The 71,083-nt window shown below is 48.4% G+C and overlaps 1 protein-coding gene across 7 annotated transcripts; it reads right to left on the reverse strand.

Annotated features, from left to right (window-relative positions):
- Nucleotides 1-2,844: 2,844 nt before the first annotated feature.
- Syt6 (synaptotagmin 6) lies at nucleotides 2,845-60,488 on the reverse strand. 7 transcript variants are annotated; one of them, XR_005879375.1, is made up of 8 exons: nucleotides 60,239-60,487; nucleotides 49,797-50,145; nucleotides 47,715-48,273; nucleotides 17,451-17,571; nucleotides 12,117-12,288; nucleotides 10,901-11,030; nucleotides 7,232-7,299; nucleotides 2,845-5,595 (listed from the first exon to the last, which is right to left on the reverse strand). XR_005879375.1 is itself a non-coding variant. In XM_005076542.3 (7 exons), exons 1-7 carry the CDS (start codon nucleotides 60,399-60,401, stop codon nucleotides 5,524-5,526), a joined length of 1,587 nt encoding a protein of 528 aa, XP_005076599.1. In that variant the 5' UTR covers nucleotides 60,402-60,488; the 3' UTR covers nucleotides 2,845-5,523. The 7 variants fall into 7 exon arrangements, 5 of the variants coding, with proteins under 5 accessions (XP_005076599.1, XP_012973593.1, XP_012973594.1 ...); XR_001196858.2 differs by having other exon boundaries at nucleotides 10,880-11,030; nucleotides 60,239-60,485; XM_005076542.3 differs by lacking the exon at nucleotides 7,232-7,299 and having other exon boundaries at nucleotides 10,880-11,030; nucleotides 60,239-60,488.
- Nucleotides 60,489-71,083: the final 10,595 nt, after the last annotated feature.

Raw genomic sequence — 71,083 nt, forward strand, 5'->3', positions numbered from 1 at the left:
CAAGAGCAACACCAACAATGGGAGTCCATTTTGTAAAACACATACCTGACAGAAGATCGGTATCCAGAGTATGTAGAGAACCCCCACAGCTCAACAGCAAACAAGCCAATTCAGAACGGGCAAGGAATCTGAATAGATATTTTTCCAAAGATGCTAAATGGCCAATTAGCACATTGATGTTCAGTGCACTAATTACTGGGAAATGCAAATCAAAACCATAATAAGGCTGGGGCTGGGGCTGAGTTGGTTGAGTGCTAGCCTAGCACATACAAAGCCCTCAGTTTGATTGCCAGTACCATAGAAAACAAGGCACTGTGGCAAATGCATGGAAACTTAGCACTCACAGTGGAGGAAGAGGAGTGTAAGTAAGGTCATCTTTGACAGCATAGTTGGGTTACATGAGACCTTGTCTCAATTAATTAATTACCATAGTAAGATACCACTTCACATCTGACAGCATGGTCACCACAAACAACAGCAACAACAAAATCACCTTGGCAAAGATGTGGAGAAATCAGATATCTTATGTACCCTGGATGAGGCTATTAAATGGTACTGTTGCTACGGAAATAAGAATGGTGGTTCAAAAAAATAGTCATAGATTTTATAATGCCGCAATTAATTTTACTTTAGGTGTATATAAATAAGAGTTGAAAGTAGGAATTGGAATACTTTTGTACACCAGTTTTTGGAGAAGCATTATTCACAATAGCCCAGAGGTGGAAGTAACCAAGTTCCCACTGACAGATGAATGCATAAGAAAATGTCAAGTCTACACATAATGAAACATTAGCCTTAAAAAGGAAGCAAGCTCTAACACATACTGTAACATAATGAATCTTGAAGATATGCTAAGTGAAATAAGTCAGCCATAAAATGGCAAACTCTGATTCCACTCATGTGAGGGACCTGGACTTGTCAAATTTATAAAGACACAAAGTAGAGCTGTAGTTGCTAGGTGCTGGGGGTGGTGAGTGAAAGGCACCCAAATTTTGGTTTTGCAAGATGACGCAGGTTCTGTGGGCACAGTGAAACTGAACTCTGTGCCTAAAAATGATCAAAATGGCATGGTTTTTGTTATGCACATTTTAGCACAGTTTCTAAAAGGCAAGGGCAGAACTGAGGGAAGAAGGGGAAGTAGAAGCTGTGAATATGAGTGAAATGAACTTTCGTGAACAGGGTTACAAGCACCTTGGGCGAGCTTGTTATGAAGATCCATCCTCTGGAGTCCTTAGCTGATCTGTTTTTGCTCATCAGCTCATTGGTACTTCGTGGCCATCTCTCCATCACTGTTCATGTTGCTTCCTTTTCCGTTGATCTCTGAAGGCTGACGGTTCATGAAGAACCTACTGGTACCCACTTAGCAGTGTCAGCTTTCTGTCTTAGCATCTCGTTCTGGGTAAGCAAGCTTTCAGTAATTAACATCTCATGCCTGACCTCTCTGTCAGGCTGCATCTGGAACGGCAGCTGTCTGCTAGACTCTGCTCCAGCATCTCCAGTTGTTTGGCCCAAACTGGACTCTGTCTTTCCTTGCTCTGCTGTCCCCGGCTGTAGTGAAAGACATGGATCATTTGGTTCTCAGGTGTAGGAAACATACACTAGGAATCCCTTCCCCCTGCCTTGCTTCCGGCTCAGCTCAACTGTCAGCATTGTTGCTTGCCCCCTCTGTGACCACATACTACACAGGCATCCTGGTTTCCCCATCCACCATTTGTACTCAGCTCCCTTCTTTTTCTGAATCAACCATTCGGTAGCTACCACCCTCCACGGGCTGGTTATATTCGCTGTGGTCTTCCCTAGGGCTTCTCAGTAAATATTGCGTGTCTTCTTCCCCTGAACTCTTGAACCTCATGTGTTCTGGGAGGCCATATGGGTAATTCTAGCAATGAGTTGTGAAGGAACGTGACATGAGTCACTTCTCCAGAGCACACAGGCCAATGATACCAGAGTTCTTTTCTCTCGGGCATGGTAACTAACGATGTCTGAGATGTTGGCTGCTTTGTCATCTTGTGCCCCTGGATAAATATACTGAGCAGGGTTCCCATTGTTGATGTGATGGGCACGTAGAAAGAATGAGAGACATACCTTCACTGCCTTCAGCGTAACCCAACCTCTACTGACGAACACGAACCTGCTAGTTTTTAAAGCTCTAGTTAGAACCAGTGCCTCAGTGGAGTCTGCTTGCTTGACCTGACAGGAAGGCTGTAGAAGGCACAGTGACCTGCTTAGGCACCAAGCCCTTCTCTCAGCAGTCTGGTTCCCTGTAGAGCACCAGTAAATTAGATGCAGTTGTGCAGAAATGGATGAAACTTCCACTTGCCTCTCTACAGGCCAACTTCTAAATTAATTAGAGGCTTGGGGTGAGTAGAGAGGACATTCTGTTAAGCTGGTGTTCTTTTCAAAATTTCAAGTCTACGATACTTTTCTTTTAACAGTATTCCCCCCCCCCCCCCCCAAGGCTTTGCCAAGTTGTGCTTTTATGAGAGTTAGCAGTATCCTGGAAATACAAAAGCATTGGACTTTCCAGTTGGGAGAGTGGCCCATTTCCTCACATAGGCTTCAGCGTCTGTAGGGGCTGCTTGTGATGCTGACTGGCTGAGGACAGCCAGGTCCCATGTACCAAATGTTCTGAGCGTCAGCCTGACAGAAGGCAGGCAGGACCCAGACTGTTGTGGTACCCAGGTGTTCTTAGAGCAGAGTGAAAACCCAACGGCCCTTTTGCCTGTCTCTGACTAGAAAAGTGGCTATCGACATGCCTGAGGTGAAGAAAAAAACAAAATCTATGCTGTGCCCCTGTGTGTGTGCTGCCTGCTGAATCCCGACGACATAAAATGACAAGAGAAATGGGCAAGAGACAGAGATTTAATTGAATAAAAACTCCAGGCTGTGACAGGGGTGGGAAGACACAAAGCAGTAATTAACAACATAATTTTTTTAAATGATGATACAATTAATTAACATCCTGGGTAAGTGCAAAGGGGGAGGGGAGCATCTCTCAGCCAAGAAACACTGCGAAATAAAGGAGAGGAGAATCTGGTGTCTTTTGCAAACATGTGCAAATGGCCCCGGTTATCACAACTTCAGCAAAGCCCACCCCCTCTCCAACGGGTTTCTTGCACTAGGGAGACTCAATGAGCCAGTGCACGTTAAATCTCAGTTTATTCTATGATAGCTTCCGTGAGTTCTCATCCATGAGGGAGGACTCCTGGGCTAATGAAAGGAGAAGCCTGTTTGTATCACTCATGCTGCAGGATGAGGAGGACTGATCCAGTTACCCTTGGTGGGGACTTGTGGGGAGGGAATCCAGGAGCTAAAAGCCTTGCTGGAGTGGGCTTCCATGCCTAATGTATCCCGAGGCTGATGGAACTAAAGCGGTTGACTGGGGTGGTAAGAGGGCTGGCCATAACCAGGGCACAGTCTTCTGAAACTGTTGGGATGTCCACTTAGGGGAAAGAGTAGCTGTGACATAGAAGAGTCTCTCAGACGGGCAGCGCCAGTCCATAATTCATGCAGACCACGCCCTCCTGTCTAAACCCTGCCTGAGGGTTTGGGGTGGCAGCTGGGCATGCTTTTGGAACCCACTTCTGGGAGAATGGGATGCTCCCTATGACCCGGAAAACTCAACTGTCCCCTTTCTCGCTGCACTTCTGTGTGGCTGCAATAGTCACCTTAGTGCGGTCCATCATCGTCAAGAAACACAATGAAGTTGGTTGCTCGCTAGGACTCTTGTTATGACCTTGTGGGTTTTCTCCCTCTCAAGAGTACTTCCGAATAGGGGACTGCCTGACTGGAAAGACTTATCAATTGTAAGATATTTGGAGAGGAAATCTTTACACACCAGCCCCTAGCCCAACGCTCATATTCAGTGGAGTCTAAATTCATCTACATTTACTAGAAAAGTAGACTGCTTCTGTTTCCACAATACCCTGTTGACTCATGTACAATCTGACCATTCTTCTGGCTAGCAGACATGAAGTTAGATCAGCAGAGAAGCATGGTGGCTTGACTTAAAATAGGGGTTACTTTATTAAATCGCTACTGCTATAGCATGGGACATATGTAAAGAGTAAGACACAAGGTATGAGGATAGCTTTTGCGTTCTTGACCTTCTGTCCTTGAAAGAAGGTGATTTTTCCAAGTTGACTTGCTTCCTTGCAAGTCTTACAGTGCTGAAAATCAGTACGTTGTAGCCACAAGTTGGAGTGGAAACTCATTTTCACGTGCTTCCCAGAACTGTTCAGACTTTAGACTGAGCAGATCACCCTATTCACAGGACATGGTGGAAAGGCCACTAGTCACTCAGTAGGAATGTGCTATTATAAGTACAGTCATTCATTTTTCTTTTCTAAACTGAATTTGGCCTACGGTAGATACCTAATAGAAAAACAAACAAGCTAATAGCCTCTCACTGAGGCTGAAACAAACAACACAATACTTATTAGTTTATAGAACTAAAGTCTAAGGAGAGTCATTGACCCAGAGTCTGTGGGAGCAGAACTAGTCTCTGGCTGACTGGGTTTCAACTAAGAGGAGGCTCTTCATCAACAGGCAGACTCAGAAATGTTTGGATTTCAAAACACCCCACTCAGAAAAGAACATGTTATCTAGATTTTTCTTTGCTCTGTTTAGGCATTTTAAACAGCTGCTTGGTACTTTGTGGAATTATAAAGCTATGTATAACACAGAGATCTTTCTGGAACATATGTGCCCCCTTTCTTTACAATGAAGGTTATTTTTTGAGAACTAAGATCGTGTTTTCAAACAAATATGATCATTAACTGGCGTGTTGGAAAACATATGGCGTGGTTAGTTTCTGTGGGATCACTCCTAATGAAAGTGAGAAAGTTCCCACAGGGAATCAAAATGCTTCCAGTTGGGGAGAGCCAACAAAGAGGGGAGCAGGGATCTCCCTACAGAGTCACAAACATGGCAGAGGTCTCATGATTTCAACGGGACAAGAGGACCACGTCTTGGCTTGTGTCACAGCGGCGAAGAGCTTCCAAGAAGAGTAACTCACCTCAGGAAAGCTCCCGATTGGTAGGTCCCATTCTTGATGGGCACTGAAAATATGGCCCTGGCTCCATCCTACTGCTGCCCTATCCAGGGGTGAGCGCTTGGTGGAGGCACAAAATTTCAGATTGACTCTGCCTGTCACCAAAGACTGCTTATTTTACACTGTATTTCCCAGAACCAACTTCTGGGCTCTCCACTCTGTTTTGTCTCTCTAATCATTGTGTTTTTCTTTCTTTCTTGACAGCAGACCCAAACAAAGCAAAAACAAACAAACAAACAAACAAAACCACAGAAACATCACCTTGGGAGACAGAAAAGACTAAGACAGGTCCGATCACGAACGACAAGTGTCTCGGCCTCGCCCTGCGCAGGGGCAGTGAAGACCATGGGCTGGCGGGCAGTGGCTGCTGCCGCAGCCGTCACCTTAACTGCACAAACACTGTGTTTAGACGACTGACAAGTGCGGAAAGAACATTGCTGAGTCCCGTTTGTGCGGCTCGGCTGTGCGGCTCATGGTGTCGGAGGTGGTTTTGGAGATGGGCATGAGCTCTCACTGTCGAAGCTGGCAGCTCGGCCCTGCCACTGAGGGGAGAAGAAAAGCTGGTTATTGATTGCTGGGGGGAATTGACTTCTCAGATTCACTGGTCCATGCATTGTGTCCACCTCTCCCGGCCTCAATAAGCTTTCTAGACCTTTGCTGTCAGCCATGCAAAAACAAAGATACAAGCTCAGAGCTTCCTGTTTGGAATACTTTGTTTTCAGAAAAGACCTACTGTTGATCTAATTCAGCTTCCTTTACAATATGGAGTGTGTGTGTGTGTGTGTGTGTGTGTGTGTGTGTGTGTGTTTTAATGAGGTGCCATGACTGAACCATTTCTGAATGCTTCGGCCATTTTTCACACACTGAAAATCAGATTATGTTAGCAGCAAAGAGAGGCAGCATGTGCCCTTACTGCCAAGAACCTGCGATCATGAATTATTAGTGATTTGCCTGGGAGCTGTTAACACAGGAAAAAGAAGCCCTGATGTTGCTTTGGTTGGGGCCCTCTCCTTCAGTCTTAGGCATCTTATGGGTATTTGCACTGGCTTGTGAAGGGGCAGGAGGTGAGGAGACATAGCCCTGCCCATTCCCTCTGCACCCCTCCTCCCGGGGCCCCTCCAAACCCCACTGAAGTGGCTGATGTAATGAGGCGTAATGGAGTGAAGGAACAGGCAGCGGATGGATGGGCCGGTCCCTGGAGCCGTTCGACCCTTCTTCAGATGGAAACGCCAGTCATAGCTAAGCGATGTTTTCTGGGCAGACATCTGACCCTATGAATATTTCTGACCTATCTGGCAGGGCTTCAACTTCAAAGTGAGTCAGTGTCCACTGCTCACTCACTCTTTTGTGGCTGGGAGAACCTGTGCTTTCTCATCGCCTGCAGGGCAGGCTCCAGAAGGAAGGGGGAGAGGGAGAGGGACAGAGAGGGAAAGAGAGGGAAGGAGGGAGGGAGGGAGAGAGAGAGAGAGAGAGAGAGAGAGAGAGAGAGAGAGAGAGAGAGAGAGAGAGAGAGAGAGAGAGAGAGAGAGAGAGAGAGAGCCCAAGCCCTAAGTGGTCTAGATGACTTTCTGAACTACAAATGCAGCCCTTTCTGCTTCTTGTGAACGATAGGGATCTCCTCCTGGAGGGATGGAGCTGATGGAGCACGTGTTCAGATGCTGCAGGAGGAATCCAGGACAAAGTTGCCCTTCCTCAACAATTTCCAGACAGAGCTGAGCTATCTGAGAAGTAGACCATTTGACTTTCAGTACTACCGCCATAAGTAAAGGGGACACCTACAGGGTCAAAGAGAGTTCACGGTCCTTCTCTGGGTTACTTTCTCCTTGGCTCTCCCTGTGCAGCCATACTGAAGGTTTCCACGACTAGCTAAAGGGTTATTGGTGTGGATGCCGGCCACAGCATGCCCCTGGCATGAACTATCTCACCAGGGATGAACTTGGAGCATCACCCAGTGAAACTCTCATATTCTGACAAGCAAGCAAACAGAGACACAGAGAAGTCAAGATCCAGACAACTGGGGGGCAGATCAGGACCCAGCTGGGTCTCCTCGCTCCTGACACATCGTCCTTCATAGTGCATCCTGCCACTGGGCTGGCGTGTGACCACCCACTAGGGGAGGAAAGAGACACACAGTATAATCGGAAGCCTAACCTCTTCAGGTCCACACCAGGTACTTACTCCTAACTCCAGTGGCTGTCTCTCCGCTTGCAGCATCCACGTGAGTGAAATCACAACCGAGGAGTTCCCTGGTGAAATAGTTTAGATACATAAATGCCTGGTTCTTGAGTCTCCTGTGACTTCTGACTCCAGAAGGTGACATGAGATGACTTCCTTGTGCTTCCCTTCAGCAAAACTTCAAATTTCTCCCTTCCCACCTCAAGTCAGTGGGAGGTACACAGTAATTACGGGCTTCTCCCGTGGGTAAGCACGTCACTTAAACAACCTGACCCACAGGCCAGGGCAGGGCAGAAGACATGAAGTGACTAGGCAAGGGGCCTTTTTCCTTTCTACAACAGCCCAGAGAGGAGTCACACAGAGCATAACTGCTTATAATGGCACAAACGAGGGGACACTGGCTTCCCTCCTAGCCCCGGATTTGTCCTATGAAGATAAACAAAGGGAAGCGATGGCTTCATGGACAATGCAAAGGTGAGTGATTACAGCAGACGTATCATGGTGGCTCTGAAATAGCAGCAAACCTGTCCCCAGCACACAGGGAGCTTATTGTTTTGGGGCAGCTGTGTCCTACTCAGATCCTTTGCTGTGCTGAAATGGGTAACGGTCCAACCGAGATCTCAAAATCCGTGTCAGAGGACCTGAACGTGGTCTTTTGTTAATGGAGCGCCTTGAATAAGGTCACTGGTCAAGCCAGCTCTGTGTGTGGGGAGTGACAATGACAGGCAGCACTAGGAGGGAGGGCACTGGCTACAGCTTAATGGATTTTTATTCATGAGAGATTTGAGCAGGGGAGAAATACCTTCCCAGTTAATTTGTTTCCCTCAACCTTAATTTTAAACCCCAAACAGGCAAGCGCGCATGGTGCTCTCTGTTCTCATTAATGAAAGAAATGATCACAGCGTGGGAAACTCTGCCGAGAAGGGCGTGAGACAAACATGGAGGGCTTCGCAGAGATTAGGCCATTTATCATCTTGAAAGCTGGGAAGACTTCTTTATAGGTTACACAAATGCAAGACCTGAGTTTCTAGCTAAACAGCCCCAAAGAAGGAAGACGGGAGCCCATGGGGTGATTGGGAGAACACAGGTGAAGAGAACCCCAGGAGCAGAGCGACTAGGTCATATTAACCAGGCAAGGTTGTAGACACATTTCTTTAAAAAAAGGTACTTAAACTGTGGGTGCTAAGAGGGGCGGTGAAAACCAAACTGATGCATACTGCCAAAATTCTAAGTTGCCAAGACAAATGTCCTTTTCAGGAGAAGCTGTCCTCCGAGGAGCAAATGTGAGGAGGTGGGGGAGGGGCACTCCCCATGCTGCCTGGTGTGCCAGGTCAAGAAAAAAAGTAAACCCAAAGGATATGAATCAATTTAATCTCTTTTTCGTTTTCCATATACAGTTACTTTCCCTTCACTGTCTCATCAAATATTCATTTTCAAGGGCTTCTCTCCACTTTATCTTCCTTGCCTTTGTCATCTGGACTGGACAGTTGGAGTTCCTCAAAGAAAAAGCCCTTGGAATCAATTATTTGGCTTAATTAGACAGAATTCATCATGATTCCAGGGTCGGGGCCCGGTCCTTCTGGGGTACTTTGCCCCAGCCACTGCTCTGCTGTGTCTTTCTTTGTCAGGGACAGGCAAGAGGGGCCTGGCAATGGTGACCCTCCATTACAGATTCAGGGTACGACAAGCAGCTGTGGCCTAACACGTGGTCCTGAGCCCATTGCCTGAGAGTTAGCATGTATCAGAAAAGTTGACATGGGCGTCTTTTCTTCTCATTTGTCAGCCAGAAAACCAAACACCAGAGCAGGGCGGTGAATTACTTGAAGTGTCACAGCCCACCAAAGTCCTCTCTGCTCACATTACATGCCGAGTCCCCAAGCTACCCGAAACTGGTTAACGTATTTATTCTATTCTTAAATGTTTCCACAATATTATAACGGAAGGGGCGGGATTAAGGCATTACATCCTGTTCCTGGGTTGAATCCACATGGACTTTGGTGAGGTGTTAGAATGGTTTCAGATTGGCTAGCGCTCTGCTCCGTAGTGCCTACTTGTGACTGGGAGTAGGAAGCTCACTCATGCCATGGCTGAGGGCAGGGCTCCACAAAGGGAGGAGGAGCCCAAGGGACTGGCCTCGCACACTGAAGAGCCTCAGATGTGGTGAAACCACAGAAGTCACAAGACTGGATGGAAAGACCTGAGCTGGCAGGATCTTTGGCCTATTCCTGGCTCCTTGATACTGCCTCCGGGCCTGGGGTGGTAAGCTCCCTGGAAGCCACCTTCTCCAGGTCTAATCCTCTTGGCTTCTGCTCTTTCTGGGGACGACACCTTGAACCATGGTTGGGATTGCTGTACCCACCCTGAGAAGGGAGGGGTGTGCAGGTCCTCAGATGTGCCGTGCCTCTTCTGATCAGAGTGGGGGAAGGGTGTTCTTAAGGGCCATGTGGAAGAAGGGAGACTCATATTCGGAATTAAGGGTTTTCTGTTTTGTACAGTTCTCTAGACGTAGTGAGTGCCTACTAGGCTTCCCAGGATGGGCAGGGCATGAGATGCTAGAAATGAAGCCGAAAGCTTGACCGACCACCCCAGCATCCCAGCACACTTGAGGAAAAGCAGGCCTGGGGGCTACCAAGAGAAGGGAAGAGAGGGGACTTAGTGAGATGGTAATTTAGGGAGGTCTGGACAGTGGGAGCCAGTGATGGTCCTTCAAAAGGGGCGGGACCAGGAGAAAAGTATCCAGGCAGATGTGTCTCGAGTCTGGAAAGAGCACAAGAGTGTTCAACTGCGGGGTTTGGTGCAGGGTGGACAGACAGTAAACACTCCTCAAAGCTGTCATTGAGAGAGGAGTAATGGGCTCAGAGGAGGGCAAGCCTAGAGGCCCAGCCTTGTTAGAACTCAGGCCTCCAGATTTAGTCAGAAGGTGTGACACCAGACACCAAACTCTCTCCTAGCTGTGGTAAGACACTGTATACTGAAGAGAGGACGTGTTCTTCGGCTATCTCATCTAAGCAGATGAGAAAAACTGCCAAGCCGTAGCCGTCTGGAGCCTCAGGGAACTTACTGTTCTGATGGGGGTGGGATTCCTTGCCAATTCTGACCTCACCCCCTTGAGGCTTACTCCTCCAGGACTAAACTGGCCCAAGAGCTTTGAGAAAGCTTTTCAGGCCTGGCACAACGGACTTCCAGAAACCTCTTCAGAGTTCTTACTTTCCATTAAGGACTCGGTGTTGCTGCTGAACTTAGTTATTTTTAAGGCAAGGACCTGTGTAGTCCACATTGGCCTCAAACCTATGAAGTTGAGGATGACCTTAAACTCTGAATCCTCCTGACAGACACGAGGGTTACCGGTTTGTACCACCACGCCTGGCTTTAGGCAGTGCTGGAGAGCGAACGCAAGGCTTCATGCATGCTAAGCCAGGAGTCTACCAACTGAACTACATCCCTAGCCCATCACTGTTACTTTTGAAATGCTCACAATCAGGGATGTTTTTCCAGGTAGCCTCCATGTTCTTTCTCATCTGCCTGCTATACACTGGATGTTCCCCATGCCCCTTTCCCGTAAGAGGTGGAGGACTCACAGCAGCCATCTGCCATTCTCCAGCCCACAACATCATGCGGTAAATATGCCAGTGGCCAGGCAACCTCACCCACCTCTTTGAAGGATTTCTTTACCTCCACCAAGGAGTGCCAGTGTGCAATGGGCTTCCGTGGATATGCCAGCATCTCATTCCAGTGGTCTCTGCCAAGGCCTTCAGCGTTGATCCCCACTCTACAGACGCCTATGATCTCATTGTGGCCAACTCTGAGGAAGAAACAAAAGTCTTAGTATTGGCCATTCAAAATGCTACAAGAAAGGGATATCCTTTGGGGGAAGGACTAGGTCTAGTACATCCAACTCAGAACCATGAGCTCTGAAGATTAATGCATATCAGGGTCTTCAGCTGCCAGTAGCCCTGAGACTTTGCCCAACCTCCTATGGCAACGGACTAAAAGGAGGGAGTAAAGGCCACAAACCTATTTGGAATCTCATTAACAGAGGCAGAAGGCCTGGCTGGGTATTAGGAGGCCGTCTCTTCCCTTATTTGACTTGGGAAGCACGTTCCAACCTCTCTGGAGATCCCAACACTTGGAAATATACCAACCTTCTCTGAGCATCATTTCTCCATACGACTAGTGGCTAGGCTGTGATTTATTCACTCAGCAAGGACATAAATCATCCCTCAAGTATGTTAGTCAAGCACCTACTATGCCTGAGAACTTGAGCTAAAACATCTAGGGTTGAGGCTTTATAGTGTGATTTCTTTATCCTTCAACTAAAATGATGCTTGGAGAAGAGTCATGGGATGGAGAAGTTGAAAATGTACCTGAGCCAGTCTTAGGAAGGAAGAATCCAAAAGAGAAGAAAAGAGAGGGGAGTTAGTGGGATGGCAATTTGGGGTCCAGATTATGGGAGCCCTGGGCAGTGGGGGCCAGTGGTGGTCCCTCAGAAGGGCAGGACCAGGAGGAAAGTGTCCAGCAGATGTGCCCTGAGTCGGGTGGCTGACTTAGGGTAGAGAGTGATGGAGGCTTCACAGTCATTCTGTGGGAGAGAAGGTGCTACAGAGGCATTTGAAAGGGCAGAAAATGGGGTGTGGTGGCAAGTAGAGGAAAAGAAGCAGTCACAGATGAGCTCAGGGAAGCCGGTAAGTAGTTACCCTGATGGGAGCAGGCTGGGGAGGGAAACTGGAGATTTTAGTAAGGGGAAGTCCATGCTCTTCCTCAAATTCCTATGTATTTCTTAAGTGGAGCCATATTTGAAACCAATGGGCCCTAAACCATAGGGCTAAGGTCAAGGGCCCCTGTGCTGCACTGGGGGAAAGCAACCATACTCCTTTGGGCAGGCGCCTACCTATCGTAGTCCATAACGGAGATGAGCAGGCTCACTTGATCCATGTTTTCTGGGGGGATGTCAAAGATGATGGCCTCATTGTAGACAGGGTTGAGGGTGTTCTTCTTGATAGTTGTTTTCTTCTTTTTCAGTCTCCGCCCGTCACACAGCAGGGATACCTTGACATAGGGATCTGTGCCAATGAGGGCAGTGCAAGACATAGTGTGTTAAGCAGATTGTTGTTGTTGTTTCGTTTGTATGCTTTTTGACACAGGTTCTACTCTGTAGCCCAGGCTGGCCTCAAACTCACAACCATCCACCTGCCTCAGCTTTCCAAGTGCAGAGGTGACAGGTGTGAGCCGTCATTAGCCAGATGTTGTTGATCAGCATTTGCGCACAGGGACCAAATCGCTGGACCCACTGCTGCTCATCAGATGGGATCAGTGGGTTAAGATAATTAAGTCACCTTGTGTTTATGTAGCACACCTGTCTCTGAGGATGCTCCACACTTAATAAACACTGTCTTTAGCTACCTTCGTATTCTTGGGAGAGTACCTAATGGTGTGTCACTAATAGGAAAACTAGCCCCGATTTAGACAAGACACTTGTCAATAGTTATGTAGTTCCCAGCCCTAAATCTCAGCGGCACCATGGCTGGAGAGCTCAAAAGAACATTGCAGCTAACAAAAGCACTGTTTCTTTCACCTATACAGAATCATTTCCTGTGGAGTTTTGCCAGCTTTTTAACCAAAAGATAAAGGGGGTAAAAGTAGGACTCAGTGCTGCCTGAGGGGACAGCCACATGCTGGAATGCGGCAACAGTCACAGTGCTACTCTTGTCCTCCCCCTTCAAAGACATGATTTTTGGTCTCACTGTCCCAGTAATCTCATTTCCATTTGGAATCAAGAAGCAGGGAAGTGGCCCTGCTCGCTGCTTCCCGGAAGCCATTTCCTGGCCACTTCTGAGCAGTGAAGCAAGGAGGGACTGTGGCCAGGAGAGTGAGTGAGGCAGTCCCCCAAGACTCAGGGCAGCTGGTTGACATTTCATTTCTCAGTGGGGTCTTGGATTCTCTCCATGCTGCAAAGAGATGTCTTTTTATTAAACTCCCATGATCCTCCTAATCTTCTCTCCCCTTTAGCTTTCTGAATGGGTATTTCATGGTCATCTTTCTACCCTGAAATTTTCTACTCACCCAAATGAAGGGACACCTATTATATCTCACAGCACAGGTGTCTCAGTCACCATCATAATTAGTATTTATGCTGCACAGCTCGAGAATGAGGACAACTTGCAGGTAATAATAGCTTTGAGACCCTGACATGCTCAGACATCTTCTTGTCCAGAAGCCAGGGCTCATGTGAGCCTGTTAGGAAGCATGGGCCAAAGTAGTCCCTCTCCTGGCCTTGTAGTTCTGAGAGAAGCAGTTGTGCCTGGGTCCCTGAGCACAACCAGGCCTCATACTGTTTGGCATCATGTTGGGGAAAGGGCAGATGAAGGCTACACTTAGAAAAAAAACTAGACACCTGCGGAGATGAGCCCAACCAAGCCCCAAGTCTTAAAAACATTCTCATAGACACTCAAGTGTGCTGCTGACTAACCAGTATGACAGTGGCAGCTGTGCCTTAGCCATGGGACACTTGGGTTTATGGAGGAACTGGGGAGATCATGAGGAATTTAATCAACCTCCTGTCCTAGCCATTCACTTTCCCAGAGGGGGTGGGGCAGCCAGTAAAGAGGAAGAAGTGTTGAGAGTTTGTAGGCCATGGCTGTCTGGTTTCTATGGGCTCCCTTCCCTGAGGTTATTCCCTAGGACATTGGTCAGGTCGCCACGAGTGAAAAGAGTCAGGCCCAAGACCCATGTTTAATATTTAAGTCTTTCCAGCTACACATTGCTTTAGAAAGTGTCTCTAGGTTTGTGCTACCTTGTTCCTCTTCTATTCCTGGTTCCAGACACTCCATTCAGAACACATTTCCACGTAAGGAAAATATAGGCATAGCCACTTGTCCCCTGTGTCACTGGGCCAGTGCCTTCGTCCCAAGCTCTGTCCAACTATGCAAAGAGTATCTGGTTTACAGCATTCAGTGAGCAGATTACTGCAGGAATGGAGTTCTCACCATCATCTGAGAGGCTAATCAGAGAGCAGAGATGACTGCTCCCCAGGGTGCTTCTGGGAAATATTTGTGGTGTTTAGTAGAATGGTGGCCCCAGATGATCCTTGAGGTCTATTCTTCTGTATGATGCCCTGAGCATCAAGGGCCTAAAACCCAGCCTGTATTCCTGCTTCATTGTGTGGGAGTCATCAAAATTCAGCATTTGGAACTCGTTCTTGTGATAAGAGATGTCTATCATCAGGTTTACTTCCCATATACCCTGCAAAACATTTATCATCAATATCTCCATTTCATAGGCAGAAAATGGAGGCTTAAAGAGATTAAATGACTTGCCTAGGAGATGATCCCAGGACTGACTCCAAAGTCACTTTTGACTTCTAGATACAAAGCAGTATAAACAAAAGGCGGCGGAGACAAAGGGTTATTCCACATTTTTGTAGCATGCTGCTCCTTTATTTTATGCTACTTTTACTGTCATGGTTCCAGGAAATAGGCTTAGATAACTGGTTCTGGGTTAGTTCGGATCAAAGAGAATGGAAGATCTTTGCTTTTAGAGGTCAGTGGCATACCTCTACGTCTAGAACAGAAATTAAGGAGCTCTGTTTTCTTTCCACATTAGTCCAATGCCAGACCTGTCTGGGCTGAAGACAAATACAATCTCAAGCTCACAAACAGACGATATATCATGAGGTGCCCTGGGTATGCAGGTATCCTCTTCATCACCTTGGGCCCAGTTAGTATGCTTGATGTAAATTCATTTATTCACTGTTCACTTGCTCATTCATTAGTCAACATTTAATGAAGGCTTATGGTGTTTCATGCTGTTGATCCAAAGACTTGCACAAAACAGGCATCTCTGGTGCAAAGAAGACCCTAGCATTTACAGAATCCATCTGAGATTTAACCGGGGCTTCCAGACCCAGGTAGGGAAGAGGGGAAGCTGTGAGGGAGAGGTTAGAACTTAACATTAAAAACAATCCTTTCACCCCAAACCCTCGATTTACAGCATCCCTTATTATTATTACCCATGGCTTCGCTCCAAGATCACTCTCTGGCACATCAATTTGATTATAACAGAGAAGACAGGGTTGGGGACCAGGGCAGCAAAATTCTATTTCCCTCAGCCGCCTTGAGAGTCCTCTGTGAATTTCTGTCCTCGTGTGCACTTATTTTGGTATTAAAATGAAATCTACATTGGCTGTATTCGGGGGGAAACTGGCTTGCTGTTGCCTGAGAGCTTTTTCCCATGTCAGCAGAGGTTCGTGACGCTCTCTGCCGAATCCTGATGTGAGTCAGCTGTTTGGGGGAGGGAGAGCTTGGGGGCCCTCAGCGAGGGCTTCGGACTCAGGTGGGCACTACTGTGAGCTTGGGGGCCCTCAGCGAGGGCTTTGGAATCACTCAAGTGGATGCTGCAGCGCCTGTGGGAGGGATTCAAAGAAAACTCAGCTTCCAAGCCCCAGACCTCCTCCTCCATCTTCATAAGGTGCACCAGAGCCCAGATGCTTTCAGCTGGACCATGAACCCCCCCCCCCCCCCTCTCTCTCTCTCGCCATGGTGGGTACTAAATACAGGGTTTTGTTCATGCTAAGCAAGTACTACGTACCTGGCTCTTAAGTTTTTAGAACAGGCTCTCACTATTAGCTCAGGCTGGCCTTGAACTTGCTATTTGCCTAGACTGACCTCAAACTGTGAGCCAGCCACACAGTGTCTTCCTCCTTGCAGTCTTCTTGCTTCAGCTGTGTGCCACTATGTTTGGCTCCACCATCATCACCTTTTCCTGGCATTTGTAATCGTATTTCCAGGAAAATAAACGGTGAACACAAAGGAAACACTTGAAAAATTCTTTACTGTATTTTCATTTGAGTTCAAAAGTGCCTCCTATATGGTTTTTACACTGATAATCAGAATCATTTGAAGAGCCTCTTTGGTGGAGGTCCTGGGAAACAAACCAAGCTTTTCTCCCCATTCAGCATTCGGATGCAGCCCCATGTTCACTGGGAAATTCTCTGGAAGGATCCATTTGTACACATCTCAGGGTAGTTTGAACTGACAGAGGGAAAGGAGGTTTCTGGGCCTCAAGCTACTGCTTTGTTAACTCAAAACACAAATACGTTCCCCTATGACAGTGGTTCTCAACCTTCCTAATGCTGCAACCCTTTAGTACAGTACCTCATGTTGTGGTGGCCCCGATCATAAATTATTTTCCCTACTACTTCGTAACTGTAATTTTGCTACTGTCATGAATCTTATTGTTAACATCTGATATTCAGGATATCTAATATGCAACCCTAAAGGGGTTTAGAACAGGTTTAGAACTGCTGCCCTATGACAACCTGCAGAGAGAGGAAGGATCGAGCCTCTTGTTCAATGTCAAGCCTGGAAGTTTCTGCAGCTGCCTTCACACAAGTGTCTCCCAGAGGCTGGAATGGAACTAGGTTTCCACTCAATACAGCTGTTGCTAAGACGAATGCAGGAGCTTTGCTGGAAAACCACAGATTCTTGAATTCAAATGCACTTTGCTTTCTATCCAATCCACTCCTCTGGTGAATGCAGTTTGCAGATTGTTGCCTCAGGCCTGGGTGAACCTGCTAACATTGACATTCCAACTCCATATAACTTTGGTAGGTCCTGGCAAGACTGCCCCTCCCCAAGAATAATACTAATAGTATCTTCTGAGTCTACACGTGCGTAGATTACCAAGCATATTCTGAATTTGACCAGTGCACAGGATCAACACTCCCAATTTGCAATTAAAAAAACTGCTACAGTTTAGATCTTGAATGTCTCTCTAGGATATTTTGAAGCCCTGGTCCCTAGCCTGTGGGACTAGTCATGGTAGAAACTCCAGGCTCCTGGGGACATGCCCTTGATATTAGGACACTGACTCCACTCCTCTCTCCTTGTTTCCTAGCTGACATGAGGGGAACAGGTATCCTGGCCATGATGTACTGTGTTGCCACAGGCTCAAAGCGAGAGGGTCAGATGACTATGGGCTGAAACCTCTGACCTGTGAGCTACACAGTCTCTTCCCCCTTTGAGTCAGTTTGGCAGATGTCTGCCCACACAGATGCAGAAGTCCATATCTTTACATAGGGAGGAGGTGGCAGAGGTGGGAGTCAGATGCGGGCAGTTTGCCCCCTAACAATGAGGCAATTCTTGCCTTTTCTTCCTGAATACTCTTCTAAACCCTGCAGTTTGGACTTCAGGGAGGCCAAATGATAACCCCGGAATAAGAGAGGTACCTGAGTAGCCTGTGATGTCCATTGCCTTAAGATTACGACACTTGATCACTGTGAGGGTGAGCCTGCCTGCTGTGGGCAGGTAGCAGAGGGAGAACATGATCTCTCCCAGGTCCACACTTTCCTGCAAAAGAAGCAGATGAGAGAGCGGGTGAGGGGTACTTGTTTTGCAGGCAGTGGCTGTGGGGAACTCTGGAGCCCAAAGTGTTTGGAATGTGTTTAAGACCCAAGGGACTGGTCTCATCTGGGGTAACTGGGAACAAAGGGCAGTGATTACAACGATGCCCCTTCAAATGCTCACCTCTTCAGTGTTCTCTCTCATCGTTGTAAATTGAGGCTTGCTCTGCAGGTAAGGATGACATTGAACTTCTTTCTAACTCTCCCACTTCTGCTCTCTGAGTGGTGGCTGGGCTTACAAGCTTACATCACCATAACTGGTTTCTGAGTTGCTAGGCAAGCACTCTGTACTGCAGCCCATTCTTCTTGCGTCTGATCAGATTTTAGGTCCATCTTTGTATCCTACTTTGGACACCAGCTCTATGCATGTCATGCTGCAGACCTTTATATGCCCTTACCCTGTTACTGAGACTCTGATGTCCATCTATCCAGTCAAGTGGTCAGAACACACTCTCCAGCCCCTGCATCGTTCTTCTTCTAGGACATCTGAAACTCTTTTCTGCTCTGTTTCTCAGCTTATTTGTCTTTCATTGCCTGGCTGCCTTGGCCCCAGGCTCTATCTTCTTGTCTAGAAGTAGACGTGCAAGGAATTGATACCCTGCTGAGGCCATTCTGCCAACCAGCCAGATGCACACTTGCCATCCCATGCTTTATGACCCGCTTCATCCGGTTTGTCCTCTTCCCTTAAATGTGATGATCCTTCAGAAATACACAGATGCTCTGCTGCCTCTCCTATCCCTGGATCATCTCATCTAGGGATCCCTGGAAGCTTCCAAGAGAGCAGAGAGTGTCCTTTCCTAGAAAGTCAGAGCATCTTTCTGGAGAGACAGCAAGCATGCCCATCTGTTGTAAGAGATAGTTCCTCAACAGATTGCTCTCTCTGCCTGCTTCCTACTTATTGAAAGGGGGTACAGACGGCTTAGAATTCAAAGACATGGAACTGTCTCCCAGAGGTAAGTTAGAGGGAGGAGGCAGAGGAAGAAGAGGAGGTCAGAGTTTGGGGTGGCTCTGATTCCAGATGGGGTCTTATACCTATTCATTCATCTGTCCATTTATTCAGTCAAAAATATTTATCAAACACCTGCCATGTGCTAGGTGTTGATTTATAGGAGAGAACAAAGAGACAAAAACTCCCACCTTCACAGAGCTTACATATTATTAGGGCCATAGAATGCATGAATATAATAATATAATATATATTAAAAGGAAATGTCAGGCAAAGAAGGGGTTAATAAATTACTGTGTGTGGGGGGAGTGATACTAGCAGAATTTTTAGACAGTTAAGTCAGGTGTTCCCTGACTCCATCCATCTGTTCATTGATTGGTTCCTTCTCCTCCCAGATTTATTTATTCAATTTTATGAGTGTATTTTGTCCACGTGCAGCATGTGCGTGCCTAGTGCCTATGAAGGTCACCAGAGGGTGTCAGATCCCCCAGGAACTGAAGTTACAGATGGCTGTGAACCACCATGTGGGTGCTGGGAATCACCCAGGTGCTAGAACCATCTCTCCAGCCTGGGCTGGCCTGTTCTTATTTTCTGAATGCTTACTGGAGACAGGCTGCAGGGTTGGATGGATACAGTCCCCACACCCACACAGTCAACCAGGTCACCTAATGGTGCTCAGATTCCCATCTTTCTCAGGTGTGCCCCTTGTCTTCCTAGACCCTTCATCAAGGGAGGGAGATACAGAAGACGCCCTATGCCCTGGAGCTCTGGGAACACCACTGTGCCCTGGGGTCCATCTATGTGATCAGTGGCACATCTGGATAATACACCATCTGTGACTGAACCAATGAGATACAAGCAGAAATCCATCTGTCCTTATTTCCCTTCACAGCGCTCTAGGTCTGATCCCGCTCGAAGTTCCAGAAGCTGTTTCAGACTCACAAGGACAGTAACAGGAGCCGCCACTGCCCTGTTCATGCATCTAGTAAGTCCTTAGCTGCTTTCTCTCAGTGAGCCTTAGCATAGCACCGCAAGGTGGGTGCTCCCGTTGTGCCTGCCTCACACGGAAGGAAATGAATGTTCCTCAAGTTAAGGACTTGCCTGGGGTCACATGACTGGCAAGTACTTTAGTGCCAGACATTCATATGTCAATGTCCCTGCCTAGAAACCTTCAGCTCTCCCCCTTGTTCAGCTTCTGAATCAAGACTCTGCTTCATTTGGGGGCTTCAGCGGCCCAATTCTTACTTCCTCATCTTATTCTCTTCTGTAGGCCAACTTTTGCCCCACATAACTTGTTTGTCTTTAGTTACTTTTGCCAAAATCCATCTCCTGCTCCTTGCTTGGACAACTCCATTCCTGATGAATAGCTCATGGGAGTCACCAAGTCACTCCCGTCTTCAGTCACGACCTCTCCTACCATGTAGGAATTAACAAAAGGCCCTTTTGGTGTAGATTCCTTGTCTAATAAACCACATACGCTTTGGAGGCAGCAAACACCACACACGAGGAGCTGCAGATGCCGGCACCAAAGGATGATTGTGTTATAGTTGAAAGAATGCAGATAGGAGGGATTCTCTGTATCCACCTTAGAATCAAGGTAGGGCCTTGGGAGGACTTCTGGAAGCCTCTAGGGCTCCTCTAACAGGGAATAAACAAAGGCTGCTGTCACCATGTCCCCATTATTGCCATGCTGTAGTAGCAGGGTGGCACTTTCATATGCTGTCTCTTTTAGGAGTGCGAACCGGTCTGTTTATGAACTTGGGAGACTGGCTTTGGCTGCATGGGCTTCATCAGGGTGAATGGAGTCTCTGTGAACATCTCTCAAGGATAGCTCCTTCAGGGGAGCATTGGCCCAAGAGACCTCCTCTGTCTGCAGGACTGTCCTTTCCCATGAGACTGTGGAGGCGTGTGGGTGCTGGATGTGTGCTACATTATGGGGCCCCCAGACCCCGTACCTAGTGACTGTCACTCTCTGATAGCCCAGACAGGAACAGGACTGGCCCAAAATCGCATCATGATTCAGAGAGGAAATGAGTCTGGGGGTCCGAAGCCGTTTCCAGGGCCTTCTGCTGTGGCAGCCTGGGCCTGCTGGCAAGCTGGCTGCTGAGAGTTGGTGGACTAAGAGGTGTTGTTCCACTTCCCAGGCAGACAACACAGGACTGGGGCATTTGCTCAAGGTTAATTCTGAGTAAATGGCCAGATGGGAGGTAGGCAAACAGCAGTCAGTCACCATACCTGTACCTGGTGGGACGTGAGGCTCTCTCTGGGCGCTGACCTCTGTCTCAGGTTTCGCCAAGTTCTACACACCTTGCCAGCCTTCTATCCTCGCTGGGAATGTTTGAGACTTTGGCTTTTAACAAAAGGGAGACAGGGCTGGTGCCTCATTGCTTTCATCTCCACCTGATGTCAGGGCTGCCTCAGGGCAGACTAGTAATGCCCTCCCAGTGTGGGAGAGGTTACTGATGTCCACAAAGTGGCAGAAACCAGCTCTGTCCCCCTCTACTAACCTAGGGGCTGATAGGGCTGATCTGAACTCACTAGCAGCTTGGCTGAAGCTGGGAGGAAGCAGGCCTGATGCCAAGTGAGGAGAAGCAGAAAATTGGCTTCTGGAGAAACCTGTCCTAAGTGCAATGGGTATTCCGCCCACCAACGTTTCTGCCCATAACAGCAGCATGCTCCTTGGCTTCAGGGTCCAGGATGCCTGGACAGCAAGATTCTGAGGGCACATCCATTGTGACACTGCTTTCATAGGCTCCACAGCAGCTACCTGCCACAGACCATTAAGGCATTTAAAGCACTTAACATAACCCTAGACATAGTCAATTATGATGATGATAAATATTATAGTATGCTAACCAGGAAAGAACAGTGAACCACAATCCAAGAGACCCAGGCTTTTAGTCCCTCTGCTGTTTATTAGCTGTGAGACCTTGAGCAAGTCATTTTCCATCTCTGAATGCTCACCTGTGAAATGAAAGGGTGATACTCAATATCTATCCTGCAAGCCACAAGACCTAAGAGTTCACACCAGAGGATGTATGAGCCATCACCTGCTGAGACTGTCCAGGGATGCTGAACCAGTGTTTGTTGCCCATCTCAATGAACCTAGCAATATCGCTTGACAGTCCAAACACTTTCCACCCTCCAGATCTCACAGCCCCCAGATGCTCTGCTGTTCCCCAGAGTCAATCGCACTACTTCCTAAACAGACCAGGAGTGCCCTGATTCTGCCTGGGTAATCCAGGCTGCGCAAAGCAAGAATGATGCTTCCCCATCTTTTAGAGAACACTTCTAGTGTCTTAATCATTAAGTAGCTTGTCTGAATCTCTCATCATCAGCAGAGAAGCATCCGCTACGCTTTCAGGAGAGCCACGGGAGACCTAAAAAGGCTTTTGCAAACACTGGCCAGGAAGTGCTGTTAAGTTACTTTGGGCCAAGTGGACCTGGAAGATAGTGTGGAAGCCAGAACGGCTCTGATGGGTAAAGAGGCTGCAGTGAATACCCTCTGTGTAGGCCTGAGGGTTAGGCACACAGATGAGTCAGATATGGAGACTGGACCCTCCGAGTCAGGCTCACTCCCCTGGTGTCAGTGCCTGTCTCTTCACAGCACGGGTCACAACACAGAACCTGAACGTTAATTTGGGGATGTTGTAATGGGTGCTTGTGGCCCTTTGACAGTAGGGAGTGGAACCTGGCTTCACTTATCATTTCACCTTTCATGTCTAGCCCAAGGCCTGAGGATAATAGATGAGAATATGGATTTGGGATCAGGCAGCTCCGGGACCACGTTCTAGCTCTGATTTATGAGTAACACAACTTATGCAATCCTTCATAGATTTGGGGCTAATATCCAGCCTACCTCCTAGGGTTATTGAAAAGATTAAATAAGGTGATTCATGCAAAGTGCTTGGCTTAGTGTTTGGCAGGGAGTAAGTGCTCAGTATGGATTCACTGTTCTAATTACTACTATTATAGAAACTTCATGGTCTCAGGGTGGAGACAGAGGCGAGGGAGGCAGTCAGGGCTGGTTTGTATAATAATATGGGTGCAATAACAGAGCTGTATGGACCTGGGAGGGTAGAGAAAGCAATAAACTCGGGCAGAAGTATCCGGGCATGCTTTCCAGAGGGGTGACATTTGACGGGACCTGGAATGGTGAATAAAAGTTATTTGTTAGCAGATAGAAGCAAGCAAGACCCTCCAGGCATAATGGATGTTCAGTGCACGAGGACACAGAGGTTCCTCACAGCCAAAGAGCGTGGTGGCAGGGGAATGGATGGGATAGATAGTGGCCTAGATGAGGTGGGAGCAGGAGCAGGGCCCATACCTGGGTGCCCCGTGGCTCATACATGAGCCTTTGCCTTGATCCTTCAGGTGAAGAGAGACTACATCTGTTCCTTCTGTTTTTAGCTCACTGTTACCGTCGCCTCAGACACCCACAGCGAAGACCATTCCCGTGTGGGTCTCTTACTCATCTCACAATTACTAAGTGTATGTCTCTCTCTCTCTCTCTCTCTCTCTCTCTCTCTCTCTCTCTCTCTCTCTCTGTGTGTGTGTGTGTGTGAGAAAGAAAGAGAGAGAGAGAGAGAGACACACACAGAGAGGGAACACTAAATCCCACTGGATGATTATATTGTAGGGAATGGAGACAAAGATAGATGAAGCCAGATGCATTCAAGGAGCCGGGACAGCGAGCGGGGTGAAAGGTTACAACAGACAGAGTAGCTTTGAAAGCTAAGGAGATGACGACGGTAGCCAGGAGTGAGGGAGAGCACTCATAGGAAGGCAGCAGGCCAGGAGCTTATGGGCCTGGTGCCCTCAGAAGGGGTGTGGCTTAGTCCTGGGCATAATGAGGAAGAGGAACAGGCTGAGAGGAGACTGGAGAGGTGGAAGGGAGCTTTGATAGTCTCTAGGTATCATCCCTCATGGAACGAGAGTCCCTGGAGGAATCAAGCAGGTGGAGGACCTCAGCAGGCATGTAAAGAATGGACGGCACGAAAGGAAGGGAGAGCGGGACTCTAGGTTCCCACAGTCTCACAGGAGCTGCATTGACTTTCCCCAGACCCTGAAACGGCACTGCTTTAGTTCTGACCCACACTGTCTCTCCAGCTTCTGCTACCTTCCCGCCTCCTCTGCCCACCCATCAGTCCTTCCTGAAACCAGAAGGTTGCTCTTTTCTTCAAAATTTCCCAGTGACTCCCCATTTCCCATGTGTTTTGCATAGATGGACAACCTCTCCTCCAAGTGAAGTATCATTCAAAGGCCCAGATAAATACAACAGATGAGCACTGGCTGACACAGGCCTCTTCCACTTCCGCCTCCAGCTACCTCCTTGAAGGTCGCTTGTCCACAGGATCATCAGGCTCCTCACCGGCCCTCGCTTCCTTGCCAGCCTCACTCACCATCCACCAGTCTCCCCCAGCTGCCCTACCCCAACCACAAGAAACAGAACATTTATAGAGGATTTACTATATGCCATCCTGTCCTAAGCACCTATGTCCACCAAGCTCCTGGCATCACAAAAGCTTTGAGAGATGAGTTCTGTTGGCACATTGTAGTTACCTGTCCTGTTGCCATAATGAGGGACTCTGGAGGAAGCAACTTACAGAAGAAGTGACTACTTTGGCTCACAGTTCAAGGTTATGATCCATCTTGGCTAGGAAGTCACAGCATGAGGATCCTGAGGCAGCTGACCACATTACAACCACAGTTAAAAAAAATGTAGAGCCCAATGTGCACACAGAGTGCTCAGCTCCCTTTCTTCCTTTTGTGCAACCCAGGAGCCATGTCCAGGAAACGGTCCCATTTGCAGTTAAGTTGTGTATCTTCCCACGTCACATCAATGAACTCAATTAAGATAGTCCCTCCCCGGCATTTCCAGAGGCTAGATCATCCTTCACAGCCGTGCCTTGTGCCTTGTCTCCTGGTGATTCCAGATCCTGTGAAGTCTGTAATTAGCACTAGCATCGCCCCCCTTCCTACATGGGTACACTGAGGTACAAAGGTGAGCCAAGCAGCCCCAGGACGCATAGTTCTCAATGATAGAGCTAGGGCGTGAGCTCAGGCTCAAGCACCCACCCTTTCCGCACCGTGCTGTGCTGCCTCAATGGTCCCCCTCCTCAGACTTTCCCCAAATCACCTTGTTCTTCCCACCACCTGAAATGCAGCCTCACTGCTTCTGGTTGTTGCCCTGGATAACCCTTGTCCTTCCAGGCCAGCTGTCTTGTTACCACATCTTGGGTCACCCCCCCTGACCTCCTGGCCTGTTTTGAAGGTTCCCATGATCCATAGTGAAGAGGCAGGATATGCCTAAAATAAAAGCAATAGGATCTGGTGACCCACTGGATGATGGGGCTGGTGTAGAGGGAAGTGAATGACACCTAGAACGCCCCACACCCTCAAGCTGGCTTGGCTTCCTACTGAGAAAGTGAGCCATGGAGGCGGGAATGTGTTCTAGGGTGCCAATTCAGAACACCTGCTGTGAGCACCAGGCCCAGAGGATGGGTTGATTCCCTGAGTCCCTCAATCCTGGGCTTCCAAGGCATCAACGAGAAAGCTGAGGGTGGCAGGGGTGGAAAGATGGTCCGTATCTGTTGGGTTGCTGATTCTAGCTTGGTGCTTCTCGCTGGGTGTTGGGGCAGGTTCTTCTTGTTCTACTTGACTGAGTGCTTTTCTGCCCCGACGCCCTTGCAGGGTTATGAATAAATGGTCAGTTAGAAGAGAGGTGCCGTAAAGGACTCACCATTCTCTAGCTTCTGCTTCAGTGTGGATGCTTCAGTGTGGATGCTTTCTAGCTTGGGTGGTTGTGGAAGAGCTGGAGACTCATGGGGAACAGAAATGTAAGGAGCAAGAGCAAGGCTTCCATGCTGTGCTTGATCTCAGGGGATCCATTGAGAGACCGAAACACATCAGTGGAAGGGGGCAAATATTTGAGTATCTGGGCATCTTGAGGGACACCTAGGAAACCTCCTCAGCCTCTCCTTTGAAGCTGCCATTGGCAAGAGGTTCAGAGTTCCACACACGCTCTTTCTCTTAGGCACCTCTGTCAGTCAGGATCACACTGGAAGGTAGGTCTCTTCCTAATGACTTCAGGAAGGGGGTGAAGATGGGAGAGGGCATATCAAGCATGGGCGGAAGGGAGCTTGAGGAGAGCACAGTTTGGGTAGGTTCTGGAAGGGATGGAGGTAGTGCCTGCTAAAACCAGAGTCTGCAGCAGAAGACTCTTTGTCTAAGGGGGCCAGGGCAGGGGGCCTCCCGTCAGATCTGCTGCTGCTACTGTTTTTTCATTAATGACATATGGGGGTGGTAGGAAGGAGTAAATGGCAAATTAGTGATGCTAATGATGAGAATTTGTCTTCATTTCTTGCCTGAAAGTTGTCCTACCAGGTGGCTGTCAGACAGCTGTCAGTTTTACCAGGGAAGAAGGTGGCAACTCAGCAGTGAGTGATCTTAGCTCTCTGTCCCTCACTGGGCTGTGGTGACAGGATCTCTCTGAAGGATGCTCTGATCCAAGTAGATAGTCCCCTAGGGTGGCTGGGGAATGTTTCTGCAAACAGTTGCTTTGGAGGTGGCAGGTAGACAGAGTTCTTCTCTAAGCAAGGGAGCATGACTAACAGCATCTCTGATTCCAGGGTCTCTGGAGACTTGGGGCTGGGCACTCTCAAGGTTTAGGCCTTTACCATCTTCCTGCTGCTCTCACTCCAGAACCTCTTGGCCTGGCTGAACTTTCTCTGGTCCCCTTCCTATTTTATGGGCCCAGTTCCTCTGTGGCTCTTTCTAGAGACCCTGCTTCTGCCTACTGGGTTTTCATCATTTCCCAGGCCTGAGAAGTCTTCTCCCCTCAGGCATCCATGATGCTACTACCCATCACTATAGTCATGACTCCTGGGTTTATGGGTCCCCCAGACATCACTCCCAGGCTGTATTCCAGCAATTCTCAACATGTGGATCTCAGTTGAATGACCTTTCACAGGGGTAGCCTAAGACAATCTGCACATCAGGTATTTACATTATGACTTATAACAGTAGCAAAATTACAGTTATGAAGCAGCAAGGAAAATATGGTTGGGGGTCACCACAACATGAGGAATTGTATTGACAGTTCACAGCATTAGAAATGTTGAGAACTATTGTTCTAGCCTGGCAGATCTAGCATGGTATTCTCTGCATGGCTGTCTCACAGAAACCTCAGAATTCACAGGTACTCAAAGTTTTCCCATCCTTCGTTTACATTTTCTCTGTGTTTCCCTTCATTGGTAAATGGCTCTTCCATCTGCCACAGTGTTCAAGCCAGAAATGAGAAACCGTCATGAACCCAAGTTGCTCTCTTCTTTACATTGAGTTCATTACCAAGCTGAGCAAACTCTGTCTCCTGACCTGAAGTCCCTCACCTCTCTCCATCTCCCATGCCACAGGAAGCCAAAAGACATATCTACCAGGCCTGCCTGCCTGACCTCCTTGCTTCCCTTTATTCCTATCCAGGTGCCAGACTACTCTTTTCAAAATGTGGAGAGGACTGCTCCGCCCCTGCCCCTGCCAGTCCTCCCATGCTCCCTCACGTTGTGCTCTGAGTGTGAAATAACCCCGTAGACCTGTGTACCTGAATACTTGATCCCCAGATGATGGCGCTCTCTAGGAGGAGGGGGCCAAAGGGAGTGCATTGCTAAGGGACAAGCGCAGGCTCTCTGCCTCCTCAAGCAGCTGCTGTGTGCTACCCCCTCCACTGGGCAGCCTGTCACCGCTTCCCCTGCCATGATGGATAGTATCCCCTCAAAGCATAAGCCCAAATAAATTCTTCTTCCCTTGTTCTTGTCAGACATCTTGTCACAACCACGAGAAAACAGCGAACACACTGCATTAGGAGAAATGCTGCACATTCTTGCCAAGCCCTGCAGAGCCTGCATGCATGCATGCTGCTAACTTCAGCCTCAGACTATCTCCTGGCTTTTCCCAGACTCAGAGGCATCCTGTTTCAGGACTTTGAACACCGTTCCTTCTGGTATATGCTCCTAAAGGACAAGGACTTACGGGTAAGAGAGAAGTAAAAGAGGTGTTCACATACAAAAGCAAACGAGACATTCACTCTTAGCTTCATGCAAAGCCTAGAATGGCTGCCCCTTTAGATGTCCTCCCCCGGCTGTTTTATTTGCCTTACCCTAGTCCCAACCCTTAATTTTATTCACTACTGCATCCCCAGTACTGAGCATGCTGCCTGGTGTATTACATGTGTTGCACTAATGAGCAATTCCACATGGGAGGGTCTCTTGCCTGGGGGCTGGGATGTGGCTTAGAGCGCTTGCCTAAGTGTGCAAACCCTGAATTCACTCTCCAAGCATTGCAAAGTAAAAATAATAGAGTGGTGACTGGAACAACCATTTGTTTCACCTTGGCCCTTCGTCTCTCCAGCAGTGCTGATAACAGAAAACCTCAGAGCACAGCCTTGTAGGCGTTTCTCAGCAGGGGCACAGCTTCTGCATGAAGGGGCTGGCAAAGTGGTTCAGTGGATAAAGGAGCCCAATAACCTGAGCTTGATCCCTGGGACCCAAGTAAAGGTAGAAGGAAAGAGGTACAAATCCACAAAGTTGTCCTCTGGTCTCCATCCACTCTATGACATGCGCATGCCCATAGACATCATATTCCCCTTCTCTCTCTCTCTCTCTCTCTCTCTCTCTCTCTCTCTCTCTCTCTCTCTCTCTCTCTCTCTCTCTCTCTCTCTCACACACACACACTAAATGAAAATAGTCTTTTTAAGAGGTGGGGGATTATTTCCTGAGTGGGATCTAAGATCTCTGAATCAGAATCTCTGAAAGTAGGGTCTAGGTGCTCAAATTATTGATGAACATTGCCTCAGTTTATAGGGAAAGGGAGGGACAGGCTTCTGAAGCTGTTGGGATCACTGTAGCACAGAACATGGTCCAATGTAACCAAAGTCACGAGATAGCAAGGCAGAACAGAATTGATGATCCGAGATGACGTCTCCTTTGTTGGGCTTACAGGATTCTGATGATGGAAGCCTCAGTGGTTCTGGTCCAAGTGGGGCAGCTTATTCTACATCAGCCTGGGCCTCTCTGCCTGTGCACCATGAGGTATGCTGCAGAGTTCACTTTTAGCAAGAAAATGGCTCGCCCAAACTTAAGGGGTTTAAAAGTAATGATGTTTAATCATCACGGTTTAATTATTAAGATAATTCTCAGGTGCACTTCTTTAATGGACAACATCAACAGCACTTGGAGCTTATCAGAGTCACCTCTCACCAGTGGACAGGTCCCAGAAATCTGTTCTAGGTGAAATAGTGGTTCTCAACTTTCCTAACACTGTGTTTCTTTAATACAGTTCCTCGTGTGTGGTGAGCTGCAACCATAAAATTATTTTCATTGCCACTTCATAACTGTAATTTTGCTAGTGTTATGAATCATATTGCAAGTATCTGTGTTTTCTGGTGGTCTTAGGAAAACCCTGTGAAAGGGTCACTCATCCACAAAGAGGTTGCAGCCTGCAGGTTGAGAACCATTGAGTTAGAGACACCAACTCAAGTAAGGACATTCTGACCATCATTTTGAAGTTTCTTCTGCTTCTTTTTAACTAGTTTTTTTATGATAAAAGTCAAAGTCAAGAAAGAGAATTCACAGTTGTGGAGCATCAACTAGGGACCATGCTGAGAAATTAATATGTATTCAGTTCATTTCACTCAAAGGAGCCTACTCTCAACGGACACCTTGTCTGGGAACTCAGAGGAGTTAAATACCTTGCTAAGGCCTGAGTGGTCCATTTTGATTTGGCCTCAGATGTTAACTCTGAAGGCCTGGCTCTTTATTCCTGTCAGCCTCCTCTAGGACTGCCCAGGTCCCAGCCCACCTTCTGTCCCGGTCCCTGAAGACCAAGGGATGCTAAAGACCCAGGGAGGTGACTACTTTTGGTGTTCTGGAAGCAAGAAGCACTAGACGTGTGCTTAAGAACATTTGTCCTCCTCCTGCTTCTTCTTTACAAGAGACAATGCAGTGTCACCCTGTGTCACAGACTATAGGAGGACTTACTTCCCTCCTAGTCACTTGAACAGCTACTGTGGCACACAGCCTGTCATTTCCCATGAAAAACATCTGGGATACCATTATTTTCTCAGATGCTAAACTGTTCCTGTGGTCAATGCCTTGTTTTCGAGGAAGACAGAAGGAAGCTTATAGCAGCAGGCAGAATCCCTACATGTAGTAGCTGTGTGGAAGGACCTGGAACACTCTGCACAGACCTTTCCAGGTGGGTTGTTGGAGTAACACTCTGCACAGACCTTTCCAGGTGGGTTGTTGGAGTGCAGCTATCAGCATTTTGGCAAGGACACCATCAGTGAAGAAGTTCTGAGCAGTCAAGTGTAACCTCTTTATCTCCCACAAAGCCGGACTTTGCTTTCTGGTTGTCTTTCTTAGGCCTTCAGGAGAGACAAGTTCCTGGTCTGCCATTCCTAAAGGCTTCTTGGGAGAGCTGAAGATGTCAAACCCTTAGAGTTCATTCCCTTACAGTATGACCTCTATGGCCCACAACTAGACTAGTCATACTAATCACATGTCACTAGGCAGCAAGGGGCAGGTACTCAACCAACTCCTCCGGTCTCAGCTGGAAACACCCGTTCCCACCTTTTCCAGTAGTTTGACACCATGGAGTTCAAGAAGTTATCACCTTGATGACCTCACCAGTCTTTCCAGAGCTGCTTATGCCTTTCCCCTAGTTATCATGTATTGTTTCATCCTAATTATGCCATGTGTTTTAAAGCCTGTATCCATTTCTTTCCCTTTTGTTTCTGAGACAGGGTCTCCTGAAGCTCAGCTGCCTTGAATTCACAAGGTAGCAGAGGATGACCTTAATTCCTGATCTTCTTGCTCCACTTCCCAAGGGCTGGGATTATAGGCATGCACCACCACACAGGAGTCCTGTATCCATCTCTTCTCCATCACTTTTCTCAAAAACAAAACAACAAAACAAAACACCAAAAACCTGTTTGGTTAGTTTTTACATTTCCAGCATTTGATTGACTTTCACCCACACTCATAATAAATATAAACAATGAGCTCATGACAGGGCTTGGTTAGGGGCTGGTGTCTTAGCCTTTTATTTAATCAGAGGGGAGGAATGGGAGAGTCCACTACCCAGGAGCTATTACAAACAACCCGGTAGAGGTTCGGGGTTCTGCTTCCCAGTAATGTAACTTAAAAGTCACTCCTCTGGACTCTCTGGCCCAGGGCCATGGGCGGTGTTGTCATACTTAAAGTATGACAGGTGGGCAGGTGTTCCCGGCCCTGATGCTGAGGCATGAGAGAGCCATAGGGAGGGCCTGATCAAATGCTCATAGACAAACTCCCTCTCCTTTGCAAACTTCCTGCTCTCCTGATGTGCGCTATACAAGCCTGAGTCAGGGAGAGGAAGGAGCAGCTGCTTTGGTAGTTCCCAGGTGGAAGATGGGAATGGGGCCATCTTTTGACCTAGGTTCCTAAGGCTATAGCTAGCTTTAGAGCCCCAGGGATGCTATGTTATTTTTTTTCAGGCTTCACCCATCAGACCACAAGAGACTTGCAGGGCAGGTTTCAAATTCTAGCTCAGGTGCTCCAGCAATGGATGAACTTAAGGGAAACATGAAACTGAGAGACTGGGGTGTAGGTGTGGGGGTGCTGGGTTCAAATCACAGCTCAGTGCTAACCAGCAAAATGATGCATGGCAAGTCACCAATCCTCCCTGAGTTGTTGTTTTCAGCTGTAAAACAACACTGGGCCATTTGACCTCGCCTGCCATGGAATGGGTGCTTTTGAGACCTTCAACATGGCATGTTGTATGTGACTCTTCAGACGTTCTATCAAGATTTAGACCCACACTGCTTTGACCTGCTGTGGAGCTGCAGGCTAGGACTGGCTCCCGAAGCCTCTAAGCTGTTGTCTGACAGCCCAGCATCGGAAGGTAAGGCAAGCAGTACAGCAGAGGAGGACAGAGACGGAGGGAAAGGCCTCCTGATCCTGAAAACACCAGAGGAAGGACAAGGCTCTTCACAGAGCTGGTTCCAAAGCAGGCCCCAGGCCTCCCTTCCCCCTTCTGTGAGCCGGCCCGGGGAGGACATGATGAAATGCCAAATTAGCTCCATTATTGTAACGCCTCCAAAAATTATAGGCCGCATGTTCTGCCAGAGCCAGCTAATGGCACCCACTGGTGAGCAGGCGACACTAATGGTTATTTCCTCCTTTCCAGGCACTGAGTGCACTGGCAGAGTGGTGAGGGCTGAGGCTCAAGCTCGGAGGAAAATGCCTCTGGGGGTGGGGAGAGAAGCAGCCATGGAGACTTTGCAAGGCTCAGCCTTTCCTAGCACCAGAGTTACAGGTGGAGATGGCTGAGAGCTACGGCAGGGAGGCCTCAGAGCTTCAGCTGGGGGTTCCTGAGGTCCTCTGCAGACTTCTCATCTCCAGCCACTCAGAAGTCATCCCTCTGCCCTGAGGAGCCTGGAATACCTAAGGCTGCTGGCATCGAGGCAGACCATTCTGCAGATCACAGCCCTGGCCCTCAAGCCGGCTGTTCCTGGGGTTCTCATCCTGGTTTTCTCTCCAGCTGCTCTCCGAAGTCAGGCCCAGCGTTTCCTGAACTCCCACACAGCCAGCATTTCCTCTCTCACCTCTTCCTGCCTCCCCCACCCACATCTGCCTCTCCTCTCACACCCCACCCAGCCATCTCCTGTCAGTGTCAGCCTCAGCTGAGGCGACTCTTCTTCTAGGAGGCAAGGGCCCAACCAGGGCTGGAACTAACTGGTTCCAAGCAGACCCAAGTCTCTTCCTTTGAAGCCCAGCAACGGGGAATCACATGTTCCCGGACCTGGGGTGGTTCCTATAAATCTATGACCACTGCCATCCTCATGTCCCCGAATTTGCTCTTTTTTAGCCTTCTTTGTCCCTGAGAAGAGGGTGACAACTGGATTTGTCTTGCTGGCCCTTCTAAAGACTGCATTGCGAGCCTGGCTCTTCCGAGTTTGTAGATTTAGAGTAAAGACTTGTCTGTGGCGTGCCAGGTTCCTGGAGATTAGAGATTCCTTCCCAGTTTACACATCAGGAGAAAGATTTGAAGGGCCAGACAGCCCCACTGATCTGATGCTGGATGGAATTCTCAGGCTGGCTTATTTTCTAGTCCCATCTCCCATATGTCAATGCGAGGCCAGAGTTCAGAGCTTCAGGGGACATTCAAAGAAATGAGCCTGATGGGTGGCAGGGGGAAGTTGAGTGGCCTGAATTCCACAGCCTGTCTGCCTCAGACACAGAGGGGAGATGACTGCTAAGTTAGGGAAGACATTTGCTTGCAGCCAGCATTTACCTGAGGTTTGCTCTATGCAGGTCATAAAGAACCTGGTGTGGGTTCTCTCCTGCGACATGACTTTACAGAGACTCTTCCTACCACAGCTTCCATAAAAGCAAACAGAAGCTAACTCAACTAGCCTGCTTAACTCGCAACTCCAGTCCAGGCAGCCTGACCCAAGCTCCTTATGCCAAACCAACGTGGTTCTCTGTAAGGTTTTTTTCTGAGGATCACATTCATTACACGTGGCATCCAAGGCCCATTGCTTCTGGAATCTCTACCAACTCCATGGACTCATTTTAAAACCTTTTTCTCTTTATGGTAATCTCATTTCGGGGTACATGGTATCAAGGGACCCTTTAATCCTGGCACAGAGGAGGGGAATCAAGATCAAGGGTGGCTTGGTCTACGCCACCTTTCAAAACCAGGCTCACGAGATGGCTGAGTGAGTAAAGTCCTTGTCACACAAGCTTGGCAAGCTAGGTGTGAGCTCCAGAAACATGTCAAGCTTCCAGAAGTATAGACAGGCCAACCCTATAAAGTCACCCCTCTGGCCTCCACACATGTACATCTATACACACACACACCGTGTATATACAGACATAATAATAGTAATTCATAATGATGATAATAATAAATTTGAAAAATTTTCAAACAGCTCATAAATTTATTGTGACATATAAATTTTTTTGTCAGTCTGTTTTGTTTTCTGAGCTGGATCTCTCTGTGCAGTCCTGGCTAGTGTGGAACTACTGCATAGATTAGGCTAGCCTTGACCTAGCCTTGGCTTTGCCATGCTTTTGCCTTGTCACCCAGATTACAGAAGTGTGCTACCACATGCCTAGCAAACTAAACTCTTTTGTTTTTGTTTCTGTTTGGTTTACTGAAAGAGATTCACTATGTGGCTTTCTAGCTGAACTGAAACTTCGTTAATTTCAGTTTGGGGGTATTATTGCTCCCACTTTGCAGATGAACAAACTGAATCTTAACAAGATAAAGTTTCAGAATTCAAAAACTAAGCTCTAAACTGACCCCACACTGATGTGTTGTTTTGCTGATTGCCTCTGGTTCTAGGACTATTTTTCCTAGCATCTGGTTTATTTTACTTAATGGATGCTGAATTCTGTGCCTATGTTTTCCTCCCCACATTTGCTGCCAGATGTTCCAAGTCAAATGTGAGGCCTCCGGCTCAGCAGTGTTTGGAGGCAGGGCCTGCCTGTTGTCTGGGGCCCTGCAGGACTCCATCTGACATTCTTTCACTCATCCTTTTGCTACTGTTGTACAAGGTTTTTAAGCACATTTTTAATCTTGCTATTGTCTCAGGTGCCAGCTACAAGGTGACAACAAAATAAATGAAAGTTCTTATTGCCCTGCGAGCTCAGGCAACTCGGTCACTCTCAGCTTAATTGTCTCTATCTGCAGAACTAGGATAATGCCTTGTACAAAAATTTGCTAAGGACTGAATGAAACAATAAGGCAAAAAGGCACCGTAAATTCAGCAGTGTGATGGAAACATAAGGTTGTCCTATTATTAGCTTGTTGATACTGCTAGCAAGATGTAGTTCCTGTTCCTGGATTGCCTGCATCACAGCTTGGGAAAGAGGGACAGGGCTGGCTATTTGGATCCCAGGGCTGTGTCACTGAGAAGATACCCAGAGTTGCAAGGGGCAAGAAGTTTAAAGGCAGACTGAAACTACCCATCCCCAGGTAGGGTTCAGCCCACTGGGAAGATAGCTGACTGGAGATAGTTCTTTTTCAGGTTGTAGGAGGCCCTCCTGATAGAATTTGGGAGGGCTTCAGCCCTATCACTTGGTAAGAGGAGACAGATGACCTAACACCTTAAGAGTCCAATTACAGGGCAGCAGTAGCCATGGCCTATGGTGGCCACCAGCCTGACCTCACTGCTCCACTTCTAAGCCTGACACCTGCCCCCTCCTATCTGCTGCTCTTCATAGTACACCGTTCCCTTCCCTCCAGCATTTCTGAATGTACATGTATGTGCGTGTGTGTATATACCATGTGTAGCAGGTGCCAATGGAGCCCAGGAGAGGGCATCAGATTCCCTTGAGCTGTAGTTACAGGCAGCTGTGGGCTGCCTCATATGGGTGCTGGGAACCAAACTCCAGCTCTCTGGAGAGGCAGTAAATGCCCTTAACTGCAGAGACATTCTTGTAGCCTCCTTCTAGACACTTCTAGGCCTTACCTAGCAGATATATCAGCCTCACAGGTTCAGGGCATGCTAAAACATCGTCCCGACTCTATTGCATTCATGTCTGTTTAGCAACAGGGGAGTTTGTGAAAATACTGTCTACCTTCTCCTTCCTCCTTGCTTCTTTCCCTCTCTTTCCTTCTTTCCTTTTCTTCTTTCTGTCATTCTTTCCAAAATATCTAAAATAAGTGTGTCACCATTCACCTTGGGCCTAAGGAAGATACAAGCAGATTAGAGAACTTAAACTGGTTCAGCCAGGTGTGGTGGCTTGGACCCACAGTCATAGCACTTGAGGGGCTGAGGCAGGAGGATGAGTGCAAGTTTCATGCCAATCTGAGTTATTTAGTGGGCTATTGAGGAAGACTTTATGAATGAATAAATACATAAATGAGAAAGTGATCTCAATTTCGATTCTCTGCTCCGTTGTTTTATAGCTCTGTGGCTCCGGGGACTTCCCCCAGTTTTTCTCATCTATAAAATGGATTTCTTCCTGTACTGAGAAGGTGAAATGAGGTAATACACTTGGGAAGTTCTTTATAAACATATTAGGTATTGTTATAGTTAAGTCAGGAGCAATGAAAGTGGTCATAACCTGGGAAGGCCCTCTCCTTCACCTGGGTTTTCTCCTGCCCTGATTAGGCCTGTGGCAGTGGTCACTTTTCCACATCTGACTCCTGAGGGACTAGACGATCTTATTTGCTGGAGGCCACACAAACATGGGCAGCTTGAGTCCACTACAGAAGGCTCCAAATCACTCATCAAAGGTTCTGGAGGTCTGCCACTGACTCTACCCTCTCATCAAAATCCTTCCCAGACCTCAAGAATCCAGACTAAGGTGTGGCTGACTTTGGCCTCCCTCATCAGCATCTCAGGGGAGGGGCTGAGATGGGGAGGAATAATCATTACCTTTTTTTGACAGCACCTGTGATACATAACTTGAAATGGATGCAGCATGAGGCTTATAACCACACTCCTGGCTATTAATAAGATGCCCACTTCCCAGTATACAAGGTCCCCTATGTACTTCATTACAAGAACCAAAGCACCCCTCTCTGGAGTAGCTGGGGTCCCCTGGGAGGAGAGAGTGAAATGGGCTAGATTGGGAGGAAGACTCTCTCATTGCTTCCCCAGTGTGATACAGATGTGTGTGTGTGTGTGTGTGTGTGTGTGTGCGCGCGCGCAACTCTCCTTCCTATTTCATGCAAACAGAAGCAGAGTTCTACCAGAGTTTCTCTGATTAAAAAAATCTTCCAAATCAGGTTTGAATGCTTTTCCTTAGGGTACACTCTTTCCCTGAAGAGAGCTGGGTGCCTGCCCAGCCTTGGATAGGGGAAGGGAGGAGAGTAAGAGGGAGAGGGAGAGGGAAAGGGAGAAGGGGAGGGAAAGAGAGAGGGAGAGGGGGGAGGGAGAGAGGGAGGAGGGGAGAGGAGAGAGAGAGAGAGAGAGAGAGAGAGAGAGAGAGAGAGAGAGAGAGAGAGAGAGAGAGAGAGAGAGAGAGAGAGAGAGGAGAAAAGTATCCACAGCCTGCCTTTCCCTGGTCTAGCTCAAACCTACCCCAAAGCACCACAAACTTGAAGAAAGTTTTGTCTTCATATTTCCCCTTAAAAGTCACCCAGAGCCCTAACCCCCACCTGCAGGATGTTCACACAGCCTGTCCCACATCCACAGTGGCCTCTGGGCACCATGCTGGCTGCTCTGTGTCCTTCCCTACACCCTTCTGATTGCCAGTCACCTCTCAGCAGCTGACTAGATGTGCTGATCCAGGGTGGACTGGGCAGGGTGTTTTCCAATGCCTCTCCTCAGTGGGTATCGGGGGAGTGACTCAGCTGGAGACCACTACTGCTGATGCGGGGGCAGCATTTCCAATCAGATGCCTCAAGTCACAAAGCCAGCCCTGTCCCCAACTTCTCCAGAAGGGAACTGTGTCTCACATTGCCATGACACACCACAGAGCTGTTTTCCTCCTCTGAAGCTGGAAGAGCCCCATGTGTCACTCAGATGAGTCAACCAAAGGCTCCAGGAGGATGGGGGCCCGGGCCAGTCTGCTGCAGGTGGGGCAAAGCCAACTTCTCTCCACACAGGCAACCTCCATTATTCCAGGAAGACACAGGGCCTTACAAGGTACAGAGAGGGCCTGAAGAAGCCTACCAGGGAGCTAGTGGCTGGAGCAGTGACCGTGGTCCACCCAGGGTCGCCTTTCAGGTTTCTCTTTGATTCTGACTACCAGTACATGTTCTGTTTTTGCAACTGCCCAGGTGTAGACCCCAGCACTTCCTAGGGTTTCTCCAGTGCCCTGGAGTTACCTGGTGGTCTAAAAAGGAACTCTGCGTGCTAGGATGACCAAAAGAAAGTAGGCACAGGCCATCAACTGACAAGGCCTGACAGTCCCCAGGCCGTGGATGCCAAAGAAAGGCCCCTCCCTGGCTTCTCCCTGGTAACTCTCTGCCTGTTTCTGGGGATCGGCACCCTCTCTTTCCTCCACATTCATCTGCAATGTCCTCATGGCCCATCTGCTTCCCAGGAAAGACCTCATTAGGTCTCTCCCTAACCCGCTCAGGTTCAGTTGGGGTAAGAAGTGCTAACTGACTCCCAGCCAGCCACCAGTAGCACTGGGGGGAGAGGGCTGAGGTGGGGAGTGGCTACCCCCACCTCCAGTCTCCAGTACAATTGAACACATCTTCCCAACAGGGCCTCTCCCCACCATATGCAGGCAAATGGCCTCCCAAGCTACAACAATTCTTAGGTAAGGAGAGAAAATAAATGTCACTTGAAAGCACAGAGGTCTCCTGGGGAAGATGGGGAGAGCAGGGATAAGGCTCATGTCATGTCCCTGGGTTTTGGATGGACACGGGAAGGTAAGTATGGGATCAAGCCTGGGAAGAGCCAGAGAAAGCTCAGTTATCTGGGTAGTTTAAAGAGGAGTCTTGTGTGTTTACGTACTCTATCTTGAGGCCTGGAACTGGAAAAGTGGGGAAGGATATGGTGGTGGGAGGGGCCACTCTATGTGAAGATCCTGGACAGGGGACATGGCAGGCAGTCACTGCAGCATCCCTGCACCCCTCCCGGTGATACCACTGCACCCCTCCGGGTGACACTGCCACTCATCTTGTGTGACATGGGTGTGTGGAGCTGGGCTGTTATACAGTGACAGGGTCACTGTCCCTATCACTGCACCCCTCCCGGTGATACCACTGCACCCCTCCGGGTGATGCTGCCACTCATATTGCGTGGCATGGTATGTGGAGTTGGGCTTGTATACCCTTACTGGGTCACTGAAGGGAGAGTATTCAGAGACAGAGAAAATGATGACATTTCAGAAGAGTCAGACAATGGGAACCAGAGGGGACAGTGAACGTGTAGGCTGCCATCCCAGGCAGAGGCCTCTCCCAGTCAGCTGCAGAGATGCAGATCAAAGGAAGGTCAACTCACCCAGGATGCCTCCTACCACTCACCCTGTAACCCTGAGTGGGCTGCCCAAGTCACCGTACATGGAAACTGAGAGATAATACTGGTGCCTATTCTGCAGGTGTTGGGGATTATACATAATGTAATCCCTGACATTTAGCATCTCACACACAGAAGGCTGAGGAGCCCCAGTGGTCATCGATAAACCATCAGTCATGATTCTACACATGTTGGTCTTCTGATTTTGTCTTCTTGCTCTCTCCAAGCTCACTCTACACCTACCACCCAAATGCTTTGAGTTGATAATATACAATAGCTCTTAGAAACCACTCCCAAAGTCACCTACTGGTAATGTCCAGGCTATGTCAAGTTCAGAATATCAGTGGAACAGACCTCTAAAATGACAGATATGAAAGTCTTCTGAGGTAAGCTAGTACCTTTCAGGCCATGAAAACTAAGGGAAAAGCTAGTCTGTGTTGACCGAAGGCTGAAGGCCTTAACATTATGTCTGGTCTTCCAGTCCCAACAACTGGTCCTCATCCCAAGGGAACTCCATGGAAATCTTTCCATCCTGTGTTGGTGTGACCCTGGAGAGACCCTCAAGACCTTCCTTTGTCCAGAAGGGAAGAAATGAAACATTCATGAACAATAAGTAGATGTTAACTCAGACATGAGAGGAAAATTAATGACATAGATGGGCATGGTGTTTGGGGGACTTAGGGGTTGTGTAGGGGTTGGCTGCTGTATATAGCACATTTTTCTATATTGTTGTTGACATTTAAACACCGTAAAAATATGCAAGCAACTGAGTCAGCCTGGCCTAGACCCTACAGCTCATGTGCCACCTTCTCCTTAAAGGTATGAATATTTATTATGCACAAGGGGATGTTTTGAGTTGGGGTTTGATGGCTCAGCATCAAGGTACATTGATGAATGGCTTCTCTTTCCATCTTGTTTTACTTGTTGATATTGCCTTGTTCTGTGCCCTTTGGGAGCTCACTGCATAGGCAGGAAGAGGATGAGGGCCTCGAGACCAAAGTGGGGTGTTAGAAAAGCAAGCAGGGGATGAGGATTCCCTCTGAGGACCTACAGTCAGGCAGGTGGGAGAGAGGACACAGTCTGGGACGTCTCCTGCCCATTAGCTTATGCAGTCACCCGGGCAGGTTGTGTGACTCTCATGGCCTTAACTTACTTGCCTGCGGCAGGCACAAGTTGGGCTACATCATCTTTGAGAACTGTTCCAGCCTTGACATTTTCCAAGACCAAGTCAGAACACTGTGATTCAGGAGAAAATAAGAAGTCTGCCTCCACACGGTCCCAATACTTCAAGTCTGTTGCTATTCTGGTCACTCTTTTGCCTCAAGGCCCTGAGGCCCTGGTCTCTCTGAATCGCTGCTGATCTAGGGTACACAAGACAGTCCCTTCCCCACAAATAAATCCTGGAGTTTAAAGTTGTGACAGTGTCCAGAGGGCCTAACAATAGCCCTCCAGGGAAAAACGTCACTGCATGTTATCAGGTGATAGGTGAAGCAGACAAGTACATATGTTCTTTCAGTAAGGTAGACGGGTGGTGTAGAAAGGCTGCCTGTGATGGAGGAGCAGAATTTGGGCTTGTTGCAGGAGCTAGTTGCCTAATGATTTTCCGTTCGTTCTTGTGTAAGGCAAAGATTAGCTATCTATACCACTGAGAGGCACAGCATACTAATGAGGGGCACACAGGGCTGGGTCCAGGGCAGCATGGGCTTACCCAGTCAGCTCTATGCCATAGCAAGATGCAAGAGCAGGGGGGTGGGTAAACTTGGCTTGTGCTGTGGTCAGTGGGAGCTGGGCTCTGCAGCAGGCAGCAGGGCTTGTGGATGCTAAGGGACTTGTCACAGGAAGAGTGGAACTGTCTGCTGTTCTGGCCTCGGGCGGTCGTGAGGCTATTTCCTCTAAAGCTACAAGAGAGGGCCTATTGCAAAAGGACAAGTTTGGAAAGAACACCCCGGCCAGGAGAGTGGCTATTGAGCAACTACACTTAAGGCCAGGTCACAGCCCTGTCTGGATCAATTAGCTTTGTTTTATAGCACCACATAGGAAACCTCTAACCCCAGGTCCCCAAGAAAGGCTGCTGGTCCCAAGCGGCCCAGGTGAAGGGTGTGGAATCGTTGGTGCACACACATTACCTCTGCAGAAGGAGAAGCTTATGTGACTCACCTCCTGCTCTCCCATCAGGATCCTAGGGGAGACTGAGTATGGGATGTAGTCCTTGTCAACACCTCTCTCTCTCCCCCTCTCTGGGCCTTTGGTACATTGTCACTAGTGCTTTACTTAAGGAATCTTGGTCCCGCAGGCAGTCTCGGGAAAGACAAGGCCTGGACACTGTGAGGTATGTAATAAATACTCCCAATATGGAGGGTCTGCCTAGCCAGGATAGAAAGAATCCAATGAGGGTGGACACCTCTGCCCACTGGCCCACTGCCCACAGAGAGGGTGCCTGTAGAGATCAGTACATCCAGTGACTAATGAGGAAAATGGGGCTAAGCCAGAGGGAGAAGTGGGGTAAAGGAGCATCCAGCTAAGGCAATCAGACAGCTGGCAGCTCCCGCTGGGCTGCCAGTAGACAAGGGACTCCTGTAGCCCCTGGTGGCCCCGTGGCTTTTGACTCAGGTAACTGTTGGGAAGGTTGCAGATAGTTCTCCCTGGGGACTGCTCAAAATGCGGACAGGACAGGGCTGACCAGCCTTGTGAATTATTCAGGATGTTCTGGGTGTGGGATTTGCCTTAGGGAGAGGTCTTCATGGCTCATGTAGGGTCACTCTGTCCCTTTTGTACCTTCTGGAGTTTCAGTGTGCCCACGACTTGACCTGAAGGCCTCCTCTGGCGACCTCTCCCTTTCTCTATCAGTCCTGCATTCAAGAATTCAGACACTTGGGGGTTTAAGACAGAATTCTAGAGAGACTCTGCCTTGCTGCAGAGTCCTGAGGAGTGAATTTCCTTGGCCTGAGAGATGCTGAACGATGCAGGGATGCTTAGTACTAGACTTGACTACACCCATGTCTTTCTCATATGTGGGATGGCCTTGTGGGCACACTGCAAAACCAACCTTCCCGGGTCTTTCTATCTTATAGCAAAGGCCATCCCCTTTAAGAAGCTCTCCTACAATAGCATAGCTTCCTACAAGAGCATGACCTTCCCTAATCAGGCTCCGTCAAGATGGCCTTTGTCCTGGTTTGTGGTGCTCTCCATGATGCTGGGCAACATGATCAAAAGTCTCAGTCTACCTTCCTCTCCATTGGTTATAGTGGCTGACACAGTGGAGCCTCTCTTTTCTTCTGGAAGGACTTCCTTGTTTTCCAAATCACTGTAGCTCTCCAGCCTTGCTCCCATGCCTCTACTGCTAGCTTCTTAGACTCTTGACTGGTGTTTCTTCATAGTTCCCATATCATTCCCAGGGCCGAGACTTGGGTCTTCTTCTCGATCTGGACCTATCTCTACTGGGATCTCAAGCAACCTCAAGACTTTAGTTCTGTGTACACACTGTCTCCTATATTTATTTCTTCAACCATGGCCTTACTCCAGAATGCAAGACCTTATATCCAACTCCCCACTAACATCTCCACATAAATGTCCAAAAAATGTCTCAACTACGGTGTGTCTAAGCCTGCGCTCTGATCATCCTTCCTATTCTAGGATTTCTCCACTCAGTGAATGGTGAGGTTCATCCTGGATTGTTCAGGCTGAAAATCTCAATTCTTCTCTCTCCCCTACATTTTAGGCTCTAACATCCAATCTGCCAACAGATATTGCTTCTTTCCAAACATGTTCAGATGTCAGACATGATAGAACATACCTGTAATCCCAACACTTGGGAAACAGAAGTAGGAGGATGGCCCACAAATTCAAGGTCAGCCTATGTCACACAGTGAGTTCCAGGTCAGTCATGGTTCCACAATGTGAACCCATCTCAAAGAACAAAATCAGCCAAGTACATAGCAACAAAGTTGTCCAGAAATTAGCCATATCTTCCATCCCTACAATGACCTGGTTCCTGTGGTGTTCCCCAAAGCTCTGTTCTTGTTCTTAGCTCCTCCTCCTCCCACCCTTTCTTCTAGCCTCGCCTACCACCTCTCTTTCCTTTTCCTTTTAATTTAGGCCACTATGCTTGTCCCTTTGATGGCCAGGTCTGCTTCAGGAGGGAGCAGGAAGACCTCCTGCTGGATGCAGACTCCTGGGACTTCTCTCTTATGACTCCAGTCAGGTTGAACCTGGGAACCTGGGGTCCAAGATGGGCATTCTGAATGAGAGAGTCAGCTGTTGGCCGGCCAGCCCTTGGGAGGCTTCTTCTCAGGGTGATTTGATGAAAATTAAAGGAGAAGGAGGCATGTCTGGAAAGTAGACCCAATGTCTGGTTACCCCAGGTTCTAGGCTTTGTCTATGGAGACCATGCAGGTGCACACATCTCTATGTCCATGAAATCCAGGAATCTTTCTATGGGAGAGACTGAGAAGCTGAAAAAAATCTCAGAACTTTGGCCAACTTTCTTGAACTGTGTTCAGAGGGCAAGTCATTTTTTTAAGATCACACACAAACACAGGGCTAAGGCAAGAAATAACAAGGATACAATACTCCTTGTTTATCTGTGATGTCCCTTTCTGTGGTTTCAGTTACTCACAGTCAACCACAAACCTAAAATATTAAATAGGAAATTCCAGAAATAAACAATTCATGTCTTAAACTGAATGCCTTTCTAAGTAGCACTACAAAACACTACAACATCTATCTCTGCCTTGCTTATCCCTTTGTCTAGTGTATCCGCATTGCATACATCACCCAACCATTAGTCCCTTAGTAATTGTCTTGGTTATGGACTAGATCAGGGTATTACAATGGGCCTTGAGTCTACTAAGCAACCCTAATTTTACTTAATAATGACCTAATACACAAAAATAGTGATACTATTTTATTGTGGTATATTGTTATTATTGTTCTGTTTTATAATTATCTGTTATCAATCTGTTACTGTGCATAATTTATAAATTTAACTTTATCACAGTGCATAGAGAGATTGGTACTAGGGACATCCATAGGGGAGCCTTAGAATATGTTTGTCTTGGATAAGTGTGTGTGGGGGGGTGTGCTCTAATAATGTCTAACTACCTAACAACGAGACTGACAGGTGACCTGCACTAAAGTGGACAATAAGGCCTTGGAATGGGAGAAAAGTGGCTCACAGGCTGAGCCAGTAGGAAAGGCACAGAAGAACAGGGTTCAAGCAGGCTGCTCTGGGCCAGTGTTGCCCAGGAATTATGCTACCATTATAGAACAGAAAAGACAAATTGCCCTTAGTCTGTTGATGGTGAAATTGCCCAAGGTCTCAGCCTAAATATGCCCAAGGTCTCAGAAGCTAGATTGCAACACAAGTTTGTTTGGCACCCAAGAAGGAGGAAGCTCTTGCTGCGTGACCCCACTCCTTACTGTGCTGGGGGGATTTCTACCACCCAAGACATGCTTTCCACCCTCCAATCCTCTCTCTCTCTCTCTCTCTCTCTCTCTCTCTCTCTCTCTCTCTCTCTCTCTCTCTCTCTCTTCTCTCTCTCTCTCTCTCTCTCTCTCTCTCTCTCTCACACACACACACACACACACCTGGTAGTGATATAGGAAATCAGGAAGACGTCAGGACTACCCAGCACAACATATTTATGACTCCAATTACAGCAGGGACAGTGACTGACACAGATAGTTGCATGCACTGGGCTCTGAGGCCTCTGTAACAATAACTACAAGACGACAGAGATGTTAGCAAACCCAGTGACAGTGGCTCTATTATAATGATAAATCTACAGCTTTATATAGAAATAATGAGACTAGGGTAGGAGAGGGGAGGGGGGGAAGAGTTGGATGAGTTTAGTCAATGGCGCTCTGGTTGGAGAGACAGAGGCAACCCCCTAGGATTGCCCAGGAAACTGGCAGGAGCCTTCTTCATGCAGTAGGAGTGAGGGCCTCTGACTGGAATAGATGCCACGAATTCCCTTGCTTTCTTTTCCAAGGCTAGGCCTGGAAACCACTGGAAGACTTGAGGGCTACAACTGCCCTAGAATATCCTATCTGTCTGCTTCTCACCCTCCCACAGTCCAGTGCTGTATATAGCTGGAGGCCAGGGTGCCCTGGGACTTCAGTTTGCAATCAACATAGACTATCCAGATGTTAAGCTTCCTCTCACTAGCCTCAAGCTCAGTGTAGACAATCATCAGGCTTTACTACTTCAAACTAACTTGAGCCCTGGGCCAGTGGACCCACCTGGTTCCATGTGCTAGGACTTGAATGTGATTCCTGATGCATTCGAGAAGCTGCTGGGGTAGCATTCATGGCAGAGCATGGTCACGGAGCATCCTTCTAATCCTCATGGTGCCTCTCTTTCCACTCAATTTGTGAGTCACTGGCTCTCTGTTCCAGTTCAGACTGTCTTGCTAGTTAGTCTCACCAGAACAAGCTCTGTACCTGAACTCTGAGTGAGTGCACAGGATGTCCCTTCCCAAGTTTGGTTGTGCCTACTATAAAAAAAAATGACAGGAACTTCTCCTCCAGAAAACCTCCCTAGGTTAATCCAATTTACACCAGCAGAAAGTCAACTGTAGACATAGTTGCTCCTGAATCCTCCACTGGGAGACTTTCCAATACAGAATAGGATGGGAGATGTACCTTGGGGACACAGAAATACATGGGCGGGGCGACTGCTGCTACACCAGAAGATCACGTGGTGGAGGGCTCCAGGGAGGTGTTGGAAGGTGGTTTGGACTGGCAGAGAGGTAGTAGACAGAGCTGTGTAACTGTCTGTGGTGGTTAGTTCTTGTCAATATGACATAAACTAGTCATGAAGAAGCCTCAGTTAAGAAACTGTCTCCATCAGATGGCCTGGAGGTGTATCTGTGGGGCATTTAAGAAACTGTCTCCATCAGATGGCCTGGAGGTGTGTCTGTGGGGCATTTTCCTGATTGATGGTGGATGTGGGAGAGTCCAGCCCACTGTTGGCTGTGCCGCCCCTGGGCGAGTGGTTCTGGGTTGTATAAATGAACAAACCATGGAGAGCAAGTCAGTAAGCAGCATCCTCCACGGCCTTTGTTTCAGCTCCTGCCTCCAGGTTCCTGCCTGGCTTCCCTTGACCAGGGACTGTAAACTGTAAGCTGAAATAAACCCTTATCTCCCCCAGTTGCTTTTGGTCAGTATTTTATCCCAGCAATGGAAAGCAAAGTAAGACAGAGTCCCTGTAAACCAACGCAGGGCTGTTGGGGTTATTGAGAGACCAATCAGGCTGGGGCAAGCAGGACAACTGTCATTCCAAGCTCTGGTGTGAAGTACAGCTCTGAGGACAAAATCAAGCCCAGGGGAGAAACAAGACCTGGTTGTTAGCTGCGCTCTCACCTGCCCTCCCCCGCCTTCCCCCACCACACACACACTGCACGGACTACTAGATTTTATATACTCCGAGTGCTCAGTCATTCCCTATGACGGTGACTTGGGTCTCCCTGGTCCCCAAATAATTAAATTTTCACAGCCAACATCATGACACAGGTAAAAAACACCAGCCTGTTTCCAGCAGTTCTCCTTGCCTGAGTTCTTGTCTGTGGGGTTTGAGCCCGTTCTCCAGGCCCATGATGGTTGCTGAGACTTTGGGCTGCAGGATCTCCATGGTACTCACCGGAAGCCCGGCTCAGAGAGACTGCAGGCAAGTCCAAGTGTGAGCGTGGCGCCCAGCTCTGCAGAGTTGGGAATGCCTGGGCTGGCCTCCCTCTACTCCTCACCTAGAACATGCCCACTGGTTTTGGCCTGCTGGGTTATTTCTATGTATCCATCCTCCCCCGTGGAGTTCAATTCCTTTCATTTGGAGATCTTCCCTACTGTCTTTCTCTTTTAGTAAACAGTATTTTCTGGCCTGCCGCTGCTGAGTATAAACCACCAGTCTCTTTGGTTAGATTTTAAGTCAAAAAGGTTGCCTTCTACCCCAGTCCCACACTCGCCCGGGCCCTTCATAGTCCTCTTAGGAAACAGAGATGCAGGAAGGCTCCACTCGCACTGACTAAGGAGGACCCACCTTCTATTCTGGGCAGAGGAAGCTGCAGTGGGACCAGGGTGGGGGACAGCTACCTTCCAGGAAATGGAAAGTTACATACAGGCTAGGGATGTGCTTGCATAGCATAGACTGCCTGTTCCAGGACGAGGCTTGCTCTTCTGTACCAGACAGGAAGGTGGGGGCTCTGTTCAGGGGCAAAGGGGGCTCCTAGGAGGACAGAGTAAGACACAGTCCCTGGCTAGCAGAGCTTCCCACCTCGGGACCACAGCCTCACTAGGAGACCTGAGCTGCCCTTTGCCGGTGCAGCCGCCCTAAGGAAGCCCCGCTGAAGAAGCACACAGGGAAGAGATGCGCCAGATGTGAACTGCAGAGTGATTTATGCTACAAAGCTCCTGGGCCTGCTCTGGTGTGCTGCTGCTGTTTTGCTGTCCCCGCCCCAGCCCGAGTTTGTAGACTAGCCAGGCTGGCTGCTCATGCTATTCCTGGGAATGGCACATTTCAAGAAAATAGAGTTGGGGACAGCACTGGGACATTGTTATGCCCAACAATGAAACTAGAATACCCTAGAGTTCCTTCCTGAGGCAAAAGTAGAGTCCATCAGCTTTCTCTCTGAACATATCATATTCTTTATCAACCAATGTGGGCCTGCTTTCCCCAGAACCTCTTCCACATAATGATGTTACGTTCGGACTGTCCAAAGGTAGGGTTTGTATATGTGTGCTCACCTCTGCTAAGGTACAATTCAATAAACATCCAGGGAGACACTCCAGTAGCCAGCACTGCAGGTCAATTAGAGTTTGGTTAAATGCCCCTGCTGACATCCACACAGGTAGGTACTGATTAGTTTAGTATGGACTTACCTTCAGTTTAAAAGACTATATAACATGATTTTATAGATAACAAACTTAAGGTTTAACAAACAGACAGAAACATCCATACCACACAATCAAAATCAAAAGACATAAATTCCTTTCCTCCTTTCCTTCCTTCCTTCCTTCCTTCCTTCCTTCCTTCCTTCCTTCCTTCCTTCCTTCCCCCATCTAGGCAGAGTTCAAGGACTTCCCCACAATGAACTGGGCCACTAGGAAGTTTCCATAGTTTCCTATGTATCTCCAGAGGGACAGAGATCTGCCAATGCCCAGGCAGCCAAGGGAACAGGGCTGTACTCACACTGGTGGCGTACTGGATGTCCTTCCAAATGGAGGTCTCCCGGGACAGGTCAGAGGCCTCAAAGAGATTGTCCAGGATGACCTCCCCGATCATGTCATGGCGGGAGAAGCGATCAAAATCAAAGACACTGAGATGCAGCTTACGGTCAGCCAGCTCCTCATAGGGCACGGGGAAGTGGAAGTTCTCATCAAAAGTGGGGTTCAGGGTCTTGCGGTGGACCCTGGTCTGCAACTTGCACTTGCGGTCAGGCAGGAGGTAGATCTTGACATAAGGGTCAGAACTTCCACAAAAGTCCTTGGCAGGGAGGTCAAAGGCCTTCAGGATGCGCACAATCAGGGTCTCACTCTCATAGTCATAGCGGAGGCTGAAGTTGATCTTCCCACAGCTCTTGGCAGCCTCAGTCTTGGCATCATCCCCGTCCACTGACTTCTGCTTGTAGAGCTCAGGCTTGATGCGGCCAATGCTGGTGGGCTGCTCAGCCGCTGGTGGCAGCTCATTGCCGTAGTCTACACTGGAGACGTGCATCTGCCGTGGCAGGTGGCGCTTGAAGGACGTGTGCCTGGTAGAGGACAGGAAGCAAAAAAAAAAAGTGTGTCAGGGCCTGGGAATGACCCTGGTAGCTTATCCTCCCTCTTGTGGGCCCTCCTTCCTTCCCTTTCATTGACCCCACTTTTCCTCTTCATACAGTTTATGCACAAAGTGGTTGGGAGCATTGTGTGTCTTAATATATGTAAAGTAGTTGGAATGGCGCCCGTTGTACAGCAAGCTCAATAAGTGTTAGCCATTATTTTAGTCATCATTCCTTCTTTTCTGACATCTGCTTTCTAGGTTTCTTTCCTGGTAGGCATGGCTACTTTCTCCACTAGAGCATGGACCTCTGTATGAGGAGGACTATCCTTCCCGCTGCCTGCATCTTTATAATCATCATCACCACTGTTGCAATCATCATGATCACTTATTTAAGATTTAGCATCCAGCAGACAGCCAGATAGTTAAAGGCACAGTCTTTAGAGATAGGTTACAGGTTAACATTGGTCCTGCTACTTTGGGCAAGTTAGTAAATTCTCTGCACTACAAAAATAAAGATAACAAAAGTAACAATTGTGTAGAGTTGTGTGAGAGTAAAATAGATGCCTGAAAAGTGCTTAGAACAGGGCCAGGCGTGTGATTAGCAACATGTGTTAGCTCTCAGCATTATCGCATGGGTTCTTTCATTGGTTCCTCACAACGATCTTAGCAGAATCATTTGCCCTATTTTATAGTTTAGGAAAATGAGACTTAAAGTGGGCTGTATGCTCAAGGCTATATGGCAAATTTGGTCTGGGGGACCTTAGCATCTTCATGCCTGGCTTCTGGTCTGAAGACCATGTCTCTTTCCCTTGGATTGGTGTCTCTGAGACTGAAGGAACATTGCAGGGAGCCAGGAATCAACCCAATTCTCAAAATTTGAGTAAACGCAGTGGCTATCCACATCTTTTAGAGACGTTTCTGGATTTAGAGTAAGCAGGCAGTCATCGTGTTTGTTGCCTGTAGGCTTTTGAATTAGATGATGCCAGGTTATGCAACTGCTGCCATGTGGGGAACTCAGAAGGATTTTAAAGAAACCCTTGTTCTTAAAAATCCTGGACTCTCTTGCTTTACCTCCAATGCAGTCTGTAGCTACTGCTTTACCTCCAATGCATGACAGTCTGAAACTGCTAGGCTTCCCCAACCTAGCTCTCAGTGCACCATGAACTTGGATGTCTCTGGGCCTTTGCCTACACTATTCCCCTGTCTGAAGTCTTTCCTTTCCTCAAAACTCTCGGTCCAGCCTCTAGTCTAGTGTTCTGTGTCCTCACATTCGCAACCTCATGCTTACCACGTGCACAGCCTCTCACCTTGAAGGCTTCCCTGTCACCACACCTACCCTGACGCCACCTCCCCTGTTGATTGCCACCGTGGATCGCACCATCTGCTTTGGTGCTCAAAGGAAACATGCTTCTATTTCTGGACCCCGATTCTCAGCGGCTGGAATCTCTTTGATGCACTGTACCGGAAAGTGTGGGTGCATGGGGGTTAGGAAGTGAGGGGTGAACTCTTCACCTGGTGGACGACGCTGGTTCTGTGGTCTGTCGCTGCAGCCTCGTGTGACGCATGATATGCTCTTTGACCGACATCTGCACCTCGGCTGGGATGTCTGGAGAAGTGTGGCTGATCTTCACAGCCGCCTCCAGGAAGCCCAGGGCACTGGGGTCCTTCAGCTTATCTGCCATGTTGTCTCTGGAGCTGGGACTATGGAGGGTCTCTGAAGCAGGGTTAGCAGAAGAAGGGCTGGAGGCCTCCTTGTTCCTCCTGGGCATCCAGCACAGCTTCCAAAAGAGAAAGAGAAAAACTGCCACCAGGGCCACGCCACACACAATAACTACCACGGCGAGGAGGCTGACAGAGGTTCCTGCCCTCAGCATGAGGCAGGCAGGGTAGGACAGAGACAGACAGAGGTGGGGGTGAGCAGGCGAGGCGTTGGAAGAAGGCGCACACAGAACGGACACAGACGGAAGAAGAGAGAAGAACGGTTATGAGCAAAGCTGCCAAGTCATGGGAAGAGGAGATGGTTTGAGGCTCGACCACTGATGGTCCATTTTGTCAACTAGCTGCAGCCTGCTGTTCGCCACAGTCTGATTACTTCAGCATCACCCTGCCCCCACCTTTTACCAGCTTGGGGAGCACTGGCTGCTTGCCCTACTGCTCCTGGCTTGTGCCCAGGGAGGGGACAGTGATTTAAATGGGAATCTAAGCAAATGTGCAAATTCCTGAAGCGTTCATATTTGTATGCTGTTTGAATTTCTATTAGAGTAGTTACTGTGGCCAGACTTGTAAGTGTCTTGTTTTTCTTTTTTACGCATTTTATTTTGTACTGGGGATGAAGTCCAGAGCCTTGCCCTTGTTATACAAGTAATCTCTCACTGAACTCTATCTTCAGTTCCCAATGGTGAATTGTGCACACAATCCATATAAAGTCTATGAGGTAGGGGGCAGATGCTGGCTAACTTATGCTCCTTTCTTTGTCCAGTATGTATCCTTGTTTGATCCTGGAACAAAGCAGGAATTCAATAAACACCCAGCTCTCTCCCAGGGAGAGGAGCCCAGGCCCATTTCCTTAAGGGCAGGTGTGTTAGCGTCTCTTTTCCTAGAGTTTTCTGCATTCTGTAGGCTAACTGGGCACTTGTAGTAAGATGGAATCTGATTGCCAGGGTCTATATAGGTCAAAGTTAAGTACAAAATACAAATGACTCCCATCACTGTCTTCTTCCATTCTGCGGTTCGTTGGAAGCTTTGTTGTGAACCCAGTATTTGTGAAAAGTGTGGCAAACTGGGTTTGAAGCAGGCACTCAAAGCCCTAACCTGTTCCCGCCCAGAGGCGGTGGTGCCAATCATCTCAAGAGAGCTGTGCAGAATGCCTCCTCATGTGTGGAGCGATATGCAGACTCCTACCCCACCTCCTCTCCCCACATGTGAAGATGAATCTTTGAGTCCTAGGCAGAAGTCAGAAGGCTCTGAGCCAGAGGTATGCCTGGCAGGGCTGTCACGTGATCACTCGTGGATGAACAAGTAGAGGAGCCTGGTTTGGCTAATACTGTGTGAGAAGCAATGAAATTCCATCACTGTCACTACCCCAGATGTCTGACATTTTTTTTCTGGAAGAGGCCAATGACTTGCTAACTGGCCCTGGGCAGATTGGTGACATTGGTGACTCTCTATGCATGGTCGAGTCCCATCAGCTCAACCCTCTGCTGTCTTTCATCTGGCTAGTCCCTGCAGACCTCTGGACCAGCTGCTAACTGCCTTACAAATCTTAGGACTTATGGTATGCAGTTAGTCAACAAGTACCAAGGCAAGGCTGTCCTTTTATAGATGGCAACAGTAGCCCCAAAGAGGGACTTACAAGAGGCTACAGGTTAAATCAGACATAGAACTTGGGTCAGGGCCCAAGTGTCCACTATCCTATTCTTTTCCATTTCTATGTCTTGTTTGTCCCAGATTAAACTCTAGACTCCTCCTATAGATTCCTGTATAGTGGGTTTTCATTCATGAACCAGCATATAAGCAGGCATACATGAATGAATTACAATTCTTTCTCAATTAAGTTCAATTATGCCAGGCTGCCAGATGCTGAGTTAGACTTGGCAAAATGTCTAGGTCCCTCCAGGTTCTCGCACTGTATCCAGTACTGAAGGAAAGCTACCCTACATCCTGAGGAGGTAAGAACTTTAGCCATGCTCTCAGGGGGCCACCACTGCCTTCTAGCTCCCTGTTCAGTCCTTGTCAGGATCGGCAGTCAGGTGCCTCCATGAAAAGTGGTGAAGAGGAGATCATCTGCCATTTCCCCCCACCTCTGACCCCACTCAGCCCGGCACAGGCACTTCAGAGCCCTTCTCTGGACAAGAGCTATCACTAGCCGTCCCCTGGAGCCGCAGTTCTCAACTAGTGGGTAATGACCCCTTTGGGGTCAAATAACCCTTTCTCAGGGTCACCTAAGACCATCAGAAAACACAAATATTTACACTAAGATTCACAACGGTAGCAAAATTGCAGTTATTAAGTAGCAAGAAAAAATAATTTTATGGCTGGGGGTCAGCACAACATGAGGAACTGTATTAAAGGGTCACGGCATTAGGAATGTTGAGAGCCACTGCTCTGAGACTACCAAGTCTCCAATGAGACATGCATGTTCCCCATAGAAAAAAATTCCAAAGAATTATAATATTTATCATGTCATATAAGTAGTCAAAAAGTTATATATGGATTGACAGTAATAGTTATTTTACTACTGGATTTAGTCAATTTATCCAACATCATTATGTTTAATATTAAAGTGGTTTTATATATCCAATCATGTGATCCTTTCTAATGAAACAGGTAAAATTATTGTCTCCCTTTGCGTCTAGTAAGACCCAGAGAATTAATAGACTGCCCAGGCCATACAGTCAGTAAGGTGGGCCTCTCCAGCCTTGCCCATATGGCTCAGCAATATCACTTTGGTAGAGCATGTATATAACTTGGAGACAAGTACACATACGCTGGAAGTACTTAAGTTTTTCCTGTTGTACATTTATGATCTAAATGGCTCAGAGGCTGTTCTTCCAAGCCCTTATCCTTCTGGGTGCATCTGGAAAGCTATTGTAGATATGTACGTCCTTATTCTAAGTGTCTGGGCATCTCTGGACACTTCACATCTGTTCTTTGTTACAGCTGCTCTGGGTCCATTCCTGCAGTGATTCACTTTAAAACAAAAGGTATTTCTAGGGCCATGCTTCCCTTTGATCATACATTTTACTTGCTCTGGTAATAATTAGAATTTTAATGAGAAGGGAGGAGGTGAGGAGGGAATCCAGAGAGCACAGAGTGCATTTAAATGTTCAGCTTGACAAAAAAAAAGTATACTCATAAATGAAAGAAAGGTGGGGGAGGGACCAAGGGATTTTTTTTCCCTTCGTGTAGTTGCTATTTCAATTGCTCCTCCATGTGACCTCCAGCTGCTGTTCCCTTGGCTCTCTGCTTAGAGAAGACAGTGGATATGGATTATTGGGAATCAGTCCCCAGCACTCAATACTGGCTATGAAAGAACAGGAGAGCCACCCCATGCCTGGAGAATCTTCTCCCAGGACTAGAAGAGCCTGGACGCTGGCCTCTCATAAGCAGGTAATACAAGAAGAATTAGGTTCTGAACACTGAAAGACTTCATCCACACAGGAGACTTACGGTGTTAAGTAAGAAAGCAAGAACAGGCCAGACGGTGGTGGCACACGCCTTTGATCCCAGCACTCAGGAGGCAGAGGCAGGCAGGTCTTTGTGAGTTCAAGGCCAGCTTGGTCTACATAGTAAGTTCTAGGACAGCTAGGAATACACAGGGAAATCCTGTCTCGAAAAATGAAAAAGAAAAATGGGGAAGGAGGGAGGGAGGAAGGAAGGAAGGAAAGGAAGAAAGGAAGGAAGAAAGAAAGAAGAATCAGACAAGAGGAGTCGGTAATTGGAGAGGACTTGAACTCAGCCAGCCTTCATCCCCTAGTGTGTTAGTCAGTTCTCTGTCATAACAAACACCTGAGATAACCAACTTATGACAAGAAAAGGACCATTTCTGCTCACAGTTTGAGAGGCTTTAGTCTATGATCTATCAGTCTCATTGTTTGGCCCATGCTGTGCATCATCATGGATGGGTGTGGTAAAACAAGCTCTTGTATCGTGACCAAGAAGCAAGAGAGAGGAAGAGAAGGGGGAAGGGGCTGGGGTCCTGATATCTCTGTAAGAGTCTGCTATAAGACTTCCCACTAGGCCTCTTCTCTGGAAGGTCGCACCCCCTCCCAACAGGCCAACTTTAGGAAACAAGCTCAGATTTGTAGTCTTTTGAGCAGACACTGCAAATCCAAGCCTTGGCACCTGCTTTCAGGCATCTGAGACCATCTAGCCACTCCCTGGGAGGGCAAAACCAGTGAGATCTATCTATGCTTTGGAGACATAATCCCAAGAATATTGTCTGGAACAAGGCATGTGGCTTTAACCCTAGCTGGGGACCTGGACTTCACAAGGTACTCCAAAACAGGGCAGGTATCTGAGGAGGGTGTGTGTGTGGTGGGGAGCACCAGTGCAGATGACTGAAAAGTGCATTGCTATCCACATTGCTTTCAAGGCCATCGCCTTAACCACTTGGCCACGACTACCTGCCCACATTGCTTTCTAATGGTTATTCCTGCCTCACCAGATCATTATGAAAATCTAATAAGCACAGCCCTAATATGCAGAGAATGTCCCCCAAACATAAGCTGCTATTGTCCCCCAGGACTTGGTTTTCCTTTTTTCTTATTTCTTTTTTTGGTTAAGTATAATCGTTTGCTACATACAGCTAGGCCTCTGGAGCAGAGAATGGAGACCCTAGATCAGGGGGCAGGGTGGAAGAGTGGCCTCAGGCCCCTCTTCCCTCCTAAAAAGTTAAGACCCCCTCGAAGTCATTAGGGTAGGGCCTGCTTGGTCACCTTAAGTGAGATTATCTGGTAAGGTGATGGTTCATGGCCTCCTTCCTCATGCAGAGATGCTAAGACATTAATTAGCATCCCAGAGCCTGTTTATTTTTCCTGGTGACACCTCATTCTCTAAAGACACACCAGGTGCCCCCTCCTCTTCCCTGCATCCATAGTGTTAGGATTCATCAGCAACTCCTGTCGCCTGCTATTGTTCCCGTTTTTCTAATGTGTTCCCGCGTCAGGAAAGTCCATTTTTAACCATCACGGGCATTCTTGCTAACAGATTGTAATTGAAAAGGCAAACTGGAGAGAGGAATAGCAGAGAAAGGACCCGTTCCCCGCTCACCCCAGGACCAGAGAAGCCTGGCCCAGGGAGTGGAGTTGTTGCTGGCCCCTCAGAAATACAGGTGCTCAGCTGTGCTTTTCTTCACATCCTTATAGAGACATAGGAAAAGCACAGCTCAGAAACCAGAGAAGAAGGGATACAGAAGTCCAATAACATGGGAGGAGCAGCATCTAGACCAGGGAGGGAAGAGACTCCAAGCAGAGCCATTCATATTAATATTAATGCTAGTCGTTACTGTTCATTTCTATGCAGCAGGCATTGTGTGTTTTATAGCATCTCATTTAATCTTTACAGCCTCCTGAAGAAATTCATATTCACTTCTCACAGATAAACAAAGTATAGAGGTGATAACTAGTCACTTGCTCGAGGGATGCAGTGTGTTAAGCAGAAGAGCAGGGATTTGAATGTAGGGCTTTCAGATACTGAAGCCCAGGCTCTTGAACCAGGCCTCCCCGGGGATCAGAGGTGGGTCTGAAGCGCTGCAGACTCTAAGCTGCACAGCGAAGCCAGGGAGGCATTTCTTACCTGGAACCTGGAGAAGGTGACGGTGTTCTCTGCTCTTTGGTCTGATCTTTTAAACCTGGACATATCCCTGCAGTCTTGGACTGTAACTAGCCTCCACTCTGATTTTTCTTCTCTGAGAAGTGCATGTCTTCAGGTTACCATGAACTACCAGACAAATAGCCAGTGGCTCCTGAAAAGTCCCATCCAGTGATATCCCCGCGGAGTGTGTGTGTGTGTGTGTGTGTGTGTGTGTGTGTGTGTGTGTGTGTGTTTGTGGCGTATTGAGAAAACAGTGGCTGGTCCTTACTGGGGCTAACAGACATGGTCCATTAATAATAAGCCCTGCCATGGCTTGTAAATTTATTAGGAGAAGTGAGTGTAATTAAATTCAGAGTCGGGGGAGGAGGAGCAGGGGGCCATTGCTTCCTTTTCTCCTTTAGAGAGCTGGGCCGAGCTACCGATGGGGATAATTAGCAGAGTCCAAACAGAGAAAGAATTAATGCTCCTGAAAAAACCGTGATGAGGAGAGACAATGCTGGGCTAATTATGGCCGCACCAAGGTTTATGACTGGGCGCCTGCTTCCACCGTCATTAGAGGATTCAGAGATAAATTGGAGGCTAATGTAGAATGCTGTGGTGAGAAGAGATTTGGCGCTAATTCAGTTATTATTGTTATTATTATTATTGCAGATGGTCACAATACCTTTCTATCCATGGTCCCCTTGAATGGAGAACTAGAAGTTGGTGTGCTGGAGGGGAGGAACAGTCAGATAGTCTCCCCTTTCTATTCTCTGCCCCAATTTATATGTGCAACTAGTGAGAGCAGAGATCTGTGTGGATGTCGTGGGGAAGGAGTTCAGTGCCCCAGAGAGTTGAGGGATGAGGTGTAATTTCAGCCTGCAGGGTCTGGACTGGATGCCTAACTGCCTCAGCTCTGACCACATTGCCTAAGAGCTCATATTAGAGGTTCCTCTTCCTAAATTCAACCTGCGGGGGTGATGATGAGCTCAGTTGGGTCTTCTTACCATGCTAAACCCAACTCAAGACAACCCTAAACGAGCTTGGTCTGATCTCAAGGCCCAGGGTCAGTCCTAATCATTTACAGCCTCATATCTCAACCCCCTCCCCTCCCCTCCCCAGTTCAGTGAGCCAAGAAGTCATGTTCGAGCAGTAAGTAAGAATAGAAAATGCAGCTTTTGCACGGAGCTTGAAGGGATGAGGCACACTAGAACTACCAGCCCCACTTGACCCTGTCACAATGAGAGGAGAACAGAACTTCTGGAGACATCTAGAAGGCAAGGGCTCTACAACTGTTAGATTTGGACTTTAAGACACTCCATGTGCATTCTAAGTATGGTGGCGCTGTATCAGGATGCTGATATAGGAGGACTGTCACTAATTTGAGGCCAACCTGGGCAATATAGCTGGATCCTGTCTCAAAACATCAAGAGAGAAAAGGTTAAAGTATGAAGCATACGAGGATTGGAAAACCATCCCAGCAGTTGTTTAGGGTGGTGTGCTTCTTCCACAAATGTAAAATATAGTATTTCTTTCTCCTGTCTAGAAGAAGCCAGGGAATGTCTGGTTCTTCAGATGAAAAAAATGGGACTCTTTTAGAGAAATGTGCATTTCATTTGCCAGCACACACAGGAAAAAAAAAACATTCTCTGGGCTGCAAAAGCTAACTTCAAAGGTAGGTGGATCACAGAACATCTCCAGAGTTATTGGTAAAGGGAACATCCAACTAGGGCCATAGGTAGGCTGGGAACAACCGCTCCTGGCTGCCAGCCTGCAGCACCAGGCAGCTTAGGCCAGCTTTCAGGTTCCTGCATAGTCTAGAACACTCTTAGATTTCTGCTGCACACTTTGCCCTCTGCAACTGGGCTATGTATAAAGTTCATTCACCTCCACAAGGAAAATGACCAGAGGATAGGCCTGCTGGTGACTATTCGAGTGTATGGGCATATAGGCAGTACATTGAGAAAGAAAGCAGACCGTTGATCCTTAGGGCTTTTAGAGAAAGTGGGGAATTTGCTTTTAGCTGAGAAGTTTCAGCATAGATCTTTCCAAGTCAGAGTCTGATTCATCAAGATTTCTGATGCAATTCCTTGCCCATTCCCTGCCCAATGGGAAGGTCTGTGCAAATGGCAGAGTGAACTCTGAGTCTCAACTGGTGAAGCTCAGGGAACCCCGGGAGCTAGAGACACCAGAGCTGGCAGAAGGCAGGGGAAAGGGTAAGATGGGAAAGGGAGCCCAGCATACTCTGCCCACTTGCATTTTTCCCATAAAACCTCAGATGAAAGATCCAGCATTGCTTTGGTCGGAGGATGGGATCCTAGGTGGAGGACAAAGTGCAGGCTGGGAGCTGGAAGGTCTGCTGCCCTGGCCTGAACACTATGTCTCTGTAGACCTGGTGCTCACCTAAATCCCCGAGGCCCTGGAGCCAGCTGAGCCACTTTCTCCTGGAGTGATCTAGCTCCCTGTCTGCCTGCATCTCTTGTCCTATCTTGGTCTCAGGATTTCTTAGGACTTGTGACGGATACATTAACCAAGTTAAGGCTCCTTGGGGCCAGGGCAGTTTGTACAACTCAAATTCATGTTAGGGTAGGTTACTGATTCATCTGGTGCCCTGCCTCTTGCCCAGGCTTCTTCATTCACCTCAGGGAATCTTTTGGGAGTCAGAATACCAGTGTCTCCCCCAACATGTGCACACAATAACCCTGCCCTGCCCCCAGCGTCAATACCAGCATCTCCCCCAATAGGTACACACAACAACACCCCTCCCACCCCCCAGCATCTCTGCGGTGGACAGGTAGTAGTGCAGAACTCTGTGGATGTGTTCTGGCCCTCCATTCTCTGAGGTATCAAGCCCAGAGGGAAGACTCCACTGCAGATGTAGCGTCTGAGGAAAAGATGGGAGGGAGCTAAGGGAAAGGAGGGAGATAGGAAGCGACTGACAAGAGGAAATTTCTGTCTTGGAAGTGTATGGAGCTGGGGGGGGGGGGCTGTAGAAGGAGATGACGCCAGAGAAACGGTGTCTAATAGCAATCTGATGTATTCTGAGAATACCAAAAAGGGAGAGCCAACTTTAATCACGGTCCTACTCGCCAAAGTTCCTTAAGTCTAGTGTCTTAGTCTCTTCTGCTGCAGTCATCAACTCATTGATTAAATAGTGCCAGAGAAGGCCAGAGAGAAAAGCAGCGCCCCTAATGACTCACACAGATGTGAGGTGGGCTCCACTCACACAAGGCTGGATGCAGCCTCCTAGAGGGTACACACAGTCTTCCCTGGCCTCTCTACCCCTCCCTCGAAGGCTCTATTCCAAACCTAGAGTCTACATCTATCTTGGACCTTTAACCTCTAATGGAAGCAGTACTCTAGAGTCTGAGGTCGCTGGGGAGCTTATCCAGCCTGCATCTGCGTCCAGAACCTCTCCTATGGTCCCTGGCCACTTGTCCCTGGAGAGACGAGTGGGGACCATATTCCTGCCTCTAGCATTCCCCCTCTCCTCTTTCCAGCCATGTGGAACCACGAAGCTACCTCCCACTGAAGCCTAGGCCCAGAGCCACTAGGGTCCCAGTCCGGGTCTCGGTCGGGGACAAGGTTCAGTGAGTCTGCGGAGCTCCAAGGAACTCCAGCGCTCAGTCTCTGCAGGATTCCCCACCCCCACACCGCATTCACCCCGGGCCTCGCGGGGCCCCGGGCCCTTCCCTCAGAGAGGTACACGACCCTTACTCGCTCTGTCCTGGACCCTCCTAACTGCGGGACAAAGGATCCCGCTGCAGCCGGCCAGCTGCTTGGCGGCAAAGACTGGTGCAGCAGGTACATACCCGGGCCGGTCGGCTGCCACGCCGCGGACACTCCCGCGGCTCCCGCCGCCAGGGCGCGACACGCCACCCCTGTTGTCGCGACTCCCGCGAGACGTCGCGGCTGCACGCGGGACCCTCCCCAAAGGGCTTGTGGTCGGGACTCACCGGCTCCGGTGGGTGAGCTCGACTTGGCTCAGGCTGCCCCCTAGACTCGGCGGCTGCCGGGACTGCGTCCAGCACAGGGTCCGCACCTCCTGGGCAGGAGGTTCCCGCCTGGCAAAGTCGGCGAGAGGCACCGGCTCAGTTGCGCACCCGCCCGGAGTCCGAGTGAGTCAGAGAGACCGAGGGAGCGAGTTATAGGGGTGCCGGGGGGGGGTACGACACCCCGCCCCCAACCCCCAGGCGAGACGCAGACAGCCACTGGCTGCTGAAAGACCTGGACACAAAGACCGCGTGCCAGCTGCAGACGCAAGTTTTCCCCAAGCCTAGGGGCTCGACCCGCCTTCACCCAGTCACTGAAGGGCCCTGGACTTTGGAACCCCTGGGGGACTCAGGTTTTCCTCCGCAGCCAGGATGTCTCCCTCTCCACGGCTCTGGCCGATCGGCCCTAGGGTGAGCCTAGAGACACAAGGGAAACTGAGGTCGCATGGGTGCCGCATCTCGGAGCTCTTGCATTAGTGAGGGGAAAAGGGGTTCTCCTCCCGGGTCCCCTTCGGATCTCTTCCTGCGGGCGGTGAGCCATCCGACTGGCCCAGTCTGGTACCCCAAGCTAGACTTCTGAGGTTCTGGGGTTCTTGGGCCGGTGCCTTGGGGAGGCAAGGCCACCAGGGTGAAATCTAGGAATGGAAGGGGCTCTGGGTCTCCTGGTACCTGAGTCAGCCGCGCTCGGACTCTGCTCCGGGGGCTGCAGCTCGAAGCTCCGACAAGTCTCCACGTCCAGCCCGAGAGGGGGCGGCCGGGCCCGGCACAGAGAGGCCAGGACCGCGAGCGCCGCCTGGCACCGAGGCCCTCCGGCCCCCCAAGCCCCGCTCATGCCCCGTACACTCAGGTCTGAGGAGCAGTGGTTCGAACCCCACACCACGGCCGGACTGGGGCGGGGCAAGGCGGCCCCAAGGAGACCCTCCCCGTAGCGGCCCCCTGCGGCTCGGCTCTGCTTTTAATCACTTCCCCGCAGGGTCCCCGCCCCTCACGTGGCATCCCGCGGCAGCTGGCAAGTCTGGCGCCTCTCGGCCGCCCCCTCCACTCGCAGGGACCTGCCTGAGTCCGGGAAGGTTTCAACCCCGCTGTCCCACACAGTGCAGGATTCAAGGCCAGCTGAGCAATCACTGCGGATGTGACCTTGGGCCTTTCTGAGACTCAGTTTTCCTTTTCGTAAGAGAGGTGTAATGATTACTGGTACTTCATGAGCTCCCTGAGAATATAGGTAGTACTTGTGAAAACGCTGGGGAAATTGCCATATGTCACACAAGTGGGCATCGCAACAACGCAGCATAGAAAGGGATAGCCTGACTGTACAGTGGAAGGACCCTGCCAAGGTTGTTAGCCAGACTTGCGGAGTCTCAGCTTCGGAGATAGAAGACCCCAAGACTGCGGAGCGAGGGGAACTGCTAAGACTTTCTGAGCCCCGCAATCTTATGGTCCGAGGCACCAGCACGTTGCTATGGAGACGGAGGCAGCGGCCGTCTCTCTCCATGGCAACGGGAGAAGAAAGTTTCTGGCGAATAGGAATGGGGAGCATTTCAGGAAGGGGTTCGGTTCCTACCAGACCCACCTCCACGCATCAGACCAAACCCACCAGAAATAGTATATTTGTTTATGAAGCATACATAACAAGGACCAGAAAGACAGAAAACTTAATAGGAGGCTAGACTGTAGAAAGAGCTCTTCTCGGGAACCGTGAAGTGAGACTCAGAAGCAGGATGACTGGGATGCTTCACTCAACCCTAGAAATCTAGGAGCTATTGCTAACTGCCAGGGGACCGAGCCCGGTAAGGTCCTATCACGGTAGATTCCTGTCCTCCACCTATCACCAATGTGTCACCTTCTCGAGGTGGCATCTTGGAAAGAAACTTTAGCTGGAGCTCCTGCACCTTCAACTACGGGGCTAGTGTGCAACGGAGAGTGGTCGGGGAGGAGGGTCTTTCCTCCGAATTAACACGCTAATTGGAAGTAGCTTAGGCTGTGACTCAGGTTCCGGAGGGAGGAGATTCGGAGCGCCAACTCCAGGCGATCCCCATCGTGCACCATCTGCACCAGCCTCATCACAGGCCACTACAATTGCAAACCCCGGTCAGCGAGGGCCGGGCATAGCAAGGAAATTAGGCCCTGTCCGTGGTGCTGAAGGTTCTGTTGGTACAACCTGCCTGTGTGCAATGTATTAGGGAATAGTGGGGAGGGGCAATTGACTATAGCCGGTTCTCAGCTTCCACCCGAGTCCCTGGAGTCTGCCATAAAGAGATGCAGGATTTCAGGCAGGAGGGACCGAGGAAGCTTGATCCTTGAACCCTGTGCAACCCGGACCACCTTCCAGCCGGTGGTGCTGGGTTGCTGTTCCAACAACAGGTAAGCTTCTGCCTCTCCACTTGCCTTCTAACTTACCTGAGGAACCCAAGACTCCCTGTCATACTCCCCACCACCTCCAATGCAAACCTCAGCCCCCAGGAGAGAGCGGAGTTCTGAGGCCCCAGGCTACACGTTCATTAGCAGCTTCCTAAGCGGGGGTTTTGTGTTTATGTAAAACACAAATGGAGAGCTGCTGTCTGTTGGTGTTTATGGCAACTCTCCGCATCAATTTCTCCTTCTCCCTTTTGAGTTGCTGGGGACATTCACAGAACAAAGCGCCTTGTTTTGCCTTTGCAGACAATAAAAAAACAAAACAAAACAAAAAACACAGGACCACCTTTCTATGGCCCAGGTCTGTAAGGCAGGGAAATCAATATTTTGCTTATGCTGAGTGGAGGAATTTGCCCTGAACTAAAGGCAAAGGAGCCTGTTCGGAGCAGAGCAGGTGGCAGGAGCTGAGAATTAACAGATAATTTCTCATTGTTCCCAGATCCAGCCTCCACACTCGGCAGGCAGCTCTGCATCTCTGGCATTTCTCAACCTAACAGAGCAAAAGAGGTTCTGCCCTGACAGGGCTGCAGGAAGAGGCTGAGCTCCAGGCTCCTAGTGCCAGCATAACTGCACGAAACAGACAGAGACACTGAGATAGAGGAGATGGGCACAGAGAATGTGGGTGTAGGAGACATGGAGAAACCTAGTCAGACACCGATGAAAGCACACGTTCAGAAAGTGACACTAAAATGATTTTTTCTTACACTGTGACGAGCGTCACCCTAGCTGTTCTCTTCCTGCCTCACCATCGGCTGCTGATGCTCCTGTGGTGAATAGCCAGTACCAAAACAGAAGAAAACTTCCTCCTGTGTCTCTCAAACCATTCCCCAAATCTCCAAACACATCTAAAAGTCTTCTCACAGGAAGAAACAAATTCGGACTCCCAGGGTATCACCCAAATGCCAGGGAGGAAATGGTGGAAAGAAGTGGAATTGGAGATTCAACCCTGCAGAGAATGACTATGCTGCGTGCAGCTTTAAATGTGGGGAAGAGAGGGGGGAAGCATGGAAAATATGGCCAAATGCCAGACAGGGACATCAGACAGGGTAGTAGGAAGCCTGGGACAGTCACAGCCCCTGTCTGGACTTCAGTGTCCTTGAGAAGCAGGGCCTCTTCAAGGCTAGAAGCAGAGGATGACTTTCCAAGTGCCCAGCTCACCTTTAGCTTCTCCCCTCCCATTGGCCCTCTTATAGCTATGGCCAGAACTGTCTGAATCTGGGGTCCCCCGACCAGGCTGCTCAGAAGTACAGCATGGGGCTAGAAAGGGGGTATGAGACAGAATGAGAGATCTGAAACAGAAACCAAAGGTCTCCCACTCCCATGCCCTTGACATCCTCTCTCTAGACAGCCAAAGTGTGCATTCCCCACTCCCACCCCCACTCTCTGCCCTTGGGGTGACCACCCACCCTACTCAGAGCAGTGGTGTCTTGTTGAATTATGCTACAAATAAAATAAATGAGGGCCACATTTTTTTTTGAACCTTGGTAAGAAATCGCTAATGCTGTAGGCGGGAAGAGTGAGCTCCTTTGACATGAACTGATGTGTCATATCATCTTCCCATCTCCGTGCAATTTCTAAATAGGGAGCCCTCTCCCCAGCCTCCCTCCCCACCCCAGCCCTTCCAGTCCCCAGCAGATGTAAAGGCGGCATCTGATCTGATGCTCATAGCTGGATAGTCTGACGTGCAGGGAGAGATACAGGGAACTAGACACAAAGGAGCTCACTGCTTTGTCAAGTAACCCAGAGCAATAGGGGCTCTCTGACCCAGCTTTGAGGGTCCCCTCTGTTCTCCCTACCTCCCATATCCTCTGCTTTCTGAGGTGTTTTCAGAGATCAGAGAAGGTCATCCAGGAGGTATAGTGTTCAGAGGCTGACCTGTACTCATTTGCTAGGCTAGTCCCTGAAAACAGCCAAGTGGGTACTTATCTCATTCAACTCTCAGACAAGAAAGGTGGCTCTCAGACCTCTATCCACAGAGCAGTACCTCTCCCTTCCTCATAGCGAAAGAAGGTTGGTAGGCTTGCGAATTTTTATGTTTTCCTTTAAAAGGTTATGATAGTTTAAAATAGACTTTCTTACATATAAAAGATATTTAGAAATTAATTATAGAGGACTGGAAGATTTAATCCTGTGTTGGCTCTCTGAACTTAGCCATATCAGCTGCCCCTGGGACCCAGTTGCTGGCTTGGAGGAAAGTCAATGTCATTGACAAAACACAGAGTCAGAACCTGGGCTGGTCAGCTCCTCCTCAAAACTTGCAGAGCTGGGAGTCTCCAGAGGGAGGCTTGGAGAGTCTCTGCTATACCTGGGATGTGGACTGTGATCAGAGCCCAGCTTCCAGGAAAGGACCTAGACCGCAACCTCAGTGTTAGGAATTCTCCCTGAGGAGCCTCCAGAGAGTTTGTAATCTCAAGACTCTGACTGTTCCACTAATGAAAGAAAACCAAATAAAATGTCAAAAGTAATTAAAGTGACATGTTAGAAAAGGTCTGCCAAAAGATGTCTTAATCCTTGATTCTGATAGAATTCAGACAGCAAATCAAGGGCCTGAAATCGCCCATGGAATGAAAGTGCCAGGGCCCCTTGAAAGTACAAAGCTGTTTACCAAGTTGTAGTTTCTCTCTACACTGTAGGATAAAATTCTTTTCCTATCCAAGAGCCCAGGTGGCATCTATGTTTCTTCTGTTTGCTGGAGTGTAGTAACTGGCTGAGTTTCACCTCGTTTCTATACTAACTCTTCATTTGTAAAGTGAGAGGCCTTTGATACAACAGTCTCAGGTGTTAACTTCTGTGAGTGCCCCTAAGATCAAGGTATACTATTTAATCTCATCTCACTGGTGAGTCCCACCCAACCATACCCTACCCCTAGGAGAGGAGAGGAGAGGAGAAGGGGAGAGGGAGAAGGAGAGGGAAAGGGAGAGAGAGAGAGGGGGGAGAGAGAGAGGGAGAGAGAGAGAGAGAGAGGGAGGGAGAGAGAGAGAGAGAGGGAGGGAGAGAGAGAGGGAGAGAGGGAGGGAGAGAGAGGGAGGGAGAGAGAGAGAGAGGGAGGGAGAGAGAGGGAGAGAGAGAGAGAGACTCTGGATTCATAACTAAAATAGAGGCAGAAGCAGAGCTCAAGCCTGTGTCTTCATTCATGTGTGCCCTCTCTCCGCACTCACTAAGGACTTCACTAAGACCGTCTGCAGAGGCTGAAGACACAGCTCTATTTCCTGTACATGGCAGCCTCCAAGTACACCACACAGATCCCTGAGCTCTGCTCCAGGCAGCTATCCTGAGGGAGTGCACTGGGTTGCTGTGGAGAGGGTGACAGTGATTTAAGAGAGAGTGACATTGACCTCTATGTTGTACAAATACCCATGTCTATATTGACCCGGAAACTTCTGTGACATGATGCTCTCTAGATTCCCTTCCTTTTAAGTTCTCCACTCTCAACCTTTCCATTTTCCCCAGGGTTCAGCTCTCCTTCTGTGTCGCTGTACACTTTCTCCAAGTGGCGTACTCTCCTCTTCAACTTCAAGTGTTCAAATACTATGTTGCTTGTTTAGCCTAGGCTAGCCATCAACTGGATATGTAGCTGAAGATGGTCTTGAACGTCTGATCCTCCTGCCTCCACTTCCCAAGGGCTGAACTTACAGGCATGTACCATGCCCAACAATGATGCTATTATCAATAGTAGTGCTGTGGGTCGGTGAGATGGCTCGGCAGGTCAAGATTCTTACTGAGAAGCCTACCAGCCTGCGTTTGAGTCTCAAAACCTATGTGGTGGAAGGAGTTAACTGACTTGCAAGTTGTCCTCTGACCTCTATGCGACCACTGTGGCACACTTTTGCCAAACACATGCACAAGCATGTGCACATGAAGTAAAATGTAATGTAACATATAGATGCAGGCACACACACGCATACATACATACAAACATACATGCATACATACATACATACATACATACATACATACATAACGAACTTTCATAGTCACTGAGCCCTTAAGACAGTCTAGGTTCTATATAGCTTCCTTTATCCTCACACAGCCCTATTAGTCAAAGCTTCCAGGTGCCAAGAGACAAAAACTGGAACTCAGGCCACCTCACTCCAGAGTCCACACCCCAAGGACCTCTCATTCTGTGTCTCTGATTCCCAAACTTCCAGTTCTGAACAACTTGTTCCTAGGTCTCTCCCATCCAAAACATCCAAGCTGGTAATTATATTTTATTCTGTGGACCTGCTCTTCCAACTTAAAGAAAGATGATAACTGATCTGGAGTCTTAACTGAGTCCTCCTGATGTCTCCCTCTCCCGTGTCCACGTGTGCACAGTCAGTCACTGGGCTTTCTTAATCTTTAAATGTCTTGAAGCCTTGCCTGTTTTGATTCTCCAAAGCATCTTCATAGTCTAGATATTCAGCACCCTCCTCCAGATCACAGCAGGTGCTACAGGATACCTTATGATTATGCTACCCTCATTCTCAAACTTCCTCAATTTTTCTTAGCCCTTCATGACAACTTTGGCTCTCCCCAGTAGGGTAGACAAAGCCCCTCTAGACCTGGTCTCTGTCCCTCTGTCTAGCTGCTTCTCCATATTCTCTGATATCCTCTACAGGCTGCCTGAGCTGTGGTCTCAAAGGAGCAACCCTGTGTCTCCCCTCCCTACCTACTGCCCACCTTACATGCTTCTATGCTTCTTCAGCTGCTGTAAGTGTTGGAACTGTGTGACCAATGAATGATGTAACATTGGTGCAACCACGGGCCAGTTGCTAAACCTGTCTGTGCCATTGTTTTCTCACTAATGGAGTGGAGATGATGGAGGCTGCTCCCCTTTCGTCCGTACTGAGAGGTTTCCAGAGTTGGCATACAGACAGCAGACTTCTGGAGCTGACTCAGGTGTTCCTGCACTCAGTGTTCTCCTTTGGTGTGGCATTTAACAAGTTGTACTATTGACACTTCTTAGCCTATATGCTTCTTAAACCAAGATTTACCTGTCTCACTGTCTTCCAGCACTTAGTGGCTCACATCAGGTCCAGATCCTACAGTGCAGGGTGAGGGCATGAGTATGGGGGGATTCCCAAAGTATTTTCCCAGGCCAAATCATACAGGCTTCTTGGAAGGGAATTATTTTGAGCTCTCTTGAGTTGTTTGATCTTACTTGTTTTGCCAGGTGACTTGAATGGGAAAACATTCCAGGCTTCAAGGTTTCAAATCAAAGCAAACATTTTCTGGGACAGAGATAACAACGACTTCCTTTCCAGGACCAAGTGAGAAAGAGAACCCCAGGCCCTCAGATATTTGGTGCTGAGGCCCACTCAGCTGTGGGGAAGGCCCCAACCTGGCCTTCTGCCTCAGAGTAATATCCCCACAGGAAGCTGGAGGCAACTGTTCCGAACCTCTCTGCACATACATCAGAATTCAGGGCTCAAGAAATTTCTTTTAGAGACGAAATTGCTCATCCTCTTGAGTGTCAAGCCATCGCTGTGAGGCAAGTACGTGTCTGCTGGGGCAGCTGACTGTTTGCCAGGATAAATTTCTGATAATAACACAAAGTCATTAGTGTGCAATTAGGGCTGCTAATGAGGAATGCAAAATTTCCTTCCTACCCTCACCCACCACTTCTGCCTCTCTTCACGTTCATTCTTCTCAGCCTCTTTCTTCCCAGACCTGGGGTGCGGTGGTGACAGAAAGCTTGGGGAGGGACATACACCAACTACATTTCCACTCTCGATGCTTCCAAATTGACAAAGCACTTGTGGGGCTGGGAGAGGGGCAGAGAATGGAGGTGTGGAGGAAGAGCACGCAGCCTTGGGCATGAGCAGTGGGGGCATTTTAAGGGGCCTCAGTAATGAGCCTCCACTCCAGAGATCCTGCTTAGTGTCCGGGCAACAGGAACTCCACCTCTGCATGGAGGAGACAGCCAGAAGTCAAGGCCGGGTAGCTGTGCTGCAGGAGGATGATGCTGTGTTTGTTTATAAGGAAAGCATCTAAGCTTGATGGGGATATATTTTGTTTCTTTCTGAGCAATTATTTCCCCTAGGAAATACACAAGACTTTTCAGTCACACTCTTGAACATGCCTTAAAGATACTCTGAAGCTCTCCTCAGGGGTGGTTATCCACCTTTTGGGAAACTTTAGCATCTCCAGGAGAGTGGAATGGGGCAAGGTTAAAAACTCTGAGATAATCTGTCCCTGAGTGTGCTTCCTCAGGGTGGGATGCTCTGACAAGCAGGAAATCAGGGGGTGAGTGGAGCCCACCTTAGCCCCATAGGAACAGGAGAAGGATAAGAAAGGAGGAAATGGCTCCATGAGGGAATCTCAGGGGAGAAGGTTGGGAACTAGGCCAGAATTCCAAGAACCCTTGCAGAGAGAGCAGCGGGCATGGGGGTGGTTGCAAACCTCAGCTCCACAGCCCAGGGAGACCACAGAGAGTCTGAGAGCCTACCACCTCAGCAGGAGGTGGATTGGATGGCCTATGTACCTCTATCCAATTCTTTATCATTCTTGTGCGTGAAAATTGCCAAAAAACAATTGTTTTCCTCACAGCTGTGCTCACCTGGGGCAGAGAGGGAGAATGGCTGGGGCCTTTCATTATTCATTTGACTAAAATGCTAGAGCCAAACAGCACCACATAGAAAAAAAGCTTCTGTTTTCCCCAGAAGTCGCTGTGATTGTAACTGAGTTGGGGAGTGAAAGATGGCCTGAGAGGCTCTGGCACACAGCTTTTGGATTGTGAATGGTGCTTGGGCAATGCTTTTCTTGGGTTCCCTCAAGCTTTTTTAGGACAGTTCTGTAGCCAAGAAAACATTTCTACAAGACCCTCCATTCCTGTAGAGGCCCTCAGAAGTGGCTCCATTCCATCTTGACTTAAGGTCAGAGAGTTCAAACCTATTCTTGCTCATTCAAGTTATGTATGTCTTGTCTAGACAACAGGATATTTGGCCTAAGGTGTGGCTACTGGATGTTTGGTTTAGGGTGTGGTTACTTGATGTTTTGGGTATTGAGGAGGAAGTTATGTTTGTTTGTTCCTTGTATCATGGTAAGGAAGTCTTTTGCCTTCCCCCCTTTTGGTTGTAGTATACAAGAACTTTGAGTAATAAACTTGGGGCTGATCATAGTATTCACTGTGATCTGTCTTCTGTTTCTTCTCTGTTTCTTTCCTCAATCCTCACTCCTCCTTTCAGGCATTGATGGACCGGAATCCTCTTCCTTGATTTTCCCCAGCATGCCACAGCAAGTTAACATTAGGGAAGTTCCAGAACTCCAAGGAAAACACTGCCATAGCCATAATCTCAGGTTGTTTCTGACCAGAGAGATCAGGTACCATGTCCACAGACCTTTCCTGGGCCCAGACCCTAGTGAGGATGAACCATAGGGTGGCACTGAGGCTGAGTCCTCAAAGTTCCAACTCAACAACAGGAAGAGGGGCCCTAGAGTTTGTCACAAGCTCTCCAGCAACTGCCAAATGGTGGCTTGTGCTATACAAGGCTTCTGGGGACCAGAGGCAGGAGCCAATGTTCCAGGTGCAGACCCAGATTTGAGGAACAGGTGGTGTTGGGCCAACACAAAGCAAGTCAGTTCCCAGGAGGCAAGTGCCACAAACACCTGTGAAAATTCAGAGTTGCTTTCAGGGGGTGCTGACGTGGTGCTGTGCTATGTGGTCCCAACATGAGTGACAGCAGAGGATTCTGGGTGAGGCAGAAATCCTCACTTCCTTCCAGCTTCTGCCAGTTTTCAGAAGAGTTGAGCAAGCCACTCTCACTTCTCTGGTAAAAACTGAAAAGAAGACCACAAGAAGCTCACTTGGCATTGGATGGCTGTCATATTAAGTCCAAGACTATTCTAGTTGGCAAAACACAGAGAGGTTAAGAGCATGGGCCTTGGAGCTGGTTGGAGACAGATCTAAATCCTGTCTGTTTGATTAATTCAGTGTCTATAACCCATCTGAACCTCCATTTCCTGAACTGTAAAATAAAGAGTATATGACCACTTACCTGAATTGGAATAATTCCTGGAGAGGATCTGGCATACATTAAGTGCTCAGTAAATGGCAGCAATGTGATTATCACTTGGATTTGATTGTTGTCTATCGAATGACCTCAAATTAAAGAGTGTGACCTTGATAAAGTCCTCTATTAGGGGGAACACCTTACCCACATTTGAATAGTAAAGACTGACAGCAGAAACTTATATGCTCTAAGGGGAGGATCCAGCCTTTAGGTGGTCCTTTTCCTTCCACTGAGGTGGACACTAGTGGGAAGTAGAGAGGCAGCTGATGATTAAATTGAGCCCTTTAGACATGAATTATGGATCGATGACCTTTCCTGGCTTAATTACTCCCACTGCTGTGTGGCCTGGGCTCTGGTGCGAGATCCTGGAGGGGGGCAAATTCTGCTTACAGCCAGCAAAACCCAGAGCCCCAAGCTCCTGCTTTTATCCCTGTGGTTCACATGACTATGTCTGTGGCCAGGAAACTGTCTCACTGTGATGAAGGTCGTGCCCTAGTCCAGGGTCGGACCCCCTCTTGACTCTCCTAATCCCTTTGACCTTTACAGAATCATCCCTTTAAGCTTACTGACATCGACTCATTTTTTAAGGTGGAATCTGAAGGTTCTTAATGAAGCCATCTCACTAATAGACCTATGGGCCCTTACTGTGCTGGTACATAGAAAGAGCACAGGGCATGGGACGGAGGGTGACCCTCACAGCTTCATGAGGGTAGAGAACAAGTAATTGAGTTCTGCTTGATAAATGTTTTCAGACACTCAAAAATAAAAGGAAAGAATGATAAAATGAAATCCCACATGCTTGTCACCTACCTTTAAAATATATTGATATTCTAGTCTTATTCAACTCATACATCATCTCTTTATTTTCAAAAGTCTTAAGGTAAATTCTGGACATTATATTAGTGTACCTGTCAATTTTTCTGTATATACTTCTGATATATACATGTATGTGTGCATATATGACTTTGCAAATATGTGCAGTCATCATCTCCCCAAAACTAACAAAAGAAATCTCTTATATACAATATATAATCATTATTCAGTTGTATAAAATGTATTACAATAGTTGGCCTATTTTGACCCAAAGCATATAATGTATGTCTGTGTGTGC

Source organism: Mesocricetus auratus, unplaced genomic scaffold, assembly GCF_017639785.1.
Source record: "Mesocricetus auratus isolate SY011 unplaced genomic scaffold, BCM_Maur_2.0 Super-Scaffold_100009, whole genome shotgun sequence".
NCBI lineage: Eukaryota > Metazoa > Chordata > Mammalia > Rodentia > Cricetidae > Mesocricetus > Mesocricetus auratus.

Coding starts and splice junctions, on each gene's coding strand:
- Syt6 (XM_005076542.3), bottom strand. CDS start 60,401: ATGAGCGGGGCTTGGGGGGCCGGAGGGCCTCGGTGCCAGGCGGCGCTC. Junction 50,146..60,238: donor TCCGAGCGCGGCTGACTCAG/GTACCAGGAGAC, acceptor TGCTGAGGGCAG/GAACCTCTGTCAGCCTCCTC. Junction 48,274..49,796: donor GAACCAGCGTCGTCCACCAG/GTGAAGAGTTCA, acceptor GTCCTCTACCAG/GCACACGTCCTTCAAGCGCC.